General features: G+C 30.3%; 5 protein-coding genes and 2 long non-coding RNA genes across 15 annotated transcripts in view; 4 read left to right on the forward strand and 3 right to left on the reverse strand.

Moving 5' to 3' along the window:
• The window catches only part of LOC134268867 (uncharacterized), a 5,845-nt gene extending 1,936 nt beyond the window's left edge, over positions 1–3,909 (forward strand). The window contains exons 4-7 of one of the 3 annotated variants that reach the window (XR_009992450.1): positions 1,923–2,042; positions 2,168–2,264; positions 2,491–2,778; positions 3,434–3,909. Coding sequence is in view for 1 of the 3 variants with exons in the window: in XM_062751111.1 (XP_062607095.1) it covers positions 1,923–2,042; positions 2,168–2,264; positions 2,491–2,620 (347 nt within the window). In the remaining 2 variants the exon portion in view is untranslated. Of the gene's footprint in view, positions 1–1,922; positions 2,043–2,167; positions 2,265–2,490; positions 2,796–2,986; positions 3,015–3,433 lie in introns of those variants that run through there. The other 2 variants (XR_009992451.1, XM_062751111.1) reach the window with 2 other exon arrangements.
• Positions 3,910–6,110: 2,201 nt separating this feature from the next.
• LOC134268869 (uncharacterized) lies at positions 6,111–9,543 on the reverse strand. The gene is made up of 4 exons (XM_062751112.1): positions 9,446–9,543; positions 7,448–7,503; positions 7,049–7,174; positions 6,111–6,765 (listed from the first exon to the last, which is right to left on the reverse strand). The coding sequence occupies exons 1-4, from the start codon at positions 9,541–9,543 to the stop codon at positions 6,353–6,355; spliced, it is 693 nt and encodes a 230-aa protein (XP_062607096.1). The 3' UTR covers positions 6,111–6,352.
• Positions 9,544–13,943: 4,400 nt separating this feature from the next.
• Positions 13,944–18,635, forward strand: LOC134268879 (uncharacterized). The gene is made up of 7 exons (XM_062751120.1): positions 13,944–14,151; positions 14,276–14,480; positions 15,160–15,267; positions 16,078–16,321; positions 16,518–16,618; positions 16,748–16,834; positions 17,355–18,635. Exons 1-7 carry the CDS (start codon positions 13,996–13,998, stop codon positions 17,402–17,404), a joined length of 951 nt encoding a protein of 316 aa, XP_062607104.1. The 5' UTR covers positions 13,944–13,995; the 3' UTR covers positions 17,405–18,635.
• A 136-nt stretch (positions 18,636–18,771) lies between these two features.
• On the reverse strand, positions 18,772–26,457 carry LOC134268880 (uncharacterized). The gene is made up of 4 exons (XM_062751121.1): positions 26,318–26,457; positions 26,133–26,191; positions 24,468–24,602; positions 18,772–19,395 (listed from the first exon to the last, which is right to left on the reverse strand). Exons 1-4 carry the CDS (start codon positions 26,392–26,394, stop codon positions 19,199–19,201), a joined length of 468 nt encoding a protein of 155 aa, XP_062607105.1. The 5' UTR covers positions 26,395–26,457; the 3' UTR covers positions 18,772–19,198.
• Positions 26,458–41,134: 14,677 nt separating this feature from the next.
• Positions 41,135–49,457, forward strand: LOC134268881 (uncharacterized). Of its 6 annotated transcripts, XR_009992460.1 has the most exons (9): positions 41,135–41,210; positions 42,986–43,045; positions 43,901–44,063; positions 44,217–44,418; positions 45,042–45,149; positions 45,487–45,738; positions 46,941–47,032; positions 47,511–47,617; positions 48,346–49,457. XR_009992460.1 is itself a non-coding variant. In XM_062751122.1 (7 exons), coding segments are annotated over exons 1-6 (816 nt in total). In that variant the 5' UTR covers positions 43,107–43,240; the 3' UTR covers positions 47,030–47,032; positions 48,346–49,457. The 6 variants fall into 6 exon arrangements, 1 of the variants encoding a protein (XP_062607106.1); XR_009992458.1 differs by lacking the exon at positions 42,986–43,045 and having other exon boundaries at positions 41,138–41,210; XR_009992459.1 differs by lacking the exon at positions 41,135–41,210 and having other exon boundaries at positions 42,750–43,066.
• A 1,665-nt stretch (positions 49,458–51,122) lies between these two features.
• Positions 51,123–51,917, reverse strand: LOC134268870 (uncharacterized). Its single transcript, XR_009992452.1, has 2 exons — positions 51,792–51,917; positions 51,123–51,368 (listed from the first exon to the last, which is right to left on the reverse strand). It is a non-coding gene; the product is annotated as an uncharacterized LOC134268870 (long non-coding RNA).
• Positions 51,918–66,505: 14,588 nt separating this feature from the next.
• LOC134268871 (uncharacterized) lies at positions 66,506–69,565 on the forward strand. Of its 2 annotated transcripts, XR_009992453.1 has the most exons (7): positions 66,506–66,695; positions 66,822–66,874; positions 67,061–67,281; positions 67,366–67,485; positions 67,713–67,818; positions 67,972–68,090; positions 69,384–69,565. It is a non-coding gene; the product is annotated as an uncharacterized LOC134268871 (long non-coding RNA). The 2 variants fall into 2 exon arrangements; XR_009992455.1 differs by lacking the exon at positions 67,972–68,090.
• The last annotated feature ends 2,524 nt before the right edge of the window (positions 69,566–72,089 follow it).

Raw genomic sequence — 72,089 nt, forward strand, 5'->3', positions numbered from 1 at the left:
GTAGAACTAATTTTTTGGTATGACCCTTAGTGTACTGGAAAATGGCAGATCCAATGATTTCCCGAACTTGTTTCTTCCTTCTGAAAGGTGTTTTTTCCAAGTTGGAAATAGAAACAAGTCAAAAGGTCAAAGATCTGCCGAATGTTGTTAATGTGAAAAAATATCAACTTTCTGTTTATCCCGAAAACCCCATAACTCTTCAGGGCATGCGGGTTTGGACGCTGTCTTGAAGAAATTCAATTTTATGGATTCCTGATTCTGGGTCCATCCTCTAATAAACCTTCTGATTTTTTGGCCAAAAAAGTGCTTTCTAGACTCCTCCAGAAATTAAACTGTCTCTCCGAATACGATTTTGAACAACAATACCACTAATTTTTAAGAAAATTACATATAAATCTGTCTTTGTGCTCTTGCATACATGTGCACTTGTCAGACATTCGCGTTTTTATCAAGTACATCTTATGGTAAATTTTATTTTTAGGGTTTTAAACAATAGATTCATGTTTTAATATCTGTTTGAATATAAAACAAACGTGGATAACTACAATTACTGATATTTTAAAATAATTTTTAGGACTTTCGTAAACACTGTTATTTTCACTCATTTTTCAAAATGTAGGGTGACCTCTGAGTACTAAGCTTTTTTACCGTCAAACGTTTCTTAAATACAGTGTAAACTACCCCCGATGTGATGTCTATCAAATTTGCTATGTGTCTTAATGTCAATCATACATCATCAAATATTATTTGTTGAAATTTGACGAACAGTACATAAGTTGTTATAATTTTTTTTGGCAAGGAGGGTACCAATTTTTTATGCCCATTCTATAATTTTTTATCATTGAAATTCACCTGCTCTTTTGTCTATAAAACAGGCATTGGTTGCTGTAAATGTCACATATTTCAGTAAATATTTCTTTGGGATTTTTAACAAGTTTTACGGCAGCTATAAGAAAGCTTTTATTTTCACTCTAGTTTACTGATTCTTTACTATTCATTTATAATGCAGTGTCTCGAAAAGTCCTTGTTTCCCAGCTTCTCATGATGAAACTATTTTATGAAAAGTGGTCACATAAACTGTTATAAATTTATGAAAGATTCAATAATGAGAGAAAGTCAATTTTAGTGTCATCTGATATCTGTAATGTATGTCATATATTTCAGGACATTATTTATTGAACAGCCCTCGTACTAGGTTTGAATTTGCCTTAAACCTTTGATTGATTTTTAAACTTTGCATACACTTCTTTAGACTTTAATTAATTTAATTTATTTTTTAATTGACAAACTGTTTCTATTTAGATTTTCAAATAATTTATCCTATGCATATGATTCATATCTCTTTATATCAAACAATATTTATTGTTAATGAAAATTCAGAACTATAGAAATGATATTATGGAACAGGTCAAAATAAGGTATTTTTCAAATTATATACATTATGATATATAAAGTGATATATTTTTGTAAAATATAAAAATATTTTATCATTCGTGTGAAATGTAAAAAAAAAGATATATTAAATGAGAAGCGCGTCACATTATTCCTTCGACATTACAAAGTTGTCAGTGACCCTTGTTATTTAGCATGTTAATTCTATAATTAAGTGACACGAGTTCTATTTTTTTATCCGCATATAAACAAAAAATATTTTATATAGTAATATGCTGATCTGATATTCCTTAACTTTAAAATGAAGTGTAAAAGATATAACATTGTTAGCAAGTTATGTAAGAGCTCTCGTAGATTGTTTCAATTAATGGGATAAAAAACATGACATATTTACACTGCATATATGTAGACTTTTAAGCAATATTTACAATTCAAATACGGTTGAAAATTTCATTTAAAGTAGATAGCATGTTAATATTGAGCATACAAATAAATAATTTATATGGATGAAAAAATAATAACCTTTTCAGGATATCGGTGTGCAGAATACAATTTAAGAGGAGAAAGCATTCAGCCCAACTATGACACAAATTGTAGTTTGTACAACCCACCATGTCCATTCCGTTACGATTCAAGGGATGCATTTCTTTGTACGTATATTCCATGTTTCTAATTTTTTTGACACTCTTTGAAATTAAGATTTACCTCAAAAACTTTCACAATATGATGGGTTTTGTGAAATATTCTAAAGATTCATTTACATTTTGTTCCTAAGATCAGGGATGTTACAAACTGATTCAAAGGGACAATAGCACGTTGAGTGAAATATTGTCTTTTGTATCGACAACTGAGTCAAACAAAGAAATGACCAGGTTAGAATTTGCATTTACTATTACTGTCACTGCTTCCGCTTCATCGACCAGTCTCAAAAGCCTGTAGATATTATATGTTATTTAATTATTATTATTATTATTTTTTTTTTTTTTGAAATTTAAATTTTTAAATTTCAGATACATCTGAAAACAGGATGATTTTATAATATTACTTAATGCAATTATAACATAGTTGCTACAATTTTTATTATTATATATATTTCAGAACGTTTGCTGAAACATTCTGGCCAATATTATCATTTGTGCTTGCCTTGACTGTTTTGACAGTTGTTTGTTTTGTTTTCCAAAAATTCCGGAGAATTGACTATAACGGCAAGTATTTGATTAATTTATAAAATATTTTTCTATGCCATCTCGATTTTTTTATCCAGAAAATCAAACTGAAGAGTTTTAAAAAAGTATAATTATCTGTGTATTACTACTTTTCTTCGATTCAAGCTGTCCAACCTCCGCCATTTGAAGAAGTTCATATAGCCCATTGAATCACATCAAGGTACATTTTAGATAGACATTTACAGGCTATTGACCTGTACTTATATATTATATTCCTTTCAATACAAATATAACTACTGACATGAATGTCTATGCACAATACTTTCAATATTTTTTTAAAAGTCAGATAACCAACACAATAAATAATTTTGTCCCTGATAAATTTACTTTAATTGTCAATGCATTGTATTTATTTTCACATATTTTAGGTTGAAGATAGCAAACAATCGAAAATACAGGTACTAATCGATTAAATTGTGGTAAAAACTCTAAATAAATATTTTTCTTCACATTTGATACATGAAGGTGAACATGTATAAACTTTATTTTTTTTTTAGAATACATTTGATCAAATCTTTAATCACGTACTGTACTATTGTAAAATTATAACAAATAAATATTTAATACATGTCAGTGTGGCCTTATGTTTGTAAACCCTTGCTATACTATAACCCTTCGGTAATAATTAAAATAATAAAAATTCAAACTTTACTTTTAATATCCTTTAGAAAAACCGCATAAAAATTAAGAAGAATTATTTCACAATGACTTTATTTCATTCTGAGCTACATGCTGTATTAGCTGTCATATTAAAAAGTTTATCTTGATCTGAATATTCTATATTTTTTTTATACAAATGAATTCTTTATTTTTAGATGTGTTCACTTTTTCATTGAGAGTCTAAAATCAGGGAGAATAAAAGGGTAGTTAATGACAAACCATCGTGTGAATTTTGAAAGATGCGTCCCTATGCATAACTGTTCTTAATTGTTTTACATATCTAATCGCTATACTATTTTTTACATTTGTTTTGTCATATTTTCAGTGCTCACTTTGTTGTTTTTGAATTAATGTACTTTTTCAAATTGCACTGTTAATTGTTAGAATATATTGTGCTTGTATTGTAGATATTGTCATTTTTTAATCGGATCATTTGTATGGCAAATTGCAGATAAAAGAACTATATTGAATGTTGGGATTGATGTTAGACGTTTCATATTTTTAATATGATTTTTTTGCATTATGTTACTAAATGGCATGTCAATACTTCCATTTGCTCAATTGAACAAAACAAGATCTTTGAAAACCATTCTTATTCGTTGATCTCAGATTCAGCATATCTTTTCCTCAAAGAAGGTTTTCATCAATTTACTTCTTATTGTGTCATTTACATGTCAAAATTTATGACTTTGTAACAAACTGAATCTTATGAATATTGAGAATTCCATGAAATAATGTTAATCCACTTTTCTTATTTCACATGAAAATATTTTTATCTATCTTAGACACTAGTTTATGAAAAAAGATATTAATATTGTATGAAAAAAGACGATATTAAATTGAATGTTTATATCAATGTGTATATCAATTTTTATTTTCAATAGTTTACATTAGTTGTGTTAGCATGTGGCGATATCGAGGTCAATCCGGGGCCTACCATTGAAAATGTCCTTGACATTTTATACCTCAATATACGAAGTATTAGACATAAAATCGATCATTAAAACTCTTTTGTTCATGATTTTGACATTTTATGTTTTACAGAAACCCATCTGGACCATACTATACACAATAGTACTTACACTTAGATGGGTTTTGTAATATTTTGAGAAAAGATAGAACTGTTTTCGGGGTGTGTCATGATTTATTTATCTGAAAAAAAACACGTGCTACATGTATTAGGCGACATGAATTCGAACCAGCTGACGTTGAATGCATATGGATTGAAATTGATAATCATACCTTTAACTATTTCTTATGCTGTGTATATCGTCCCCCAAACTCTGATGGCGGTTTTTGGACCAAACTTTTATGGAGTATTGATTAAGTTGGTGAAAAATCCAGTAAGATAGTATTAGTTGGTGACATTAATGTTGACCTCTTTACAGTTTCACAAACACATATCATCCGTGAAATAATCGCAACACACAGTTTAGTTAACAATATCCATGAACCTACAAGAACTACAAACACGTTGAGCACGCTGCTTGACCCAATTTTTTCTTCTGTTGATATTCAAGTATGCGAATCGGGCACATTAGTAATGGAACCATCAATTAGTTATCATAGAGCTACTTTTATCTCACTTTTCTCTAATATATTCTACAATCGCTCTTTCAAAAGAAAAGTGTGGGCCTATAAAAATGCGGACATTGGTAAATTAAATACTTTGATAGAAAACTGTAATTGGGATAAAATCATCAATGAAGCTGATACCGTAGACTTGGCCACTGAAAATTTCACATCTGAATTTCTCACTTGTGTTCGCGAATGCGTATCGGAACAAACAATAACAATCCGTCCTCGTGACAAACCATGGTTCGATTATTATTACGGAAAACTATTAGAACTAGAGACCGTCTTCATAAAAAAAAGCAAATAAAACTAAAAGAGAATCTGATCGGTCTGAATATAGAAAGGTACGGAATGCAGTTAACAATATGAAGAAACATGCTATGGCTAATTATTATGACAATATTGAAACATATTAAGAGGACTAAAGTAAAAATAATAATAAACTTTATTGGAAATTGATGAAGGGTTCTTTCAACATTAAACTCTCTAACGAGATACCACCTATTGAAATATATAATAATAAAGGTAGTAAAAAGTTGGCTTACTCTAACATAGACAAAATTGAAGCCTTAAATTCTTATTTTTTATCTATTTCTACTATTGATGATTCAAACGAAACACAACCAAACATGTACAGTCTATGTAGTAGCACATTTTGTAAAATATCAATTGAAGAGCACTCGATAGTTTCACAAGCAATCGTACGCTTCTTTCAATGCAGGATAGTACAGATGCTAAAAAAACAGACCAGTCTATACAGGTGACAAATGTTTACACTAATTAGTAAAACGGGTATATTTAGGAGCAAGGGATTAAAAAAAAATATGGCGATGATATAGCTATTACATTCCTGTTTACCTTTACATAAATTTCACTATTTACATCTAAAATTACCTCAATAAACATTTCAGTCAAATAGCATATTTTTTTTTATATTTTAAACATTTAAATTTTTATCCGATGTTTTATTTATCTGTTTTTAAATTTTGATTTTATTACATTTGACGACATTACTGGACATGGATATACAAAAAATACTTTGGTAATGTATACTTAACTTTCGAAAAAAAATCATAATGGATTATATTTTAATGATAGAATGGTCCAAACAATTTCATATAAATGAGTTTGACTTTTTATTGCTGAATTATTTATGTTCATAACAAATAAGTGTGATTAATAAGCAACCAAATGCATTGGCATCGTAAGTCTTGTTCTTCTGAGTAAGAAAGATGAATGGACTATCACTTAATAAACCGTTAGATACTCGTCTTGCTGTCGATCATTCTGTAAAATGTTTTCAGTGGAGTCTAGATCTTGAATTGATATTTGTTTCAAATTTGTATCAAATTCATCTTTATAATCTGATGAAGTGTCAGCAGTATTGATTATGCTTTCGTCAACACGATGACTCGTTGTAGAAAGCATGAATGGCACCCCTTCATTTATAGACTCGTATTCCCTTAACTCTTCAGACAGATGTCGTGTTTCTTCTGAAATCAGATATTGGTTGTCCGTTCGATTTGTTTGTTTGCTTTTATTTTGAATTTCAAGAGAATACGTGGTCTTTTTTTGTCATAGATCATTGAAATATTTGCAGTTCCTTCTATTATTTTTTGAATATTTTGCTCGTTCTTCAAACTTCCAAAACAACGTTTCATCATGGTTGATCCGTAATGATTTTTCAAAATGTTTAGTGTACGTATGTATAAAATAAAATTAGTAATTAGAAAAATTAAAAGTAGAACTATTCCAACACAGACAATTGAAAGTATAACTTTGAATGTATCATGGGAAAACATATGTCCAATTGTACCAGCCGACTCGTCGTAAGCATTTCTTTTATGTGTCTCAATTTCAAGGGTTATTCCCTGCGACAGCTGTCGGTCAGTTTCAGTTGTACTTTGATTATCTTGCAAACAAAAGCAAAATACATTTATTAATATAATTCCAGAATGAAAAAGAAGCAATTTTTAACCAAATGGTGAACAAGCTGTAACATGCAAAGCAATTCAGTAAGGTTTTATTGAGGATATACAGTCCGATCTTGAAATAAAATGGAATATATTTTTCTCTGTTTTATCATTGATTTTTTTTAAGAAAATATAAAAGGGGGTATTCGTGTTTTTTTTAGATTTTCAAAAAAAAAAAAAAAAAAAAAAAAACATTTCATGAATAAACGGGAATGAACTCACCAAAGCAACCAAATGTGTTGTTACAGAATTGTACTGCACACTGGCATTTTGCGCTGCAGTTTTCTCCGTAATAGGGATACAGGCATGGTTGACTACAGTTGAGACCGAAATAACCATCCGTGCATTCTATTATTGATTAAACACAATTATTGTTATTTAATGTCGATTTAATTAATAAATTACATTCACTTAAAAGAGTTCCTTAAAAGAATGACTAACTTTATAAAAATACATTGTTTTCTTAATATAATTATCGTTGATCTCATTTCTGGTTATGTGTTCATTAGAATATTTTTTTAAACGATCGTATGAACATTCTTTCCAGATATACAACGTTGTTCAAAAAACATCCACGTGCATGCAGGTACACATGGAATTCTCAGTTGAAAAAGTATATACTTCTGCAAGCTCTAAGTGATGCATCCCATGTAAATCCAGCACAGCATCCGTTCTTACTAGATAAAAAATGAAATAGAATACATAAATTGCACTATGAAAAATAAGAATTCTAATGCAAAGGAAAAGACTTCACGGTATTTATAGGAGGGGTTTAATTGGCGGATCATTACAATTTCCGATATACGCGTACTTCCTCCAAATATTGATATATGCTGGCACAATCAATCGGGCATGTCTCATAATGTATAAATTCATTTACAATACTATATGCGTTGAAAGCCACTGTTCATGACATTGTAAAGTTAAAATCAAAACGAGTTTAAGTTCTTACTCATCTCTAGGAAATCGCATCATATTTTAGTATATGATGTACAAAAGTCATTCATTGAAAAACAATATTATTACGTTGTCGGATGTCAACTAAATCCCGATGGCGCCAGGTGATCTTATAATGTCGTTTTTACTCCATAATATTTGACAAATAATGAACGCATCAAGCTAAAATTTTCAAAAATTCTTTAAGGTCAGACGACACGTTCCCCCAAAATATATAATTTATCATTGAAGTCTAGGTACTTAAACAAGTTTCCTCACAAAAAATTAGGGTACCTTACCAGGCATTTGGACAAGATACCACGGGGTCATATTTCTTATAAAACCCTTGTCGGTAATCTTCTGAATGGCCTATATCACAATTTTTAGTTTAATTATATTTAAAAACATTTTGAAAACGATATAGAAATCAGGAGATAATGACATTTTGAATGTTTTTTGATATAATATCCAGAGATACAAAACATAAATTTGAGGAACGTGTCGTCTGAGCTTAATATCTTTTTGGTTTTACGTTCCTAAATAAAAATGATGGGACAGACTACATAGTACTGAAATTTGAACCTCAGTTCACATTTTGAAAACCATTCATATGTGTAAAATCACAGATAGGCAATCTTCTTCTCATTATTTCCCGAAGAAAAAATTCTACAAGGATTGAAAAAATTCGGGAAAATAAACATGTCCAACTGCTGACCCTCTATATCTAGTGACTTCCATTGTAAGCTTTGGATTGAAATTAGTGCTGTTTTCAAATCAGTCATCATTTTAAGTTCTATACCAAAACTACAATTTTACATGCGCTCGCATCAAATCGTGGGTCGGATTTGGACATTACCCTATCTTGTCCTTTAAAAATATATTATTATTGCCGTATTTATCTAGATAATCAACATTTGATAAATCAGATAAAATCAGTTAATTTTCTATTATACAACAGGGAAATGGCATTGCCTGTTATTTATAAATAAAATGTTATTTATAGATTTTCAAAATCTATTTGAAACTTCCCTGCTGTGAAATTGAACACTTAGGTTTCATTTTCTGTTTTAACATGTAGGCATTTTTTTTATCGTAAGGATACACATAAAAATGGAATAAAACAGGAAATATGTCTCTCGTCAATTGATTCGTTACTTGACAACAGTTGTTAGGAATTAATTATGAGAAATAAAATGAAAACAATTTGTATAAATATTTTTTCTTTATAATATCAGACATATCAATTAAATCCCTTATAAACTAGTGAAAAGAAAATAAAGACTTTATCATTACCACAAAAAATTCATTTTCCATAAGAAAATAAAACAAGTAAAAATACACTTTGTAGAATATGCATAATTTGTGTAAATTTATTATTTATTAACAATTAGCTGTTCTTCAATTGTGCATTAAAATGTAAATTTAAAAAAGTGTATCTTATACATTAAAAAAGTCGCCCTTCAAGTCAATTCAATGAAAAATCAGCATCATTATTCTAGACAAGAAAAAAATGATTACATGTATACATGAAATCTTCTAGATTGACTTTGATTATTTATATATATATATATATATATATATATATATATATATATATATATATATATATATATATATATATATATATATATATATATATATATATATATATATATATATATATATATATATATATATATTTACCCATCACATGACTGTGCCGACACTTTCTGCGGAGATTGTGATATATCAATGAATCCAGGATTAGACATGATGAGGAATAAAATTCTAACATTCGCCATTTTTTGTATATGATGTTGTCATTTCCGGCGTGATTATACCAGATTTGCTTGTTTAAAAGTATTTCCATATTTGATAATCAAAATATAAGAATCCTTATTGAATAGAGCAACATTGAATATATAATTAAAAGAAATCGTGAAATGTTGATTAAAAATATAATATAGATAACTTTTTATTTTAATTTGTCAACTAAATGTAGTTTATAAATAACCCAGACTTATTGCAGCCCGGAGGAAGGTGCTGCTCTATACATATAAATTTAACTGTTGGTGTATGGATAAAGGGCTGGGAGTAGTTATTCAGAATTCAGGTTTTCTAAACATTAAAAAGTTTGTTTATCAGAATGTTCTTTCCTTAATAAATTACGACATATATATATACATAATTTGTTTTCTTCCTTGAAGTGAATCTTTAAAAATATATTATGGTTTTTTTTTTCATCTCTAATATATAAAGTTACTCATCGTTTACTATCGAAAAAACGACAGGTCTCTACTTAGAACATCGAATTTTACTTCTCGCATAAAAAGAACGTACTCTGCACAGTTCGTGTTTCATATTTTAAATTGAAAATTAAATACATATTTGAATATTGGGGATGGATGTTTCTTACTTCAATTTATATTTAATTCAGTCAACATTTACTCGAGGAATTGAATATTATAATGGTATCGTTTTTGCTTGATATTTATCCGATTATAATTTTTTCAAAATATTAGCGACAATCGTCTCCATCAATTAGACGCATACCTTTTCACAAATTTCGAAGCAGTTTGATCATCGAGATTCATTTCTATTGTTTACTTTATTTCTTCCCCAGGCGATAATTGATGGTTACTTCAATATTTTTTTTTGTTTATTTACATGTACCAGTAATTTGAAAGGGAATTACATGCATACTCTATACAAAAATAGAATGCAATGTAAATTTTCTAGGAAATATTTTTTTTCTCAATTTCTCAATTTCTAAAAATATAATTATGTTAACAAACAAATGAATCTATGAAGTAGTTACTGTAACAAATTACCAAAGAATCAATAAATCAATTTCTGAATTCATAAATAAAAATAGCTATTATATTGTGAAATAAACCAATAGTTTTATTTTTGTTTATATACATTTTACGTTCAGTAAGCCAAATCACCTTTTTTGGAGGTTTAAAATGGCACATTGAATTATAACATTGACAATAGCCGCGTTAACGACATGAATATCTATGAATTTTACGTAATGTTTGTAATAGTAAGACACATTTTATCTAAAAGAAAAAATAATTAAAGCAGGGTTGACTATAAAAATTAAATATCAACATCAAAATATTTGTGTTTTTTAATCAATATAGTTTTATTCATTTTAGGGATGATTTGAAATTCTTTGATAGCATGCATAAAAAACGGCCAAAAAACTTAAAGAGCAAATCACCATGATTAACAAATTAGCAATCACTGGTAATTGAGAAACATTGTAGATAGGCTGTCATGCAAAGTTCATTCTTTAAAAGAAATAAAATACTACATGTATGACATAAAGAACCGATATAGCAACCACACTCTGAATGAGTCAAACCTATATGAGAGTTATCATTCTTTACATTAAAAATACTAGGACGGAAACCCTAAAAGTTTCGTAAACGCTTGAGACAGTTCAAGCTGAGTCATGAAAACTATTCATTTGATACATGTAATTATACATGTTATACGAGGGTTGTCCCAAAAAGTTGTAGACAGGGAAAACAGTTTTGTTTCTCTTTGCTTTATTAAATTTCTTTCCTTGTCATAGCAAAGAGTAACATTTTATGATCATGTACTTCAAGTTTCGTGATGATATCACAACTTTTAAGAAAATTATGAAAAAATAAAGAAAGAATATAAGTGTACACCGGCGCACGAAAGCTAGCGTAAATTACGTCTCTTATAACGTCATGATCTATTTGACTGCTTCAATCGCGGGTAATAACATTTAATAATTTTTTTAAGTTATAGACCACTCTTGATTAAGGGACATATTTAAATTCACTACTGTCCGTTTGTTTTTTATTCTTGTTTTTTTTAAGCAGATTTCAATTTCAGTCGAAATTAGGTCGAAAGATGCTCTTACATTGTAGGCAGCAGAGAATACAAATTGTTTGACGTTCGCGGTCCAGATTGTCCCCAATTGTTTGTGTTTATCAAACAGTACTCTACTTCTTACATGCCGTAATTAACTATTTTCGGTACAAAAGAAAAACTCATTTAATATCGTGCAATTTAATTTTTTTTTTATCAAAATCTCGTGTGTAATGTCACTTTTTTACTCTTTTTCCCGTCTCTGATGTATATTAACCATATCCAATATAATTTATCACATCTCCGTGCGCCGACAACGCGTTTGATGACGTCATTTTCATCATACTCAATTTCAACGATACTATGAAAATCATGACACCAAGCGTCTGTTTCTAAAGATATTTATATGAAATTTTGACATAATATTAAGATTTTTATTCTGGTTTCAGTGATTAAAAATTTGAGTTCAATGTATTACAAAGTACTAAAGAAATTAAAGCAAATGTAGAAGTTATATGCGTAAATTATTCCGAATTTTGTCCGTGCGCCGACAGGCCTTATCGGCCTTCATATAAATCGTCCTAATATTATTAATATGAAGGATATGCATTTCAAAATTCACAATTTTAAAGAACATTGACTGTATTGTGTCTATGCAAAATTTGGTAAGTATTGGTTGCATGTTTAAACAGTTATACACATTGTCTACGACTTTTTGGGACAACCCTCGTATATAGGAGTTCTGTACAAATTCGGTGCATCTTTTCATTTTGTGTTCACATTGTGAAAATGGTGTATAGACCAATGTAGCACTATAAGTTTAATACAGGTAAGTCTAAAAATATCTCATTGTAAATGTCAATCAAAATATATATCATTAAAACATTTGACGAACAATGGTTTTAAAGTAACGCTCTTAAATATTTTATCATATTTCTAATTTTTTTTTATAATACCATTATAAAGTCGTGAAAAAATGGGGGTGTTAAATATGTACCATTATTAAGTTAACTACAGTGAGTAAATGGTTGTGTCGTCTCAAATAGCTGGCCAGTTAACGCAAAGATATATACATGTAGTTATATCTATACATAATTTCTACGTTTCATAGGCGTCGAAACCGAGGGTGCTTGGGGGGGGGGGGTTAGCCCTTAAATTATACAAGACATAGACATTGAAAATTAGGGTTTTCCTTTCTTTGTTGGAATAACCCCTCCCCCTCCACACACACACTTTCAATTAGCCCCCCTTTTAATTTGCTTCAGACGCCTATGCATTTGATATATTTGTGATACTTAAAGGGGTATAAAGCAGATTCCATTCTGCAATATTCCGTGCAATATAGTAAATTGAAGAGTATTAAATGTTTTTTTTCTTTTTTTTTTCACTCAGTTAAATAAATATACAAAAAGCCCAAAATATGACTTTTTCTTGATTTTTTTTTTCTTTTGGGAAACATAAAGCGCACATGGTTAATTTTTTAATCACTAATTAGTATTGGATAGATACATCTTTGGTAAAAATATAGAGTTTGTTCTAGGCTGCGCTCTACATTTTCTGAAAGAGAAACTGCTTGAAACTAAGCAGTTTTATACAAAATATGCTAAAATGGCAAAACGTGAACTTTATGAAGCCATATTTCTAAATTAACCTCATTTTGATCAAATTGAAAATGACAAATAAAGGCCGCAAGTATTGTTGTAAAAATTAAAGATATATATAAAGTTTTAAGATATTTATTTTAATGGACTATTTGAGTCACATCACTTATGAAAAACTGAATTCGAAATTTAAGTGACTAATTATAAAGGAGCGTTTTTTTTTCAACTACTACATGTAGGTAAATAAATGTGCTTTTGACGTTATGACGTGAAGTTCTTAAAGAAGGGGTAATACAGATGTCATAAATGAAAGAGTAATAAAATTTGCTCTTGAAATTTAAAACATAGAAATATGTCCTTCCCACTCTGTAAATAACAACGAATATAACTTAAAAAGTATCGCAAGGCAATAGCGATTACATAAACTTCCGTGATTTAGGATTTCTATTTACCACACTGCAGTTACATTACATTTGTAATTTTTATTAGCTATAATTTGCATTGCATTGGAGAAAAAGGAGGAAGATCAACTTATTCAAACAAAAGAAAAATAACAAAAGGAGGAAATATTTAAAAGTCAATAGAATTTGTTCACACAGGTCGATTACAAGAACGTAAGATTTAATGAACTCGTGATGTGTTTATCAATTTTCATATCATTCAGTATATGATATAGCCTTTTCAAAATAGGCATTTATTACATTTGACAGATGTGTTTTTCCTTGTATTGTTCATACATTGAGTATCGATATTCTAGATATATCGATATCTTCTAATTAATTTCAGATCAATGGCAGACCTCTGATGACGGCGCGCCCGGGAAACCAGAGACGCCAGAAACATCTCAGGATGTCAGGTTTCTCACGACTTTCAGTTTCATTCTATCTCCTCCAGTTCTTTCTGGAAACACCAGCTTTTGTTGATGGTAGGCGAATTAACATACAGAAGAGATATACAAAGGTAATAATACCTCGTTGTTGATTTAGAGTCAAACATTAAATTAGGACAATAAATTAATATTATACATAGAATGTAGATTCTTGCTATTAATGAAAGTAATATTTTTTTTCTCTCCAAAATACAGAACCAAGTCTGCAAGGAAACAACACATACCGTAACAAATGTACAGAATTGTCCATTGGATGACAATTCATTTCAGGAAAGGGTGCAAGCTAAACAATGTGAAAAAGTCAACCATTCTTCTTGCTCAGATGAAATATTTGTGTACCACTGTGTACGTTTTCGAGAAAACCTAGTCGAGCTGTGTGCACCAAGAGGATTAATTACAGGTAAAGTAAGTAAGTAAGTAAGTAAATTATTTATTATAGTGACATGTGTATTGTTACAGTATTACAATATATTTTACAACAATGATAGTTTCTTACACCCGGCCCAAAGGACCTATATGTCACTCTTAATATTTTAACAATTTATATATACAAAGGCACATAGTGAAAATAAATGATATTAGAATGTTCTTTTTGTGAAGTACAGGTATTTTTCATCTTTTTTATCATGGAGGGAGGAGGTAGTTTCTGTGTTTAGAGCATATTCTTACAGCTTTGGCAAATTATTAATGCGAAAAAAAAATGTGAATGAGATTAAAACAGTTTCTTTCTAAAGCTGTTCAAAACAGTACGTTCAAAAATATAAATATCCCATTTAAACTGCTAAATGATTAATTTAAAGCATAAAATCTCCTGAGGAATATTTGATATAAGTTCAAAAAAAGAATTATGTAAGGGTTAATATTCGAGCAGTGTTCATTCCTCAATGGTAATGGAGCTGGGACCCCAAAGGTGCTGCGAATCCATTGCTTTCAAGGAATAAAACACTACGAGTGTATTAATCCGCGTAAAATTCACCTTTTAAACGCTTGTTATTATTGTTTGTTAATATATGATAAGGAATAAAATTAATGCCTTCCACGTTTAGATAATTTAATTACTAATTTGTTCCTCTGTTCAGGTGGATGCTGTGCGCAATTCAATGAAGGAGTAGGAAGAGTGATAGAAGACTACAACGTGCTATGTTCGGAATGCCCCCTAAACTACTATACAAACGAGACATGCAAATGTAAGCATTTTATTTGTTTTTATTCGATCGTAATATCAACATATCCAAGAACTGAAATCAAAGAAAATAATAACGAACGAAAATCAGCGTTTTTATTATTGTTGCCCTTTGAATTCCGAGGTAGAAAAGAATATTTGTGAAAATAAAAACAATATTTCGAGACCGATGAGGATATCCTGCAATATTTACGACAACAAGGATTTTATTTTTATTTTACCAACAGTTCAAAAATGCATCTGTTTGTTTCCTCTTTAAAGAAATGAATCAAGTCACCACTTGCGAAGAATCAAACAGACTAACGAATTATATTTTTTTATAACAGTTACACATGGTATTTTTGATTTACCAAAAAAAAATGTTTAATTGCTTTATTAGTAATCTTACCGAGCTTAAGTGATTTTTTTATTGGGACAACTTCGCTAAGATATAAAACCCGACATTCATTTATTTAGCTACTTAATGCAAAATACAGTGTCCAGACTGTGAAAGACAACACGTAGATATTGTCAAAATGAGGGTTTTTTTTTTATTTTGAAGTTAAGTTATCATTTCAACTGTAATTTGAGAAGATCCGAGAAGTATTTCTGAGCTGAATTTTTAATGAAGTTCGTATATTATTGGAGTATAATGTCCGCTGTATTTCTGTTTGAACATGTCAATAATCCTTGTTCAATTGTCGATAATCTAAATCGGATTTCATGTTTTGATCATTTTAACGTTAAATTCCGTTTGTGGAAGTAAAAATATGACATTTTCCTTTTAATATGATTTCCTTATCTTTAAAATTGATTTATTTTGTTTTCTTTTTAGATCCATCCTGTGTTAAGCCTAGAACAATTGCAACTGAAACAAGTATATCACAATTGCCAAATGAAACTTCAATTCCCAAAGTTTCCACAGCCAAAATCTCAACAACAAACAAAATAGATTGCAGTACATCAGAACGCTCCAAACGACATGCTAGGTGCATCTTAAATCGGAAAAATTCAGTCCAAAGCATAGAGGCAACAAGTATTTCGACTTCTTCAGCAAGCAATGGAAACACTGGAACTAGGTGCATATTCCGGAATAATATTAAATAAAAATCAATTTTATTAATATCAACTAAATCAAAATATTAAGAATGGATTTTGTTTAAAAGAATGAGGCTTTATGTCTTAAGCATGTATCACTGCAATACTTTTTTTTAGAACTTTGTTTTAAAAAGATTACTTAGGATTCATTTCAAAAAGAATTGTCTTCTTTTGTAGACCTATTAGAGTGACAACGTCATTTTTATACATCATTATTGCAGTTACTGTAGTTATAGTCATCATAATTTCGTCTTTGATGTTATACTACAGTCGAAAACGTAAGTTTGGTAGATTCTTGAAATTTTGACATGATAATATATTATTTTTTGTAACAATATTTATATTCATGTACATTTGTATCTTAATGAATAGTTTAATCTTAAATGAATAATAATTTTTACTTTTAGGTTCATTCAAATTTTGTATTTGCATTGCATCAAAGGAAAACACTAAAAATGTTGAATGGATGGATCCAGAACGTGAAAAACTCGAGGGTAAGGTAAAAAAAGTAGTTTCTTTGGCAAAAAAATTCAAAATTCAATGCAGCAGGCAGGTTTTTTAAAGTAGGCTTTACACCTTTTTTAAGCCATTTGTTCAATAAAATGATATCTACTCATCCTTAATTTTTGATCCCTGAAATTAGTTATTATATATAGTCAACTTTAAATAATTTTATTCCTAACATTTTTTTTAAAGCCAATTCATAAAGTACTCTTTATTTAGAAAAAAAAAATATATTATTTTCTAATATAAACGTATATTGTATAGCATTGATGAATAGGGAATGAAATCGATTGTCTTTTTCAACTTGAAAAAATAAAATTGAGTTATTTCCCTTCTCAACATGTCAATACAAGGGATCAATGAGATCGGTTTTGAACCGATGCGGCGGTGTCTGAGAAACTATCGATTATTTTGTTTGCCTAAATAAGTTAGTAATATTTTCTATCGAACTTGACCATTATTTACATGTAATAGTGTTAGAGTACATTTTGTATTTCATTTTTTTTTCAGTATCCAATAAAGTATATGCAGTCAAAGAAATCGCAGACTTGAAAAATTGAAAATCAGGAGCCTCTTTTACTGAATGGATCTTCCAGCTGCGATAAACCCTGAAAAGAGCGATAACCGATGTTTAAATCTCAGGAATCAAAAAACTGAATGGACATCTTCTCCTAATTCTATTGCACAATCTCAACAACAAGCAGGTGATAAGGAATTGTCGATAGCCTAGTCAATTTACATGCCATTGGATATATTATCATTAGTATTAATATTTTATTAAGGCAATTTTGCATTTGAGGTCTTCTTCAAGATCATGTAACTTCGAATTCATTTGATTTTAATTAGATAAATCTATCTCAAAAATGAGTTCTTATCCAAACAATTAATCTAGATCATGTCTGTTTAAATAAATCAAAAGTTAATTTTAGATCAGGAAAATTCCTCACTAAAACATTAATTTTTCATTTTGTTAGCTTTTCAGTGTCCATGATTCAGTAACAGTTTATTTCTAAAAATGCTTTCCATTTATTTAATATATTTAGAAACAAATTAGCAACATAACTGAGTAAAATGAATATTTACATATACATGTAAAATCAGACATAAAAACAATGACAGCTTAGCCAAAAAACCCTAAAAAGTAGCGTGTTATGTATAAGCTTCATACATTTGTACATGTGTATATATATCAAATTTAAATCAATTATATATAATATCACAGAAACTAGAACTTCACATATACGATCAAGGCTAAAGACTATAAATAAGATTATAGGAACATTGAATAAAGTTTATCATGTGTGAATGCACTATTTTTTTTTTATCTGGCTTTTGATTGAGGTTGACTGGAATGGCAATAATTTGATTTTATATTTTTCCTTAAAAAGTTCGGATTTCATACAAGTCAAAATACCGGTAAATGATAGCAATTGACAATTCTACCAAAAAAACCCATAAAAGTACTATCTGAAAAAAAAGTTTTAAAAAATTTCCTCTTTCGTTTTTAAATATTTTGCTAATTATATGAAAATTAATGTACAAGGAAGAAATAAAGTCACGTTTATTCATTATAATTTAAGCTTATATCATACAAAATAGCTCTATTATATTTACTAATTATCATATGTTTTTTTCACAAGTTGATCACAAGGACATAATAATGTTACTAGAGAATGTTATAACCCCATATGACAAATTTCATTGAAAAATTACGCAAAGATTTAATCACATCCTTGTTTCATTCATTCTTGATCTGCGTAAAATCAGATACACATAACAAACTAAAAATCGTAAACAGAGTTAGATTAAACTGCAAATAAATCATGAGTATTGTTAAGACTTCCAGCAGTTATAAAACAGGTTTAAATATATATATTTACTTTTCACTTCTCCATTTCTAGTAATGAAAAAAATCAAATTGTGTGCAAAAAGTTTTTGTAACGAAAATAACTCAGGAAATATGTTATTAATTATGATAAAAGACAAGTAAAATATAGTAGACCTTTTACATGTATTTCAACCCTGGTATACATGATAACAAGAAAAGATGTCGTATATCAGACCTTATTTCACTATGCAATAAACAAGATTTTTTGATAAGAAAAGAAACATCAATTCTAAAATTCAGTATGTATGCATGTTTCCAAAATTAAAAAAGAAAGGAAACGTTTTGTAAAATTTGTCTCTTTGCATATTTCCATTAATATTTTTCACATTAGTTTCAGTTAAAAGCAAATATTTGTATAACATGTTAGGTTAATGTACAATATAAATATTATAGGTCAGTAATTACAGGGGTAGCAAACATAGTCATGCACTGTTTCGACTCTGTCAAAGTCATATGCATAAAATGTTTAGGTATCAATTACATAGACTTCAGTAGGTCTGTTTGATGATGTTGTACGTTGTTCAGTATTCACTAGAATAAGGTAGGCTACCAAAACAATGAATAAGGCAATTGAAGCAACAATTACCAAGGTCTGAAGCAATGAATTTGTGAAGCGAATGACCACTCCTCTGCTATGTTGTGACCAGTTGTCGTTTTGTTTTTCTAAAACAAAAGATTATGGTGAAAACAAAAAAAAAAAAGCCATAATTTATCTACAAACTGTAAAAAAATGTTTAAAATTAACAAAATTCGAGATTGGCATGAGAAATATAAATTTCAGATAAGATACATGCCTCGTTTTTATTTTGTGTCAAATAGTGCAACATTTGTTATTCTACAGTTTCATTGTATAATTTACATGTTTATACATTATATAATTGCAATTTTGTTTCTATAATTTTCTTATTGGGATATCGTTGCCCTGACTCAAATATATGTAACCCCCCCTGTTAAAAATAAATATATTTAATATATTCATTTTCTTTTTTATAGTGTATAATTTTAATTCGTGTTCTATATTTCAAATTTAACGTTAAAATTTATATGATTGTCTTTTTATTTATATTTAAATGTTCAATTTGAATTGTAAAATATTTTGAATGCCTTGTGATTTCATTTAATATCAATCAACAAATGATCACTTGCGTCGTACATGTATCTGAGGATTTTTTTTTTCTACTATAGGTAGTGAATTAATTCATTGCTAAATCTTAAACCTGTATCGTGTTTAAAATGAATCTCAAGATAATCAGGATGCTAAAATATAGTGGACTCCTACTTGTAGTTTTATACATGTCTGGAGGTGGTTATTTTATGCTGAAAAACGCACAGCTTTGTTAAGGCCTGAAAAGGGGTTGCGGCCTAATTTATTCGGGAAAAGTTTACTGTGACGTCAGACAAAAATATGTACATTTTATATTCCTCATAATTTAGGAAAATAAAAAAAAACATTGCAATTTTAAACTGTATAAACATAAAAAACAACATCAAAACTTATCAATGCAATAAAAAATAGCTGCTAATCAAATCTCAAACAATAGTTGATTAACAATTCACTGATCGCTTGGCGACATGACGTCATTTTCGAAAAAAATACGTAATTTGTTGACTGTGAAAGGCAAATCAAGTACATTTTTTTTACAATGTTCAGTGCATTTTATTATTAAACAGAATATTATTTACAGAATTTAGATATACTATTAAGGGGGGACCTATGTCGTTCGACGTCAAACCAGCATTATGTGACGTCACAATAGCGACGTTTGTTTTTTCCTGTTAACTTTTGCAACTGTGATTTTAGGCATAACATTGTTATTAATCAAAAACGTACACAATTTACAAAAAGGATTTTTTTCATAATTTAAAACAGTTTTATTTGATTTATGGAGTTTGTTAATATCAGAATTCCCTTCCTTTGGTTGATAATTCATAGCAATTTCAGTTGTGAAGAAATACCTCTATGATATGCTGATATAAAAATGCAAAAAATATAAAAATAAAATTCAGCAAAGACAGCGGCTTAAATTAAGGAATTTGTTTAATTTTATGATTACCATTAAGTGTATTTTCTGGATAAAACTAAGAAAAATAAAGAAATGTACTTGTACCTATATTAACTTATTGATTTATAGTGTATGTAGATTTTATTGTATAAAGTCATACCTATTAGGTGTTGGTTGTTGCTGGGGAGGGGGGGCAGAATGATTAGAATGAAGAAAGAAAGAGTATATCTGTTTAAATTATTTCTTATCAAAACAGAATACTAGTTTTTTGCAAAATAGTTTTATATCCAGATGTTTGTCAGTGCTAACTAACCTTTATTAGTGCAGATAGGTCAATATTTATGAAAAAGAGTACGAAAAAAAAAAGAAAGGAAACGTTATATTTCTCGTTTATTTTATCATAAAGGTATACTTTTTTCCTTGTTAAACTAAAGAGAGGGGTCATTTCTCTCAAAAAATATGAATTACCACATTTTCATACAAATACTTTTTAAAATATTACCTGTTATGCATGTCGGAATTGTAAAAAATACGGCAAGAAAAACGGGGTGATACTTACATTGTGCTCCTGTATAATTTTTCATGCGAGATGAATTACAATGAATTTGCCTCCATTTTAAAGATACAAGTCATATAAATTAAATACATGTTGATTTCGAATGTGATTTGACATTTTTGGTTCTTTTTAGCGCATATTGGGAGTAGAACAATAACGTCTAAAAATAATCTTTTTTTTAGCATTTCACACTGTTCTTGCAAGTGCTCCTGTGTAAAAATAAGCACATAAAGGTATTGTTTTTAATACCTAAAAATTAAGATCAAGTGATCAGGGAAGAAATGTCAAAGTTTTGAAAATTTCACACAAAAACTTCTTGGACATAGGTCCCCCGTTAATATCAATGTAAAGCCTTTGTTTTAAATTAGCTCGATTATTCAATGATTAGCGAAAGAATGTGTGTAATTTATTTTACAGTGTTAATGTTTACAGATTTGGTATTGTAACATCGAGGTTGCTTTTTAAATCTCCTTTTCGCAAGGGTATACACTTTTTTAGATGTTAGCCATTTCTTGAATACAAATAAATGATAGTTTTCTTAACTTGAAAAGTTCTGCTGCTTTCTTTAAATCGAGGGTGTGACTTGATAAGGACATGAAATACTTGGTAAAGGTCATACATATTTCGACATGAGCATATTTACTTGAAAGTTTAACTAATTAAATGCAAATTCTATTGAAAGTAGCAGCACTTTCCAGAAAGTATAAAGTATGTAGAAACAGCCACAAAGTAAAACTTAACCAAAGAGAACTTTACAAACAAGATAAATAAACAGTCATTAGACACAGTATAATACAGTATAATACAAATAGAAAATTATTGCATATATTTAAAAAAAATTGTCTTATATTAATAATATTAACAATATTAAGTTAATGTTATATTGGTGAAGATTTACATTTCCAATAAATTTCCCAAAAATAGTTCTTTACAAAACAAAAATGCCGTTCATTTTCTAATAACCTACACAATGTATGTAGCACGAAGAAGAATTAATATCTTCATTGTTATGTCATATGCCGCTAGTCAGAAAATACAGTGTACACTGTTTTGCTTTAAAAACGACTGTTCAATAGCGTAAATTTACGGCAAGTCATCAGAAAAATAATGTAAACATAAATTATGAATTTAATTCTTGAGGATTCATGATGTATATGAACTACACTTCAAACCAGCATATTTATCATAAAGCGCTTACACCTTCATGATATATTCCAGCGTGAAGTGTCGTAGTTCACAACCTCATGAATCTTCAAAAATTAAACTCATATCATAAATAAACAGAATTTTTTTTTTTCAGAAATCTATTCAAATACAAAAAAAATAATATTCAACTTAAAAAATTACATTATAACAAAAATTGTACAATACATTTGAAAATTATACAATACAATGGAAAGATCTAGATAACATATTATATTTTGAAGATATAAATGGAAGATATGCCTGTCGTAATAATAAGCATATCAATTGCCATATAAAACAAATCCCTATACTAGAACATGACTCAACCATGTGGTACATGTACTGTAGAAGTACTTTTTTCCGCGTGGTATTAATTAACGCTATGTACACAGTCACAAATTTTCCGCGGAAATTGTCCAAGCGTACTTAATATAAGGTAAGGCATATAGTAACAGTCCAAGATATCCGCGTACTTTTCTACCTGTGGATTAAACAGAAATTGAGATTCTGCGGAATTATGACCCCGTGAAAAAAAAAGAACGTCTACAGTGTATAAATCTGTGATGTACATGCACTGATATAGTTATTTCAAGGTCATTTAAAAGAAGCTTGTAAATTAAGTTTTGTTTTGAACAATTCTTTTATGCATCAATTTGTAAAAACAAATAAAAACATTATATAATTATAAAAATAGTTGGCAAAATTTCTCCCTTTCTATCAATGTGTTTTAAGAGAGATTACAAGGATTGCTCGAAAAGCCATTCAATGAATAAAAAAAAAAACATTTTTGTAATATATGATATTGCATGTATGATCATTTAAGATTTCTTGATATTACATGAAATATAACAAAAATCCACATCGTTTACGAACTTTTCGATTGATTGATTGATTGTTTGTTATTTAAATATTCTCGGTTGGGACGTTAAGCAACTTACAATCTATCAATCGAAAAGTTCGTAAACTACGTTGATCTTCGTAATACTACTTTCAAGAAATCTTAAATGAGCATAATATCATATATTACAAAAATATTTTCTTGATCGACAAATTGTGTATTGTTTTACGCCAATCTAGAGAATTTGTTTTGTTGAAGTGTGAAGTTTAATTCCATTTCATTTATATGGAATCAATTTACTTTATTTTAAAATCAGTAAACACATCGTTATTTGCTTCTCCTTGACGTTCTACAACGTCATCGTTTTAATCTGTCGTTTTCAATGAGAAATATGTATTTTCTAAAATTGAATTGTCTTCATCGAAGCAAAATACTAAGTAATAATTTGATACATGCATTGCTTGTTATTTTAAATGCCTTTTTTTTTTAAAAATGTTTTTGCTCTATTTTAAAAAGAATATATGTACAGCCTATTTATATGGATTCACTTTGTCTGCACCTGCTCCGTGATCCCATTTTTGCACTTTTTAAGATGCGAATGAGTGTGAAATTATGTAAATTTATTGCATCTCGAAATTTGGTAGAAATATTCATGAAAATGAATAAAATGAAATTAACAGAAGTCCACAATCTTTCCGAACAACCCTCGTATTGTTTAGTAATTTGACTACATGTAATAGATTATAACTTTCAATTAAAAAAATAAATTATGATATTTGTTTGTCATAACTTTTTTATGAAAAAAGTAGAAAAAAAGCATACCCGTCGGTGTTATGGGTAAAATTGTTGTCTCAGAATGATAAAGAGTTCGATGGGGAGACGGGACAGGGTTATCATCTATATAATATGAAGAGCACATGTATTTTTTAATCTTTTTAAACAATGCACAAGTATCAATAACTTTAAATAAAAACAAATATGTTTGCAAAGTAGAGACTGACGAATGTTTTCATTAAAACGATTTATCCACAGCCCCAGTGTAAAACATTTAGTTGTAAAATTATGATCATGATGCAGGTGCATGCATTAAAACACATGACATTCTGTTTTATTGGAATGTAAAAAAAAGTAATGTCCTATTATTTATATGTACCTTTTTCATTCAAACAGCCTTCAACAAAATTGCATGATTGTTTAGCACAGAGACATTTGTTCTGACACCTTGCTCCAAAGTAAGGATATGTACATGATCTACTGCAGTTTATCCAAAAATATCCGATTGAGCAATCTACAAAATTTAAATGTCATTAAAATTAACAGTTTAACACATACACAAGAAAAAAATCTAATGTATGAAAAAGCACAATTTTGATATTAATGCTAAGAATTGTTAAAATTTTCAAAGCTTACTTGGAAAATTGATAACACTGTAGAAAAGATGCATTGGTAAGAATAAAATTTATCCATTTATCTCCCCCTACTTTCTCTGAAAGAGGGAAGTTTTGATTTGTGGTTACCTGTCTGTCCGTCTGTCTGTATTTTAGTCTGTATCACTTTCGTTTTCACACAATATCCCAATAACCCTTTGAGCTTTTGCAATCAAATTTAACATAACAAATTCACATGACAAGAAGACTCAATTTGATGATGTAGTAAAAAGTTCAAAATTCATTTTCCTTAATATATAAAATCTGTATTAACACTTTCCTTTCAGAGTGACATCTGGAAATGTTCACAGAATGTTAGAATTTTAACTTAAATTTTATACAACATTTTCCAATGATTTTTGAGAGACCCCGTTTTGATTTTCAAGACAAAAGGTATATGTCCTAATTTAATACATTCTGTCAGTGTGTAAAACTTTCATATCCAGGTTAAATTTCAAGAAATGTTTTAACATTTGCTTGCTAATGATTGTTTGTTGTTTAATGTCGATCTAGAGATATTTTCACTCATACGGAGACGGCAACATTTTTTTTAAAAGCGAACTGTAAATTTTGTCCTATGCTCGGCACCCAGGGCCATTGAGCAGTGTGGGATAGTTTTCCTGCTAAAATCTTCCGTGACATTGGAACTCGGGTTTCATAAGTCGGTCTTTAACGTAATAACCAGTCTTAACGTTTTTGAGTGCTTGAACTTTTGCAATGAAATAATTTATTTTAGTACTCTATGACTCCACCGCCCCTCATTAAGTGTTCTTTCTGCCATCCCACCCCTTCCCCGATTGCTATATGCGGACATGCTCCTCCTTTTTTTAAAAACAGAGGAACATTTTCTCTGAATTAGCTTGTTATTGTGTCTTTTGTGACATGTTATTGTATTACATCATCTACAATGTGTAGAGGCTACATATTTCCGTATTTTGACAAAAATATTACATACTTGATTATGAAAATGTTTACACTTCCTGCAAGGAAAACATTCTTTTAGCAGATTTAATGTTAGGAAAAATTGACAACTTATTAAACTTTATTTACTTTTTTATCATATTTTTTTCAAATTTTATTATTTTTGTTCATTAAAATATTGTCATCATTAAGAGAACAAAAAGATGTAGATCAAGTCTCAATGAAATTTTCTTAAAAAAAGGAAAAAAAAGAAAAAAAAATCTATGTCAGCACTTTGGTTTTCACAATTTGCATGTTTGTCATTAAAAATAATTCTGAAAATTAAGCGTATTATATTTTAGTATTTTCTATCTGTGATGCTGTAATTCAAAAGGAAGCTACAACCCAGGAAAAATAAACGTGAAGAATGTTTAATAAATGCTTATATAATTTAAAGTAACGAAAATAGGACAGTTAATATTTCTACTGACTAATGCAAGTCCCGTGTTCTGAACTCCATTGTGTATTTGGACAACATCCATTGAAAAATCTGCAATTAGTATTAAAAAATATTATAATAGCAGAATTGCAATATTTTCAGAAAACTTAAAACTTGACATTAATTATTATTACGCATGGTGTAACATGTAACAGAGATCAATTGCAGGAAACTTACCCAGAACATGGTCCTTTTTCTGCAAGGATAGCTTGAGTACTAATTGCTAAAAGCATTGCTTTATGAATATTAGCCATTTAAAATATTAACTGGAGCAGATTTTCCTGATTAACCATCCAGGAGAAAAATAATCATGGCAACTATCATAACTTCCTCTCTGTATTTTTGGAAGAGAGTGTGTGCAGGATTTTTTTTTTAAACACTTTGACATTTTGAATATATTTTTAAAAATTGATTATTTGGGTATCGTTTCCGTGTGAAATTCTTATGAACAGTCATTCAGTCAGTCCTTTACAAAGCGACTTAACTTCACCAATTTTGACAATGTCTAATTGAAATGTTGTGGTACATATCGTCAAGTATTTGTCATTAATGATATCAAATAAATCAGATTTTAAACACAAGTACACCATACCATAGAAGATTTACGTAGTTAAAATTTTGGATATTATTTTACCGTATAGGCTGATAACAATGGACATTCCATTGACAATGCATGTCTATTGCATACGTTGTCCATGTTTTGAACTTAGTCTTGTATTTGGACAATACCTGATGGAGTTTTGAAATAGGAATTAGAAAAAAAAAACATGCTGCCTTCATGGCACCTGATCTCACCCCTGATGTTTTTGATAAATGCTCTAGAAAAGAAGCCACACCAAGAGAGAACTTTATACGTAGAATGTCTTGTAATTTTAATCTACCATCAAGAACACATGCAGTGAAAGTCAACACAGAATAAATCATGGTTATGCATATCTTTTTCTTAAATAATTATAGGAGAAAATTTTTATTGTTTTTTTCCTTTACACGTTTAAACCCTCCACATATGCATATCAATTTATATTCACAAATCAATATGTAGTATGCACATCCTTTATGACAGCCTTTCAGAAAACATGACAGTGAAACTTTCTCATAAATTTAAATTAATTTTTGTAAGGTGTATTGTTTTTAAAAATAGCGCAAGGTAATGGAATATGCACGGATTTTTTAAGAAACAATAAGTAGTTAAGCTCAAAACTTGATTAAAACAAAAATGAAACTTGGAACAGAGGGAACATGGACTTCCAAAATTATTTTAGGTGAAATCAGGTATTATCATGTATGAAAAAGTATCCCTCGTCCAATGGTAACAACCGTGCTTCTTGTCATGGTCAAACCAATGAAAAATCATAGACAATCTCTGCAAAAATAATAGTTATGTTCATGCAAAAGGACAGCAATTACATGTATGATTACATTATACTCTGTCTTCGATGGTGTTATAGCATTGCATGGTCATATAATTGCAAAATTTTGACATTTAACTGGACTGAAAACATTACTAATTCGATTAACTTATTTATCAAAAGCCTTCCTTGTTTAAGAAATTGGACATGCGTACATTTTTCTCCTGTGAAACAAATTAACTTGGAAAAGTAAATCTAATATGCACCATAAATCAGGGAACACCCAAACGTTGAAGCAATCACGTATTTCATAATATTTTGCTGTTATGATGCCTGATTTATATATTTACAAAATCAAATACCCAGATATGAAACGTGTGTATTTTTGAAATCGCAATGATATACTCAGTATTGTATTATTGAGTCACAAGGTAAGAATATAAATCTAATATTTTAGCTGCATATCTGTAGCTCTCCAAAAATATATTGATAGACCGGAGAGCTATAGTGCCACCCATTGAAAAATTAAAAAAATCTGTATTTTTATTGAGCACAGAAAAGTGCGTTTAAGGAAGGGGGAAGTGGGGGTAAGGGGGTGCGGTGGGGGGATTGAAAGGCGTCAATAATTGACAGGCTTAACGTTGATAAACTATTGAGGAATTTAGGATCTTTCTCTAACTTTTCGAAATATTTTTATGCAATGCCTTAAAGTGGGACGAACTTTACTTTAACCAAGCTGCAACAAAAAGTGTTTGTGTGTGTGTTTGTTGGGGCGGCATTTGAATGAAAAATTTCAATATAAATCAAATTGATGCGCTTTTCCTCTCTAACCACAAACTTACATAGATATCTTGATATTTCATTGTTTCCGATAAAATTTACTAATTCTAAGATGTGATGGGGTTGGGGTTGTTTACTTGTTTATTTTTTTTTATTTTTATTATTTGCTTTTTTTCTTTTGAAACTTTGTACAATTAGCTATACAATTTGACAAATATTCACCTTTTTTTATATTTCACCCTACAAAAGGTAGCAGTGACCATTTAACATGACAAACCGACCCTTTATTATATTGAATGCACCATTTAATTTGTACATGTATATACTTCAACCTATAACAAGCAGCGGCGACCATTCAACATATTAACTCGACCCTTTAATATATTGAATGCACCTTTTAGTTTGTATACTCCACCCTATAACAAGTAGATGCAACCATTTAACATATTAAGCCGACCCTTTATTATACTGAATGCACCATTTAATTTGCATACTTCACCCAATGAGTAGTGGTGACCATTTAACACATCTAACCGACCCTTTATTATATTGAATGCACCATTTAATTTGCATACTTCACCCTATAACAAGTAGCGACGACCATTTAACATATTAAACCGACCCTTTATTATATTGAATGCACAATTTATTTTGAATCTTTCACAGTACGAGGGTCATTCAAAAAGTTCGTAGAATTTTGTCATAACATTTTTATTTAACGTCATATTATATCCAAATTTGGTACAAATATTTTAACAACAGATTCAAATATTTTGATTAAAAAAATTGGAATGTATCTTCATATTTATTAAAATTACCAAGGATTTAGAACAGCAAAAATGGGGTCACGGAGTACCGTCAAAATTGAGTAATTTTCTTATTTTCACTTTATAGTATTTACAGCTATACCTCTAATAAATGGAGCTGAAACGAAATAAAATTTACATGTTTGATTAAAGTATTGCTGTATAAATAAAAATGAAATCAGGCTATATAATATCTCCTTCCATTTAAAAGATATCAGCTTCTAAATACATGAGGACTTAATTAAAAAAGGCAAAAAACCATGACGTTGGAGGACGTCACGGAGCAGCAAGTAGCAATGAAATTAGACTTTACATTTGGGAAACTTTTTCTACAAGCTTAAAAAATCCTTTTAAACCAGGATTTTGTATGGAAAAAAATATATGTATTTGTATTAAATTGAAAATACAATTGTTGACTGGCAGCGAGTTTGAATCGAACGATGGATTGTCTGCAAAGAAACAGGTTTAAGTTAAAAATATTGTGAAAATAGTAAGGAACGACATTGAACGTGATTGTGGTTCAATGTGGCAGAAATAATAGAGTTGCATGGTAAATCAAAGAATTTGAAAACAACTACATTCCAATTCAAGCTATATTTGTACAATTGTTAGTCAAACTAGGTCTTAAGTCTTGTGGATATGTGTTTTGAATGGAGAAGACGCTACAAACTGTGTTTGAAATAACAAAAATGTTATACTTTTGACAAACTTTCACAGCGTTGTTTTTGACGTTACAATATTGGTTAACCGTGCTCCGTGGTAACAAAACATGTTGCTTAAAATGTTGGCTTAAATGAGTTCTATTTGATCAAATGGAATGAAACTTCACACTTCGACAAAATAAATGTTTATGTTTACGAAAATGTGTTGATCAATAACCTTGTAATAATCATATGACGATGAGAAGCATTGTCTACGTATTTTTTGAATGACCCTCGTATATGAGAAGCGGTGACCATTAAACATAGTAAACAGACCCTTTATCATGTTAAGCACACCTTGTATTATGTGCGCCTCGCCCTTTAACAAGGAGTGATGACTATTTAACATAGAGAACCGACCCTTGATTATATTAAACACACCATATATCATGTGCGCTTCACCCTTTAACAAGAAGTGGTGACCATTTATTATATTGATTCAACCCTTTCACCCCTACTAATGTTATTGTGATTTAAATTCAAGACACGTGGTTTAGGTTGATCTATTTAAAGGTTATAGGGTAGAACCGGTTTTATGAATGAAACTGGCAGTAAATATGATATTGCTATAGCCTGTTTCTTTTGAAAACATTTCCTGTAATAAATGTTTACAGACCTTTCTGAAAGACTTTCATGAATTTCAACTGATTAAAGGTGGCTAAAGTAGGGGGTGTAAAAATAACAATATATCTTATGCTTTTAAGTGAAAATTGAAGCTCAATAGTGACCGATTTGCTGGTAAGAAAAGTGCATCATCATCTACACTGACAAGCCTTTGTTTGCCTTATATGACTTTTGTTATAAATGCGCACAGAGGATCTTACCACGAGCAACTGTCCAATCGTTGAATGAATAGCAATGTCTACGCCAAAAACATGTTTACATTTTACTTCGAACACGTAGTTTAGATCAATCTACGATCATGTTAATGGACTGCAAAATATAAAAAAAAAAATGTTCTTACGAACAAAATACAAAGATAAGAAACTATGAAAGATGTTAAGGGCGTTTTTAATTTGTTGTTAAATATAAAAAAAAATGTTTAATAAAATGTAGTTTGTATCTAGTTTAGAACACCAGCGCTTCAAGGGAAAAGAAAACGAGCAGCATCTCCTATGCATTTAAATGGACAAAACTTTGTTTACATTCCTGATCACGTGTTCGGCGATAATTGACCTGGGTCCGCCTCATAAAACTTTAAGAATTCTAAAAAAAATCGCAACTCAAGTCTTCAGATTTATTCAGTTGAGAATTTGAGAATAAAACAGAGTTTAAGGAATTTTTATTTTTCTTAACTTTTTATGACGGCTGCTTAGTCTGAGAATTTTGGATTTGATAAAAAAAATTCACACTTGACAGCATTCTCAGACTTAAGTATGTTTTATGACGATGGACCCTTGCAATTGTATTCACAGATAGTACAACAAAGGAATTAAAACAGACGCAAATCGCTTTTGCAGTATGACTTTTAGAAACATAGACTTCCAAATGAATTATTTGTCATTATAAGCCTGAAAATAATATTTTTAGAAAAGCTTTTCAATTACCATAAGATTTTCCTTTTTTTTCAAGCGTAAAATTCCTGTAGTATTCGTAGTAACCCATAATGCAATACTCATTCAGCTGATTGGTCAGTTAAAATCATGCTGGTGCCTCATTTGCTAATATGACGCCAAAAAATATAGTCCCGGTTCCTTTGCAAAAAATATTTGTCAAAAAGAAATTTTAATGACTGGAGAAAATTGTTTTATAGAGAATACTTATGTAAGTTTGAATTAATGTAAAACAGATCGATTGATTGAAGTACATTTCTACATATATTAGCAGCTGATTCTAGGGTAGAGGAAAACTGAAACGCAACATAACTTTTCTGTTTACCAGGAATCCACGTGCTAGTCACTTCCTTACCACATTTCCGTGAATAATTTACCCTATCTCGTTGCAGTCTCGCTAACACGCGCCAGAGCCACTGCCAGAGCTACTCTGAACTCGTCGGGGTTTATAATTTGCTGAACACCAAAAATAAAAGGTTCAGAACACATTAGTAGGGGTACCTTTATTATATAGAACATATCATGTACCATCATGGACCTTATTCAAAGGCAGCTATGGCGTTCCATATCATTCAAAAACACGAATACAAAATAATCAAAGGAGAGATCAAGACAATAATTAAATCCCAAGTTCCTTTAATAAAATCCCTGAATATGAAAAAAGTTCATTCCTCTGTTACATTACTTTACAAAACTTTGACAAAATAGAACACAACATAAAACTGTTCACTAAACTTTCCAAAAATGATGTTTTAACATATACCAAACAAAAAAAGAGCAAATCATTGTACGTAATCTATACTTTACTTACTTAGTATCTACGAGGGTTGTCCGTAAAGTTCGTGGACAAGCCAAAAATTTAATAAAAGTTAAGTCATTGATATTTTTAATTGGCATATTTCTAATCCTTTACTTAATGTGAATTGAATAATGTAAAAATTTATTCAATTTCAAATGTTAAATAACAATTATGGCTTCATAATTAGACTTGGAATGTAGACCCGGAGCACCGCTAAATTTAAATTAAAAAAATATTTATCGCTTTTTAAATTTCATTTGTACTAAGTATTTTAAAATATTCTTGGGAAATTTGAAAAAATTTTACATTATGACGCTGACAGGAGATATCACGTCAAACCTGCAAAATTTGAACTTTCAAAGTTTCAAAATGGCTGAGCAATCAGCGTTAGAACTTATCAAGACAGGATCGGAACCGTTCAAAAAAGAGACGTTTTCGGAATAGGTGGAGCAGTAAACAGTGATAAAATTCTGCGTTGACAACGGAATGACGCCTACAGAAACGAATTCTGCAAACAATCGGGAAAACATAGTAAAAGAAGTCGTTCACAAGTATTTAAGTGGCATATAATATTTTTCGGACGGAATGAACAGTTTACGGGATGATATGCGTGAAGGAAAACCATTATTCGGAGATTGCAGTGCTGTAAAATATGATTTTCGTAACGTGATCATGCCGTATTACCGTAAATAAAATCGTCTTTACACGGACAGTGGTTGGATGATATCAGGATATGAGACAATCATTGTTAAATATCATTTTAAGAATGAAATCCGAACATTTTGTGCATATCTTTATGACTGGTCAAAACGACATAAGAAATGTATTGAGTTAAACGCTGTCTATGTTGAAAAAGGTTACTACTACACGTATTTCGCTTTTGACGTCGGTAACGTAAAGAATTTTCGTTTTAGTGCTCTGGATATGAATGTGTTTCTTTGTGTATCTGATAAAATTATAACTATTTGTGCTTTGTCTTTGTTGAAAACTTGCATATTTATTAAATAAAACATGATTTTAATGAAAATAATAGTTTCAAATACTTTGTCAATCTTTGTTCTTAATTATCAATGTTGTCCACGAACTTTACGGACAACCCTCGTATATATATTCATTCATATAAATTTTTATCAGTGTTGCTAACAGATATATAGGTGAGAGACGTGGAAGGAGGTTGGGTAAGTCAACAAAATTCCTCCTTGTTTACAATCAAATTTGTTAAACTGTTGCTACCTAAATATCACGTGATACTGCCTTGCACAATGATTGGATGATTGCTCTTTAGCTTTAGGATCTAGCTAAAAAACACCAAAGGCTTGAAAAACCTATCATCGCAATAATTAACAAGGCAAGAAAATGCGTAAACATATCACAAATTACATAAATGTCATAAGTATCATTTAGAGAACGAGACAGATTCTGTATCGTAGATATAAATTTGGGGATGGAGACGAGTGTGTAGCACGGTTCTCCAACCCCGAATTTGTATCTACTATACAGAACCTGCCGAGTTCTTTGAATGAATTATGACACGATCAATCAACAATAGTTCCTCCCACTTTATAACTGTTCAGCATCCAGCAAACCTACGCCAGAGATCTGTCGATAAGGTTCCGACGGGGAGTACGCATCCGCAGTATATATTTTCACGGAAAGCGTAAAATTCGAGTGATAGTTGGTCTTAATGGATAATAAAGTGGAGGATTTAACCATAATTTTGTGATCTATTGTACATGGAGACTGAGTATAATATTTTTCGATGGGCTTTGATGTGATGACTCTATATTTTCTAATCGAATTGCGATATTAAAAACGAAGTGAAAGATAAGTGAGTTTGTCGTTAGAGAGATGGATTTATAAAAAAATAAAAACGAGAAAAATGGACTTTTCTTGCATGTCCTCAAATATATACGAGAGATTATTTAAAGAAAAAGAATTCAAAATCAATCAAAAGTATCAATCAATCAATTGAAAGTATTTAAGCATACAAGAAAGTGTTTACACACTTTGATTTATTTGCCGTTGTTTATGTAAGCAATGGAACATGAATGACTACATGTATGTACTGCAACCTGAAAAACACGGTATTTTTTAAGTGAGTCTTATGGAAACGAAAAAATAATAATCAACCAAAGTTCACAAGAGGTCACAAATATCATTGGACATATCAATGTCAGTTTGACCGCCACGTGTTCATTGGGCTCTCCATATGAATTGGTCGTACTTGAGTTCATAATTCCCCCCCCCCCCAAAAAATAATCATCGACCTTGCAACGCAGTGAAACATTTCAGCGCGTTTAAAGCTTTGGGAAACCTTAACATTAAAGCGAAGTTACTTTTTTTAACGAAAAAGCTCCTGATTTCTGAACTCTCTTAATATATTGTACAGTAACATCATGATATTTGGGAGATAGTTAGTGGTCCTTACTATTCATCATCATGACACAATAAACCATCTCCAAAAATAAGATGAGACTTCCATGTGGAATATTAAAGAGTTCAGGAAACCAGTGGACCATAAATAATACGTCAAGAATGCATAAAGAAAACGTCATTTTCGACCAAAATATAACACCCATGTTAAAAATGAAAATTCAAAATCTTACTGAACAACTTCATGATTCCAACATCCATCTCTCGAAATATGGGGCCAATGTAAGAAATGTAAGAGGAGATTTAGGAAGAAAATGGGACAAACAGATGGACCGGCGGACATGAGTAAAAACTTTCCCACATTTTCTGTACGCAGGTAGGTTAAGGTTACAACCAAATATTCTACTTGCCTATATGATATGACGTCATAGTAAGCTATATGACGTTAGGTTCAGAGATAACAATTTCTTAAAATCGATATTTAAGATTGATTTGAGAGCGTTAAAATGAATCAAAAGATGCATAGGCATAATATAAACGGAAATTTGTCGTTACTGGGCCTCTGTAGTTATAACAGGGATTAAATATCAAACCCGTGACGTCATAACTGCTGATCATGCAGTGGCAGAGTGAAAGTGAAACGTAACGAAAATTGATGTAAACAAACACTAGAAATCGGAGTTTAAAAGCATTTAGAATGAATATCTTGTGTGATTCTTGTGGAAATAAAGGTTATGAATAAGGTATGGTAATAAAATCCTTCAATTTCTTCGTAAAATTAAAGCAGGGAGGGTGTTTACTTGCCGATCAGCCTTTCCGCTGTCGTTTGTAACGAAAAAGATGCAAAAGTTCACCACTACGCCTCATACCTTGACACTTAATTTTTGTTTCCATCTAAAGTTCTTATTCTATTATTTTTGAAAAGTGCTGCTAGAATCGTATGGTTTACGGGAATTGATGCATTTTTTTCGATGTTATGATCAAAATGTAGAAATTTTGGGAAGGTTTTGTCCTAGAATGTTTAATAATTATTTCTGTGATAGGACAGTAGGATTCTAGCAGCATTTTCCATGGTACAGAGATGTTTTTACATAACTATTATTACAAATTAAAACTTAATATCCCCGGGATAGTGTTAAACTTTTCACTTTTTCGTTAAGGCATATTTTCTAATTATAGACATCACGTGGTGACGTCATGATGAAGTGCTTACTGTAGTATAAGTTCCATTGAAGTCTATAGAATGCATATTTATAGCAAACGTTTTATCCTTTGCTTTTCCGATTTATTAGTGTTACATAATTATAAAAAAGTGTTAAATTGCCGAATTCTGATCCATGTGCTGCCTTAACATACCCATGTAGTAAGTGTAGGTATAATAAGTTTAATATTTGCAAGCGCTTGGGTAAAAATTGCAGAAACGCCTAAAGAGTAAAATTTTAATTTGTTTAAAGTAATTTAAACTTCATCTGTGACTCATCAAAATTCACCCACATACAGAAATTTCAATTCAATGTCTACAAGCGTGTGCGCAAGTGCAAAAATATGGGAAAGACCGACAGAGAGAAAGAAGGACAGAGGAAAGACCTAAAACTCAAAGGAAAACCAACCCTCTAATAACGATTCAACTAGTAAAGATGCTCCATTTAGTGTGTTTTTGTCTTCTGTAATGTATTACGTGGTAGGATAGTAAAATTTGGCATGGTGCAGCATCGCATTTTTGCGCAGTAGTACTATAACGTCATAAACGTTAAGTGTTTTCTGCACCATCGGACTTTGGCGAGTAAAACCATCGGACTTTGGCTTGACCATCGGACTTTGGAGTCCTACATATTATATAAAACTGTATTTATTTAAAGATTACTTTATGGAATGGTATGCTGTTTTCAAATTATTAAAACAAATGCTTTCTTTATTCAAATGATGAACGAAAAAAAAAAATATCACAAATGGAAGCCTGAGTTCCGTGACGAAGCTTAAAAACAATATATCTGTACTTTGGGCGCGTGTTTTGTGTAATACCATCTTCTTGTTATAACATAGTATAATTATCAAAGGTTAAGAAAAATGGTTTCTCTAAAAACACAAAACATTGGCAAAATGATCATTGGGAAAGAAGGGGGAGCCATGGGATTGTCGATATCTAGATAAACCTTGAACAAGGTTTTACTCACTTATATTTTAGCTTTTTACTCCCTTGAATTTTTTTTAATCAACAACCATTATTTATACCCATTTATACAAGTTTTTCTATAGTGTGTGTGTCATTTTCAGAGCCAATCAAAACAATTTGAAAAGTTTAAAAACAGAAAATGAAATTGATCTTCGCCCAAGACCACGGTTCTCAACACTCCAGATCAAAAGAGCGTTAAATTGTCCTGAGGCAATCTTAGAAAGATTGGAAACAAATAATTTCACCAGCATGAAAATGATAAGAAAACTATGCTCATTGCCGTCTACATTTGATATCATTTCAAGCACCCTTAAAGCAGTTTACTAATGTGCTAAACACCCAAGGATGTTGACCAAAAAGCGTCTGTGTGATGATGTACTGTCAAATACTCGGATTTGTATCACATTGAACGCATTTGGAATTTTTATAAGGAATGTCAACCCCCCTTACACACAATTGCAACGGTTTGGAAAGATCTTTGCAGTAGGTGTTGCAGCAGATTGTTCAATCTCCTATTCAGATTATTCCTTAATTCTTTCTTATTATTTTTTTTTTTTATAATTACTATGGTAAGTACAGGGACATATTGTATCCAACAGAAAAGGATGTGTTGCAGTGATTAGTGCGAATAGTGGTCTTATTTCATAGAGATTATTTTGTGCGAAAACTTACCTCATTATACATCATTAACCATGACTTAAAGAAATTATCTATGCAAGTGTTTATTCTTTAAAACTTAAAAAAAAAATGTTAGTTGACAATTAGAAATTTGGTTCAGTGCATATGCTAACAAGAAATATTCTTTTTGAAATGTGGAGTTAAAAGTAAATATGTCAGTACGATAACAGCCGTTTAAATAATAAAGAAAAAAAGATATCCTATTTATAATTAATGACCTAAGTGTTGTTTACAAGATTAAAAAAAAATAATAAAACAGTAATGACCAAAACCTATAAAAGATACATAAATATATTTGGTTCATAATTAAAAATGTGTGTCCGAAACCGAAACAAGAACATTTCCTTTAATTTATAGCATAATTCATTTATATCGGGACACGTGTACTTTCTCATACGAGTGAACTTTCGTATTAGAGGCAAAATCACGTGAATTTCCGATTAAATCTTCATACTCTCTATTTTCTGAATAAGCTGTCAATATTCTGTTGGTTTTTTTATTGTGTTTTTCCTTCTTTCGGTTTCGTTTTCCATTGTAAATTAATGACACAAGCCGTACTTTTATATTGGTTTAAAAAACACACAACAATTAACAAGAACAAAATGAATAATAGTTCACTGGTAAGTCAATAAAGGCTGATAAAATCTAAAGGTTGTCCATGGATGACGATGGATGTATGAATTATATATTTTCTTTTCCTAGGTGGTCGGGCAAAAGGTCATAAATGTATCTAGGCTTGGCACACGGACATTTATCGATTTCACTGAGTTGGAAAAAATGTCAAATTGAATATACTAGCATAGATTTGGCAAGTGAGCAGTTAACAAATGGAAATAACAAGTGGCGCCTAAGCAATGTTTTTCATTAATCATCATTAATCAATTGGTTCATTGAAAGGTTAACAGCTTAATATTTTAATGTAAAAGGGAAAATTTCCCTATTTACAACAGAAACCATCAGATAGTTTGCTTAAAGGCTAAAGTAATTTTTTCACAGAATTAAAATTGGAACCTTTGTGAGGTAAAATCTGTATTCTGACTGTCATGGACCTTGGAGTTTATGACGTGTACTTATAAATATACCCTTCTTAGCAAGCAATTGAAACCAATCTTTATTATCGATGTGTACAGCTTCAAAATTTAAATTTATAATTTATAAAAAAAAAATGAATTATGCAGAACACTTTTTTTTTTTACAATTTGAGTAAAACAACTTTGACTTTATCAAACTGTTGTAAAATGTTAAGGATGCAGTACGTGGACAAGTATTTTTTAAGTTTAATGATAGCTACTTTAGAGAATTGTAATGTTCATTTTCTGTTTTATACAATTATTTTGTTCCATATTCTAAGCCATTAATACATTAATTGGTCCATTTACATGTAACGTAAAATAAAATGGCATATTTTTAACTTCTTTAAATCTTAAACATTTGTTACAGATGCTTTATACGTTTATATTTACATCCACTGAATATTTTCTCCTTTATTTCTTAAGAAACCCCATTGCATTCATCACTGCATAAACTACAGTAGACAGGTCGCCTGTACAGATTTCTTAATCAGTGGCTGTTCCATCAATGAAACGTATAAAGACGTTTGCATCATTAATACAAAAATTAATCTTTTTAATCTTATTTTAATTGATTATTTAAACAAATATAAATATAAACAATAAAATGCTTTCTTTGTTTGTTGTTACCGGAATGAACGGTCGCAGCTATTGCAGAAAAAAATTTACATAACCCGCTTACGCGGGTTATGTATTTTTTTCTGCAACAGCTGCTTCCGTTCATTCCAGTAACAACAAACAAAGAAAGCATATCTTTTATTGTTTAAATCACCTGCAGACAGAGTGTATTTATCTCAGTTGATTCGATACACAAGAGCATGCTCTACGTATGAACAATTTCTGAGTCAATTGCTGACTGACGTTTTTCATACCGATCGTTAATACATTATTTTTACACAGAATTGACGACGGATTTTTTTCCGTTATTTTAGGATCATGACAAGTAGCAGATTCACGGCGAGTGTGACTGGTCGACATGCTCGCTCATCTATTGCACCTTTAATGTTTCGGAGTTCCATGTTTGTTCTGCTCTTATTTTGTATTGTTTTACGTGCATTGGTAATAAATACTGCTCATTATACAGGTGTATCCTTATTTTTCTTATTTTTAAAAAAATATGTAAGATTCTTCAAGATCATGTCTTGTATTCATGATAATGACAAATTTGTAGGTAAGCAAGTAAAAAAAAATCATAGTTATTGTTTCTTGAATTTCGTTCTAGATAAAATAACAATATCACATACTTATATTCCTCCCACACACTACTCCACTCGGAAAGGAATAAAAACTTTGTTAGTTTCGGTTCGTTGGATCATCGTATTGGTAAAAAGCCCAATATGATTTGTCTAATTTAATTAAGTCTCATCAAAATCCCATTCATAAATTTCCAAAATAATATTTATAAACAAATATACAAAAGAAGTATAAGTATTGTATTACGTACATGTAGTGTGTAACGTGTAAATGCCTTATTGTCTGTTTTACGAATAATAGCTAAATGGGCTGTTTTCAACTTTCAAAAAAGATTGTATGGATGCATGTACTTTTACATTTTGCTTAAGATGTCGTATCTGTATATAGAAATCTCAAATTTAAAGAAAAGAATTTTTGAAATTAAAAAAAAAAATTGAATGAGTAAATATCCCCTATTTACAAAAAAAATCTTCATTTAATTCTTTAAAAATTGAAAAAGTAAAATTAATTATGAAAGCAATGTGAAAATCTTAAATATCGTTTACCCCCCCCCCCCCTCTCTCCTCAATAAAAAAAAAAAGAAAAATGAAATCTTAAAAAATAAGTGATTAAAACATATGATATGTCAATAAAAATTTTTTCGGACATTTTTTATCAAAGAAAGGGTTGTCCTGATTTTTTTCTCGTCAGAGTAAAAAGCAGCATTTTATAAATGCACAACTATGACCCCATGGTGATCCGGGTTAGAATACCCCTTTGCTTGTCGTAAAAGGCGACTAAATGGGGCGGTCCTTCGGATGGGACCACATAAACCGAGGTCCCGTGTCACAGCAGGTGTGGCACGATAAAGACCCCTCCCTGCTCAAAGGCCGTAAGTGCCGAGCACAGGCCAAAATTTGCAGCCCTTCACCGGCAATGGTGACATCTCCATATCAGTGAAATATTCTGGAGAGGGACGTTAAACAGTATACAATCAATCGATCAATATACAACTATGAAAAAATGCACGACAGAAAGCGCAATTTACGTCTCTTACAACCTTGTGATCTCCTTTTCTGCTTCACCCGCGATTGTTTACATCCAATTTATTTTTAAAGTGAAAAACTTTCTTGACTATTGACTTATTTTAATTTTGTATTTTATTGTTAAACTTTAATTTCTTTCTTGGTTCGAAATAAGAAAGGTTTACTGACGGACGAACGGCTAGAGAGACAGATAGACAAATGTACGCCAGACATCTGCTGATCAGAAAAACTCACTTTAAAAGATATCAGCTTAAGTGAACTAATAAAGTCTAATCAAGAATGAAGGAATTTGCCACTAATTATAAAAAGAACAACTTTATGTTTATGATTAAAACTAATACTTATTAATGTTTTGTATAATTAAAACTGTAAAAGTTTGATATGTATGTAAACAATTGACATACATTATTAATTTAATAAATGAGAAAGACTCTTTGTGTGTTTATATTTATACTAATCTAATTTGAAAACCGTCTTCTTTCGGTTTCACATTATCTCCATATATATTGACTTCACCTACATATTGTTCTTATTCATATGTAAGGGTTGATCAGAAGAAATACAGAGAAGTAAGTAAAAAAAATTACATGTACGGGAGCATATACACTCGGAGCTGTAGGATTGTAGCTTTGTTGTTATTATGCCCCCGTAAACGAAGTTTCTGGGGTATATAGTTTTTGTCGTGTCCGTCTGTCTGTCTGTCTGTCTGTCTCTCTGTCTGTCTCTCTGTCTGTCTCTCTGTTTGTCTGTTCGTCCGCAAAAACTTTAACCTTGTCCATAACTTTTGATTTAGTGGAGCTATGACTTTCATATTTCACATGTGTATTCCTTGTGACAAGACCTTTCTTTGGGTACCACCAAATTTGACCTTTTGACCTTGACCTTGTAGTTTGACCCACTTTTACATGAAAATTTTAAAATTTTACTTTGGCCATATCTTTTGAACAGTAGACACCAGGACATTTATACTTCATATATGTAATGTTTGTTGAAAGACCTTTCACTGGATACCAACAACTTTGACCCTCTGACCTTGACCTTGTAGATTTTTGTACTTGTGAAAAAACTTTAACCTTGGCCATAACTTTTGAACGGTAAGGGATAGGGCTTTTATACTTCATATATGTAATCCTTGTGAAAAGATACTTCATTAGTTACCAAGAACTTTGACCCTTTGACCTTGACCTTTGAGATTGACCTACTTTAAAAAAACAAACCTTGACTCTTACTTTTAAAGATTAGGGCTAGTGCTATCATACTTTACATATTTGATCTCTATGACAAGACCTTTCATTTGATAACAATAACTTTGACCTTTTGACCTTGACTTTGGAGTTTGACCCACTTTTACATGAAATTTTTTAACTTTTACTTTGGCCATATCTTTTGAACAATAGATACCAGGACATTTATACTTCACATATGTAATGTTTGTTGAAAGACCTTTCATTGGATACCAACAACCTTGACCCTCTGACCTTGACCCTCTGACCTTGACCTTGACCTTGTAGATTTCCGTACTTGTGAAAAAATTTTCACCTTAGCCATAACTTTTGAACGGTAATTAATAGGGCTTTCATACTTCATATATATAATCCTTGTGAAAAGACACTTCATTGGTTACCAAGAACTTTGTCCCTCTGACCTTGACCTTTGAGATTGACCTACGTTAAAAAAGCAAACATTGACCATAACCTTTAAAGATTAGGGTTAGTGCTTTCATACTTTACACATTTGATTTTTATGACAAGACCTTTCATTTGATAACAACAACTTTGACCTTGACCTGGCAGTTTGACCTACTTTTTAAAAAATTGAACGTTGGCCATAACTTCTGAACGGTTAGGGATAGTGCTTTCATGTTCAACATAAGTATTCTATGTGGCAAGACCTTTCATTTGATACTAATAACATTGACCTTTTGACCTTGACCTTGGAGATTTTTGTACTTATTTTAAAAAAACTTTAATATTTGGTAACTTTTAAATTTCACAATCGTTTTCCAGTGAGAATACCCTACTTTTGGTACTATTTAATTAAATTTGCATTTATCTATGTTGCCATACGGGGGCATCAGTGTTTCACAAACACATCTTGTATTTTTTTGTTCCTGGCCACAACGCAACAATTCTTGCTGTGAAGCATATTGTGCAATTTATTCACTTTTCAGCATTAGACAATCAACTACTTTCCATTTACTAATTCTAGACATTTGAGAGGAGAGCGTGTGTGTAAAGGTGTGTTTGTGTGTGTGGTTGGACCCCTTTTAGATCCGTGGATGGGAAAAACAGAATGTGTATCAACTGCTTTGTTTCCGATTAGATGAAACTATGTTTTCTTTTAGAGTACAATGAAGAAATATATACACGTCCTGAATCCAGAAGAAACGCCGTTGCTAAAAAAGGTGAAGCAGAAATATTATAAGGTGGATCTTGCTTTCAAAGTATACATGTCCTAAATTATATAATGATGTGTATAGACTACAAAAATTCAATAGGAAAAAAAACTTAAAACAGACTGTAGTTTTATTCATAGAAAACCATCAGAAAAAAAATGAATTTCAATCCACCAATGATAAAATGCAGTATAGAACAGGTTGATGTATGTTGCTAGAACGCACAGATATTTTGAAATAATCAGAATCATTTAAAATTGCCAATTTCATGAATAAAAAATTGCAGAGTATTCGCATTATATCTACTGATAATTCAATGTTCCCGCCACTCAAAAATCGAATTTTCCATTTATACAAACGCACGACTCATTTCTTATATATTTGCAGCATTTTAAGTGTTTATTTAGATGTTTCCCGAATGAAAAAAAATATTGATACTTGCTGGTCCTTCACGTCCTCCAATGTCATGCTTAAAAATCAAATCTATTAGACTTTAGAGATTGATAACTTTTCAATATAGTGATGTATTACATTAACTTTTCTATCGTCAACTTCCCTTATAATTACTTACCTTATGTACCTTGATACATTCATCGCCTTAATATTAACTTTTTTGTTATTCAGCAAACATGTTTAAGAATTGTGATTTGATTTTTGTTTTGAAATAGTACAAATTTCCAACTATTTTTTAAAATGAATTGATTACTGCTCTGAAATTTATTATTGAAAATGTGTAGGCCTTTAACAGCGAGAAATGAATATGGAAACTCACCTTATCTTCTGTTTACATTAGGCTTCCAAAAGAAATAGTGAAAATACAATTAGTATCTATAAATGTTTGATTTATATTTTTTTCACTTTTAGGGCAGCCTCTGATGACAGCGAGCCTAAAGACGCTAGATACATCATGATAAGGATGTCAGGCTTCAGTTTTGGCACAATTTGCATAGCATTCTTCATTATTATACCCAGCAATATTGTTGAATCGACGACTTTTATAACGCAAATAATGAAAAGATCCACAAAGGTATGATTTGCTTAATAATAGATTTCAAATTGCATTTTTATGAAGCTGTAGCAAAAAAGAACAATAACGAAACGAAATAAGAGGGACTGAATAATCATAAAGAAATACGATAAGAAAAGTTTGCGACCATAAAAAAATGAATATTTCAAACAGGAAACAAATTGCTCAGAAGCGACGAAAACTGCAAATGCTGCTGTATCTTGCCCAACAGATTTAGAATATATCAAAGATCGAGCAAGAATATTTAACTGCGAAAATGTTCATGATCCATGTTCAGCTGAAAAATTGACGTACCACTGTGTTTCTTCTGGAACAATTATAAAAGAAGTATGTGCTCCAAGAAAATATCTTACAGGTATGCTAAACACAATTTATTTTGTCAATATATATCTATGGAAAGTCATAGCAACCTTATGTGGCTTTTTTCATGAGAATATGGAGCGTTTTATGCTAAGTTTTGGTTATTTCATATGAAGGCGGTGCTTTATTGTATTATGCCGGTGTTACTCAATGTTAAACTTAGACTTAAATATATGAGGAATACCTTGATAATATATTTTTTTAAATCTTCACTAAAAAATGCCATCAAAAGAAAAAAAACAGCAATCACACAATAATCACCTTTACATTAGAAAGCACATGCACATGAAATAACCAAAGTATAGAATAAAAAAACACCATCTTCACATGAACTAAACACCGCATAAGATAATAAAGAACAACCTTTATATGAATTATTCATGGTCTAATATAATAATGCACCATCTTCACATGAACTAAACACCGCATAACATAAAAAGCAAGATCTTCTCCTGAAAAACATGTAACCACATAAGATACATGTACCAATGGTGTTCCAAATTCATCTTATTTCTTAAAATGATGATTTACTCGTCTTCTGTATTCTGAAGTTATTGTTCTTTTAATAATGCAATTCGCATTCGTTTAAGTGCAATTTAATATTTATAATTGTTAAAGGAAAATATTGTGTCCACTTTGATGAAGGAGTAGGCCGCGTCCTTGAAGATTTCACTATTTCGTGTCCTGAGTGTCCCCTTCATTATTATTCTAATGAATCTTTTATATGTAAGTATATTTAAAAAGTAAATATTATATTTACTTTCAATCTCAGACTTATAAATAACATAAATTAATCATAAATTAATAAATCACATACTCGGAGGGGGGCGTACAAAAAGAGAGAGAGAGAGAGAGAGAGAGAGAGAGAGAGAGAGAGAGAGAGAGAGAGAGAGAGAGAGAGAGAGAGAAGAAAGTAGAAATAGAAACGTACATGTTCAAATCGATTCACACGAGAAAATTCATCCGACTCAAATATTACCTTAAAAAGAATCAAAACTGAATTTGAAAAAAAAGTAAGTTAATATTTTTGGATTTTTTGTTTAGACTTTTACATTTGTTGTAGATCCATCATGCCTAAAACGAATACAATCTTTGTTTGTTACCCAGACAACTTCGCTTACAACCCAAAAGTCTTTGTCTGAATGGAAAACTACAATAAAATCTACACAAATGCCAGCCAAGGAGGAGAATGGAACAACCAATGCAACGAATATTTGCGGAACTTTTTCGGAGCGTCACAAACGAAGTGTAAGCTGTCAGCAAAGCATCACTTCAGGACCTAATGATAACAGTCAATTAGATGACATAAATGGGGGTAAGTTTTAAAAAAAATGAATTTGTCATTTTCTGCATTACAGCTGTATATTCATTTACTTGAAAAGGCATGCACTTTATGTAATTAAGCATTAATTATAAATGCTTACCAATAACGGTGCAAGTTGAGCAAAGTGGCTGTTCAATCCCATTCACTTTTCATTTTTAATTAAATTATGTATTTAAATCAATTATTCTATTCATATATCTTGCTATTCAGACAATATAAGACTCGTTTTATTATCCCTGTGATACATATCTCATTATTAAAGAATGAAATTACCATGCATACTGTAATTCTTTAACATAGCTAAACATATAGGTCTTACAGTTCCTTTCGATGATGCTCATCCCTTCATAGTAGTTTATCCTGATGTTTTTAGAAGAGGTCATTTTTTTTTATTTTCCCCTATAAATTTCCAATTATTCAATTATCTTTTGAGGATGAATATTATTCGTTATCTCCAAAAATTTCATTTACTGTGTCAACTACATCTCCGTAACAAAAAAAAAGGAAACATACATCTTATACCTCTGAAAGGCCGAATATTCTTATTTGTATTTCATATAAATACTTACATGACATCTTACCAGAAGAATAGATTGGAGAGTTGATTAATTTATAAAAGGGTCTCTCTGTAAATCATTAAATGTATGTGTGTTTAATTACAGCAATCAACTTGTATATATAAATATTTATATTGAACTTCCTGATGCAATATTTAGGTTACACAACTGCAAATATAAAAGGAGAAATAACACTACTAATTAAGGATAAAGGAAGTGAGATAGTTCTTTCTTGCATTTGTTTATTACTTGTTTTCTTTTTTAAGAGTTATCTAGGTTATGATAATTTTTACTTTTTAATATGTTTTTTTTTTTCAAATAAAAAAAATAAAAACTCCCTATTTATGAACAAAATAGTCATGATATATTGAAATTATTAAGTACACCTTTTTTTCTAAAATACTTCATTCATATTTGAGTTGTTATGACGGTTACATGTATCACTATAAATCTGTGTTTGAATCGTATTTTGAAAAAAAAAAAACTCGTTGAGTATCGGTTTTTTTTTTTTGTTTTTATTTAAATAATATATTTTAAATTATATTTATATTAAACTTCAGTCTAGGAAAACATCACATCTTTTACCTTTCCTAAAAAACCTAAAAGAATATGTCTGGTACCTTGTTTTTTTTTCAGCTCAAAAGATGTTTCTGATGTTGCCATATTGCCATTTTTTATCGAGTATTTTCATGTCACGGCTTTTGTATTGGGGTTTGCTGTTTTAAAAGGTAATTATCAGGGGAAAATCATATTCCTCGAATCATGATGATAAATAATCCTTTTGTGATACTTTCTCGAAACATTTTGCATTTTTGATGTCTGGGAAGGCTATTTAGCCTTGCCAGACCTTGATTATAATCTGCTCTCAATTTCGGCATCTAAGTCGGCTTAAGCAATTTTTCCAGTGGACTTAAAAGTTAGTCTGGCCTCAAACTCAACTATATAAAAATGTTAACCTCAATTTTTTACCTCAAATTTCTTTACATCTAATTATTTCTATTAAAATAAACGACAAAAGGACAAAAAATATTATGTTAAAATTATGTACAATTACTGAATATATAAGTTTCTTTTGATTTTGTTTGTTGATCTGCAAAAAAAAAATCAATATTGTCCGGTGTGAAGTCGAGGTTACATTTGATATTTGTCTTATGAATAACAACCCATATTCAACATCAAAAAGTCCATTAGTGTTTTATTATATAGTCTGGATATGATTAAGTGAAGGCTGCACGACGACGCCATTTTAGACTACCTGTAGGACTTTGACATGTGGTAAAATGCAAATGAAATTCGATGAAAATCTTATTAAGGTAAGATTTTACCTTTACAAATTATCATAATCAAACGCAATGTATCATATACGGATGCACCGAAATATCTTTCTTCATTTAAACTGTAGAAACTTTCAGAAAAAAAGTAATAATGTTTGTTGAAAACAACTTTCAAAATTCACTAGGAATAACCTTTTTTATGAATACATTGATTGGAATGCATAACTTACAATCTGCTAAATTGCATGCATTTTTTTTATTATGCCTCTATAGTGACTTGGTTTTTTTTCAATTCGGTTAAAAAAAATAAATTGGTTTAATAAAACAGTCCTGGAATGGGAACTCGGTTCCCCTCGGAAGGAAACTTTTTACTCCCTCGAGGTACCATAAATTTTTTATGCCCATTGGACCTATTCCCTAACTGAATTATATCTGAATAATTGACTAAAAAAAATCAAATATCGATTTAAATTTTCTGAAATAGGTAAATTTTTACTTTTAATAAAATAACAATAATATTATCTTTTTCATTCTAATATATACACCTTGAAAAAATTACATATGAAATTCGAATGTAGAACATACCGTCGCTGCTTTTGTTTGAAAGTGTTTGTGCAATGTATAATCAGTCACTGGTTCATTTTTGGTATTTAATACAAAAAAAAATGCAGCACTTCAAAATAAAAAAAAATACAATTCTATATCGGATAGAATTGTATTTTGCATTTATATTGTGTATTACTGTGGTATGTTGAATTTCATTCCAGAGGCATAAAAGCAGTCACATTTGGCAATTATTCAAAATGGAATCGTTTTCTGGACATCAAAATTCTATGCACACACTATGGCAGGCATTTAATGTAATTATTGGCAAGTGGGCAAATCGTATCACATCTATCAAAGCTGAATTACTTCATACCAAATCTCAACATCTGTTTCACATATTCAGCCGTAGAAGGATTTAACTACGCCAACGTCGTTCTACAAGATCAAAATATAGGATTTAGCGTGGATAAGACCGACCAACAAGGGTGCCTACTCCTCTTAGGCACCTGATTTCATCTGGGATGTTCACTTGTCTGTATTTTATACCCTCTTCACAGATTTGTATTGTCTATACTTTTTAGGTTCATCTCTTTTACTCATTGACTATTTTACTGTTGGATATGATTGTAAACGGTGGCATTCTGAAGTGATTCATAATTTCAATGAAATACAATGCAAAGCGTGAACAAAGTGAAATCAAAATACATATAATAAGTGAAAGGCTGATTCCTAATTTTAATCATTTTGACTATTATTGTTATTTCACGATCATGACAATGAGCACATGGCGGGTGTGACCGGTCGGCAAGGGATGCTCACTTCCCCGCGGTATCTGATCCATTCTCTAATGTTTCGGAGGTCCGAGTCTGCTCTGCTAGTATTTTGTATTGTTTTACGGATTTGATATTGAATACTGTTCGTTATCTCTATATCCTTCTTTAAATGATTTTCGTTAGATTGTTTAATCATTTGTTTTGGTAAAATCGTAAAATCTTTTTTTTTTTTCAATTTATAAGTACCATAGTCATATTTATCAAAAATTACAATTTTATTTGCTGAAGAACAGATGAGTAAACAAAAAATGGATGCCTGTGTTCGTTTACATTTTTTAGAATAAATTTCTTTGATTGTAAATGATGCAAATTATATTTTTTTCTAGAATTTAAAGAAATTGTAATCTTTTGTGATATTCAAAATTCTTTTCTTCTGAAACCATCATTATTATTCTAGACAAATATATTTCACTCTAAATTCAATTTTTGTGCAACGTAAGAAAAAAAACCCCGAAGATTCTCTGAAACTTATTCATTTGATTCCTTCAAACATGACCCAAGTTGTTGATAAAAGGATGACTGCACTTAAGGGTATAAAAAATTTGCGTCAAAGCAAAATTTTGAAACAGCTTTCTTTTGATTGCAGAAATGTTGAACGTTTAACCTTCAACTTTACTTAATTACAATAAATAAAGTATGTATTTGTGAAGAAGGAATCTGTATTGTAAGGCAGGGGTTGCCACAATTTCCTTAATCTCCGTACGATAATGAGGACATCCACCTTTTCACTGATTTTATACATAGTCAGTGCATGTTTGTCTATTGTTCTCCTTTAACCGAAGTTGTATATTTGCAAAAGCGATGTTGTGTTAAAAGATTAGTAGACAAGCAAGATGGTTAAAAAGAGAAGAAAAAAAACTGCTTCTTCTTACACTCGCTTTCTCTCTCTTGTAAGCAAGGACTAGCTAGGGCACTGTGTTCGAACACGTTTAATAGTCAGTCATCGATTTAGAACATTCTTTACTTACACGCATGGGCTCAATTGCTTTAAACCTTTGTAAATATTGTACTTTTGCCATAATACAGATTGAAGAGGAAGACAAAAAAATAGAGATCTCGTATCTTTATTTGACATGTCATTGTTATTCGTCCTGAGTTAGGAAATTCGCTTGTGAAAGTCTTATACAATCTTAAACAGTCTGAATCAGTCATAAAGCGGTGCACCTACATGCGCAACGCAGAAGGACATTGACCAAAAGTCATCTGAGGGATGATTTACTGCCAAATCCAAGAATCTGCAATCCCAGTTAATACTTTTGGGATTTTTAAAAGGAATCTCAAAGTTTTTATTCAGAGATGCATTGTATCTAAAAGTAAACTTTAAGGTTGCCTTGCAATGATTAGATTAAATGGTGGTTTTATTTCAAAGAGATTTTATTATTTATCATCGATTCTCAGAAACTTTGCTTCAAATTTATTGAGATACTTACATGAAATTATTAAAACACCAATGTGAAATCTGCATCATTTACCAGAAATTATCGAAGAAATTATTTATTGAATATATTTGGTCTTTACCACTTAAATAAATGTAAGGTGAACACTTAGAAGTTTGGTTCAGTGTATATACCACATTTTAACCCCCTCTACATATATAAAAAAAAATATCTAGAGTCAGATGGAAACCGGACAAAATGAGATCAGAAAAGCTCACTTGAACCTTCGGCTCAGGTGAGCTAAAACAGAAATCGTGATCAAAATATTGTGTCATGAGCCTTGAAATCAAAAATTGTATTTTAACTTAGTTCCCTTATACAACATTAACCATTGCAGTGTTTCACTGTACAAAACTTATTCAATGAAGTATATACTAATATCTCACATTTCCATATTAAAACCATGAATATTCAAATCAGAATCACTAATCTTACCACGTATCTTTCACAAAAGTTTAAAAAATGTCCTTAAATATTAAGAGATTGATTGTTATGAAGCAGAATTCCGACGTTAGTTGGAAATAGAAAAGCAACTGATTTGTATCTTTCTAGATATTAATAATGACAATGTAAATGTATTGAAAACTTAATTTGGATCGATTACATAAATCGATGAAGAAGTTTGACATAAGCATTTCCTACAGGACGTGACATTTAAAAACACTTGAGTATTGCATATTTACAGAAGAAGTATTTACATGTACAAGGAATTTTTTTTTTCTAAAAATAAAACATGAACTACAAGTTCGCAAATATCTTACTCAAGTTGATTGTCTTGTACAATAATTTCATCTTGGTCATTTTCAATTAAAATTTCTTCGCTGTTGTAAATGATGTTATTTGTTTTCTGAGCTTTCTCAAGGAGCAAGTAAAGTACCAACATTATTGCCACGATAACACCAACTACGGCAATAGATATGCGCAAGAAGAAATTATTGTTTCCCCGATTGTTGCTGTCAGCACCAAGATGAGTGTCTGCAATTGAAAGGAATTTCTAGTACATCAAAAAATAGAATTGATCATACATATATTTTTTTTTTGTGTAAAGCTCCGTTCACATGCAATATGTGCAATACATCACTGGTTTTTTTTTTTTTTTTTCTCTTTTTTTTTTTAATTTTTTTTGGCTGTTTTGTTTTTAGTTGTTGTTGTTGTTTTTTGTTTTGGGTGTTTTCTTTGTTCTTTTTTTTTTTTTTTTTTTTTTTTACAAATAGTGATTATTCATGTTAAATTCACCTTTCTTTACATGAGAACAAATTTATTTGCGTGCTTTTAATTTTGTAGATGCATAGAAAAATTAATACAAATATCAAAAATACTTCGAAATATCTAAAAAATATTATATTGCAGAAGGACGCACGATACTATTTCATATGATAAATAACACTGTATATGTACCGGTGCATCCAGTGCTAATATTACAAGTATTGAAACTGCAATTGCAGAGGCTAAGGCAGCTTTCTCCAAAATATGGATAAGGACAGGCGTTACTGCAATTCACTCCATAATATCCTCGACGACAACCAAAAAAAAACAGAAAATTATTTGGAATTAGAGTAATCAAGTTTTTCTCTACACTTTTTTAAGATAACTTTTAAAGAACCTACGGAAACAATTAAACGGTATGCCCAAATTTATCAAATATCGTAAAAAATGATAAAGAAGATACACCTACTGACACAAGCCTTCAGTTCTTGATCCCACACTGTATCAGGACAGCATCCCTTGTGGTACACAACTCTACAGGATTTATGAAAGTAGAATATAAACTTTAATAAGCAGTTTAATTTTAGAATATAAATTATATTAACGAGGATTTTTTTTTTTACTTTGAACATGGTCCTTGACCAGCAGAGGATAAATTCACGAAAATCAAGGCAAATATTGCTGATTTTCCAGCCATTACAAACACAGTCTAAGGATGTATCATTTCAATGAAGAATGTTGGTCATAACAATGCACTTGCTAACAATATTCTGGGAAAAAAACCCAATTCGCTTCCTAGTTTACATTTTTGGAAACCCATTCTTCCGCAAATTTTTCCGCACAATCTGAGTTTACAGAAATAATTTTTGCAATACTTACATATTTTGGTATTTGAGGAAGCTATGATGGAATACTTTTCTGTGAATATTTTTTGTTTGTAATTCAAAAAACTTTTTCCAAAAAAATAAGATTTAAAAAACATTTTTTATTCAATTAAAAAAATCGTACGATGTTACGGAAGCCCGTTGAGGCCAATTCAGAAAAAGAAAACCATTTTTATTGCGTTATATCGTAATGATTATTGCGTTTAAACGCATTACACTTTGCCTTTAATTTAAAAGAAATGCGTTTAAATGCAAACAACTTTGCAATTGAAAATGTATACATTGTAATGAAAATCAATCATTTCTATTGGTCCTTTAACAGTTAAGTATAGTATTTTTGCAAGCAATCATTTCAATAGGTCCTTGAAGAGTAAAGTACAGTTTCTTATTAAGAGAATTGTGTATTGTCTATCTTTATAGAATCAGATTTTTCTAAACAAGCATTTTCTGAATGGTTTAATAATTGGTGTGGATTTAAAGCGGAAAAAGAAGTAAGGAACTGTAAAGACACAGACAGGCTAAGAAAGAAACTTAACTTACTCAGACATATATATCTAAGTTCCTGTTAAAGTTTTGATCAGTTGCTTACAAACAAAAATAACATTTGCTATATTGTTGTGTTTTTTTTTTTTTTTACTTTTCAACTATAAGATATGAAAATAATTTTAAAGGATTTTTGAAATAAAAGACTGAAGAAGAAACATTGATTGAAAAACTATCACTCCCACGTTGGGGTCACAAGGTTTGAACCATGCATAAAAAGGTTAAGGAAACAACTTATGAGATGTTAAAACTGATGTGTCTGTGCGCATTATGTACAATGATGTATAATCACAATGTTTCCTTTCATCACATATAGTAAACACAAAAACACGATAACATAGGGGACGGAATCATATGAAATCAAAACTAAAAACAAATGAAAACAGATTGTTCGATGTGTACTTCCAAATTGATGTGTCTATTAACACCATTAAAGCATTCTCAATTAGATATGATACATGTACGTAAACAGTAGATTAAAAGCTTTGTTTTGTGTTGGGTTCTAGTATTTTTAAGGATCTTTGATGATTATGATGCCATTGTTTAACTGCAATTCTCAAAACTGCAGCATTTTGCAAAAAAACACATATATCCAAACGGTACTTCTTTATAGAATCGGACATTAATATAAAATATCACAATATTTGTCTATATCTGATATCTGATATATCTGCAACAATGTATGACTGTGTTTAAATGCAAAATAAATCCATTAAATAAAAAAAAAAAATGGGTTAAAATGCAAATGATATTGTGTTTAAACGATAAAAATAGTGTGTTTAAATGCAAAAAATAAATTATATTATTCACGTTAAACGCAAACACTATTGCGTCTAATCAGAAAAATATTACGTTTAATGGCAATATTATTGCGTTTAAATACAAATAATTTAATTTTGGTTGTAACGCTGTTTTTGATTGGATAAAAAAATTACTTCATATCGTATAAAATGGGTTGCCTACGTCACAATGACTTACGTCAAAAACGTATCAATCCGCCTGACGTTACATTCAAATTTTGTATAAATTCAAGTCATTTTGTTAGTACAATCATCTTTTTTTCTTACATCAAATGAATGAAAATTAAATTATAAGCAATGAATTTAATAGCTACCCATTTTATACGGTATAAACTGGGTTGGAACAGTTTACACTCTTTTATAAACCGCTTCGCGGTTTATAAAGCGTAAACTGCCCCAACCCAGTTTATACCGTATAAAATGGGTAGCTATTAAATTCATTCCTTAAATATTATTGCAATAAAATGCACATTCAAATATTATTGCATTTAAAGGAAAAAAATATTGCGTTAATACGTTTAAAAATTGCTTTTAAAAATACGTCTTTCTTTGTACTGGAATCTACGTTTCATTACATAATTTATATTTTGTAACGAGAATTTAATAAAGTTTTTTAAAGTTCAATATACATGCTTTTTTAATCCAATTATATTATTTCAGTGCAATTTAATGGACTTTTACAACTCCTTTAGCATGTCGTGTGATAACTTGTCGTGTGATAACTTTATAATGCATATCAATTTTAGGGATTAGAAAGTGAATATAGAAAATGAGTCATTTCACACGCACAATTGTTCAATATAAAATTAATTCCTAAACACGTGTTAAGTATCTTTACTTTCCAATGGGTAACAAGACAGACATTACGCTTTTTATTTAATATAAAATGTGGGCTTTTTTTTTAGTTTAGTATAATTGCCTACTTATATCGGTAATGTAATTTATGTAAGATATTTTTTTTGGATATTTATTAATTATTTGGCATTTTGATTAGTTTATGTACAATCCTTGTATACAATAAATGAAATGAGAAGACTGCCAATTATAGATTTTTTTTTTGTCAAAAAAATTTTAAAATAGGATTAACGCAATTACTAAATGATTGGAATAAATCCAAGTCATAGTTGACATAGCTTATAAAAAGATTGGTATATGAAAAATATGGAGTAAGGATGGATACATGTATGAATATTTAGTAAATATTCCTCAAACAAGCGCTCTTCATTTTGAAATGAATGTTGCGGCTGTTTCATATGAGACCTTCAAAATCAACGTTCCGTGCCATGGTAGACATTAATATTAAGATAAAGTTCCTTTAAAAATACAATTTAATGACTATGATTCTAAATTTTAAACCTGTATATGGTATCATTTTTTAAAGGCAAAATTTTTCGATTTTGCCAAGCACTGCAAAGGATTATTGGGAGTTTGGAATTTTTCGCGCGTGAGATAAAAATTTCTTGCAACATTATGCAGATTTCAATCGAATTTCCTCCGTTCGTACACGTTAGTATATTATGCTCGCTGCGCTCCCTATAACAATATGTAACCAGAGTTTTATTGTGAAAAGCTGGCAAACAATGGCTATTCGAAACACTGCATATGTAAAATAAATTGTAAAGAATCAGTAAACTAGAGTGAGATAAAACACTTTATTCAAGCTGCTATAAAACTCGATAAGAATCCAAATGAAATATTCACTGAAACCTGTAACTTTTACGGCAACCAAAGTCTTTTTATAGACAAATGAGCATGTGGATTTAAATGAGGAAAATTTAAATAGTGGGCATCAAAATAGGTACTGTCCCTGCAAAAAAAAATACATCAACTCATATACAATTAGCCAATTTTCAACAAATAATCACTGATGATGTATGATTGACCTTAAGACACATAGCAAATTTAAATTGAATCAAATTTCTTCAAGACAGCGTCCAAACCCGTACGTCAAGAAGAATGAAAAAGTTTTGGGGATAAAAGACAGTTTTTATCATACTAACAATATACGCCAGGTCTTTCGTTTTTTGCTTTCGCAAGTGAGGTAAGGCTAAATATGGGTTTGTCTATGCAAAGGAGCTAATAAAAATGCATAAATTGTATATTTTGTATACAGAAAAAGTTCAAATTGATTTTCTTATACATTCTTAGTACCCACAGTATATTATAGCAAGTGCACATAATGATGTCATATTGTGACGTCATAGTTCTCTCCCATTCAAGGTAATGAATCACATCAACAAAATCACGTCGGCGCAAATGCATATCCTATTTAATTTAAAATGAATAACGTAAAATATTTAAGAGATTATTCTTAAAATTAATAAAATTGCTGCACAAATCCTATCCTCTTTTTCAATCGATAAAAAATTTACTAAACATACAGTGGACTGTACATTTTTACCCTGTTTCAACTAAAAACTGTACGAATAGTAACTAAACAATTGCAGTGTCGACATTTGTGCAGTAATATCTTAAATCTTTGGAATTTGCTTTCCTTTATACCTTGCTTCTGTAAAACAAAGTAAGGTATGCCCTTGCGCCGAAGCGATTTTGTTGATGTTTCTTATAAACTTGTGTAGTAAAGGTCGATGACGTCATAATGTGACGTCATAATGTGTACTGGTAATCGCTTATCGTGGGTACTAAGAATGTATTACAAAACAAGTCTTAACATTTTCTTTGCGGTATGTAGAGCAATTATAGGTCTTAATTAATTATTTTGCATAGAAACCTCTCTACATGTACGTAGCCTTAACTCACTTGCGTTGTTTAATTTATCAAATTTATAAATGTTTAATTTATAAATCATTGAAAAACGTATTTTACTTCTTTCCAAGCACCGAAGTTATTGTTAATTGAACAACCCTAGTACAGCATATATTTTGCTGTTCTTGATAGAAGGATCTCGTTTTAAACATATAATTATTTATTTTACTTTGTTATTAACATTTGAATCACCATTGCTTCCCTCCCTCTCCCAAAGGGCCAGGATTTAAACAAATTTAAAACATGACTAAACATAGCTTTTTTGTTCGAAGGATTTGTCCCTTTATTTTTCCATATGGGACATTTATCCACCAATGTGCTTACAACCCTACACTTTAGGGTTATGATTTGATCAAATTTAATTCTACACTACCGGAAAATGCTTCCATACAAATACTCGATTTACTGGTCATGCCTTTGCTATTCTTGAGAAGAATATTTTTACATATATTAATTATAATGTAAAATGTTGATCCCCCATTGTGGCCTGCCCTATAACTGGGGGTTCAGATTTGAATAAATTAGTATCTACACTACCTGGGAAGAATTCATAATAAATATAACTAATAATGGCTCTGAAGTACTTGAAATCATGATATTAAAAGATGTCCCTATATATCCTACGTAAAACTTTGATCGGCCATTTTGGTCCCACCCTACCCAATGTGGTAATTGTTTAAACAATCTAGACTACCTGAGGATGATTTCACATAAATTTATCTTTCCTGTCTCAACTACTGTAGAAGTGGAAAACATTACGGTGTTTTTAATTTCACTATGTTCACGATTTAAGAATTTTCCGCGAACTTTAAACCATCGTGATTATTTTTTCACGTCATTTCTACCTAGAAACAGTCATAGTACCTGAATATTTACAAACGATTCTCCGTGAAATTAAAACCACCGTGAAAAGTAACTTTCTAACAAACCGTGGAATTTTAGACACGTGAAATTAAAGACGTCTACAGTATTTTTCAGAAGATTTTTAAAGATATTTCTTATGTTTTCCTATGTAAAACTTTGATCGCCAAAACCCCGGGGCATTGATTTGAACAAACTTGAATCTACACTACATGTACCTGATGATGATTTCACATGTATTTCATCTTTCCTGTCTCAATGGTTCTTGGGAAAAGGATTTTTAAAAAGTTTTTCTAGGATTGCTATGGAAAACTTTTACCGACCATTTTTGCTCCATTCTATCGACATGAGTCATGATTTGAACAAAATTGAATCTACACTTCCTGAATATGATTCCACGTGAGTTTTCGTGTATTCTGGCCCAGTGGTTCTTGAGAAGAAGATTTTAAAAGATTTTTCCTTTAAATCCTATGTAAAACTTTGATAAGCCATTGTCTTAACAATGATACATATATATTACTTTTAACAGTAACATGTCGAGTTGACAGGCGCAGATCAACAGATCTTTGATCTGATGATCAGCGCCTGTTAACGAGACGTGATACGGCCCTCCTGATCAGGTTACATATATATGTATCATTTTTTATAAATTTATAATATACCCACTCATAACAAGCTGAATATAACAAAAAAAAATTGTATAACATTTATCTTTAAAAACAAAGTATAATAGCAAGGGACTTTTTAACGCGCAAGAAATATGACGTCATGTTTCTGCGTACTATGTAATCAGTTTCAGAGAGCGGTCATATGGATTCAGAAAACCGCAGTGTGGTGTTTTGGAAAGTCGGATCACTATGTCACATGAAAACTCAAAATCATCAGTAAAACTGAGTGATACACATTAGGCATTTGATAAATATATATATCTAATTAAAATAATGGTTTTTACACTCTTATAATGATTGTTTATATGGTTAAAATTCAGCACAGGAAGGGGGGTCTCACCTTATTATTGCTTACATTATCATGCATATTACTTATTTTTGCGCATTTTTAAACCCCTTCCAAGTTGACTCTTCTCTTGATCCGCGCATACTTTTAAGACAAGGAAATCGAAAGTTGGAAATTCTTAACGTCAATATCTTCTTTCAAAGAACTAAAAGAAAGGGGATCAATTGATGAAAGACACCAAAGGGAAGCCAAGTGAATTATTATACACACATTTTAAAAGTATATATCATCAGCAGTATGATGTGTTTTTTTTTCATTAGTCCACGTGTATAAACTCGTATGCATTGAAATTTAAGGGATCTTGATATCTGATTCAAATTTACCGAATTCCGAAATACATCTGTTTCCACGACTTACATGTACTTGTAAAATGATGATATGGAAAAATAATCGCAAGATACATCGAAAATATATTTTTGTTTTTAAATCACATGTACATTATATATAGAAATTGCTTTTGAAATACATGTACAATTTCATGAACGTCCATTTAAAAAAAAGGGTCGTAATTTTACTGGCCCGTGTTGTAATGTTTACAGTTTATATTTAAAAGCTTGTCTTGATCATCTGGCTGTTCTTGAAGACAATAATTGTAAACTGTTTTCAGAGTCTTGCAGCCCTAGTTAAAAGAAAGAAACAAATGAAAAATTGTCAAATGTGTTTTCACTGTGGCTGTCGTTTGAATTTTTTTCTTTTTAGGTTAAGCTGCACTCGCCCATCATGAGCACACATTGATGTCGACATCAACATAATTGTAGTCAAAATACACCGCAGATCTAGAATATGCTATGTACATGTACCAAGTCATTTAACTCATCATCTTATTCGCAGACTAAGTCCCCATTACTATTTTGCAAAGTTTGCCTTCAGAAAATAAGGCTCAACTCCATGCTTTGTTGATCTCTATTTTTTGTCGCCGGCTTTTCATCTTTGCTTCCATCAGCTGTTTTCGGCAGTGGATTTTAAATGAGTGCAAATGTAAAGAGTAAGGTTCTTTTTATGCAAAAAAATGGCCCTGTACTTATATCAATTAATTAACTAGCACTTTCTTCCCCGTTTCGTATATAAAAATAAAGTAGAGATTAGGTGCTTTCATTCAGAAAAAAAACTATAGAATAAGAACTCTTACATGTGAAGTGTAGAGAGCGCTCTTTAAAAACTTGCCAGATCTCGTATGTATTCAACCACTTGTGTCATTTTAAACAAAGAAATTCTATTTTATTTGTTCGGAAATGTCTTTAGCTGTTCTTTAACCCATGACTCGCATTTCTCATCATTTTGAATTTGGTAGAGCACAGAACCAAAAACATTACGTGATGCGTTTGTATGAAGAATTAAGGTTTGGTCAATACTGGCTTAATAAGGAATAGATCTAGACATCCTTTTTATTCCTTTCATGAATTTAATGTCCTTAATAACTTAAACTTTAAACAAAAAAGACACTTTTTGGTACTAAGTTCATATGTATTGTTCATATAAGTTTTGGGGAAATATCTCCAAGTTTGTTTAAGTATTGGCTGAAAATCTTTAAAAATATCAGGATAACATTTCGGAAAACAACAGGCATTTCCTTATTAAAGTTCATTTACTCATATAATATTCTCTCTTTAGAGAGTACGTCCTTCAATCCAAAACTAATTCAATTATATGAAAACATCAAGAATCATACACCAAATACTATAAGAAACCCTTTCTTTTCTTTATCTCTCGTATCCATCTCTACCTGACAGTATGAAATTGATAAGTATCACTTGGAAAAGAACTTAAATCCAAAATACTTGTTAACCACTTGTTAACTGTATCATCAAAGAGAGACTCCATTCTCAGATATCTGTTATATCAAAAAGAAAATCGTAAAATTTTCCCTAAATACTCGAAGCAGTAAAAGTAATTAAATTCTTAAGATTAACAAATCCATTTGACAGTAATCATCGTCGGCCTATTATTTTCCATCTTCAACTTTAATCGGTTCACATGATGTCCACGTGCTTGTCCCCTCAGTAGAATTCATTCGACACTGTGGAGGTGTGGAAATCTCGTTTCACCGAGCATACCGAAGGCAAAGAGTCACTTAGTATTTCCAAGAAGTTTAATTATTTCTCCTTTCATTACTAGATCTGATTTTTACATTCCTGCAGAAAACAAATAATGGGAATATATACATGTACTTGGAAGGGTTAAATTTGAAATTGAATTTGAAACATATTCCCTGCCAAATTACAATAGTATTCTGGGCACATTATATTTTGAAATACTATTGTTTAATGACTGTTTGATGTTCGTCTTACAATTCTGAATTTCTTGTGTTACAATAAACATTTATATATTAATATTCTGGATATATTAACTAAGAATTTGATCTGGAAGGCGCCGCAGGGGGGGGGGGGGATCTTAATAAAACTGAATGACAAACATATATTTAGGTCCGTTGAATGAAGGATTTTTCCCTCTTGAATAACAGACTTAAAGTAAAATACAAAAAAATGTAATGTATTACATTTTAAACAGTTGATCTTTTTTAAAGTTCACAATCACGCTATTGATTTAATTAGCTCTAGCCATACTTAATCAACTGAATATATCCAGTACTGTTCATAATTCTCAGGCGTATATGTAGTTTTAATATATTTTTGTGCATTTTTTAAATACGTGTCAGAAATAATCTTTTTGTGGATTGTTCAACTTCTCTTCAGCCAAGGATTTTTTGTATAAATTGTACTTAAAATTGGCCCATTGGTTCAATAAGTAAAAATTGTACAGACAGAGAACAAGCGACGGATGATCTGAAAAGCAGACTTGAAGTAAAAGATGTACATTTAGCAATCGCCATGCATCCGGTCTTTTGCAGTGAGAGTTGTGGATCCTTCTGATGAGACATTTAAATCCTAGGCCCCTTTTAAGAACAGGTGTTTACAAGATAAAGATCCTTCACTGCCTAATGGCACTGAGTATCAAGAAAAGGTCAAATTCGTTTTAAAAAGGTTCGAATTTGAAATCCATTATTGGTATATGATGACATCTCTACATAATAAAAAATTACTCGAAGGGGACGAAAGCAGTAAATAATCAGTCAATTTTGTACATGTATATGTTGTTCAAGATGAGCGAGTGAAATGAAATACACCTAATAAATGAAGCTGAATCCCATCCGTAATCCCCAATTCTCGTATAGCCTTTGAACTCTCGAATCTATGAATTCTCTACCACAGCATGTTTGCCTAATCCATTGATCACTGGTAGTCCAGCCTTTCTTCCAATACAAGTCATTTCGAAATTCGGTAACTGCAAATCGTGCAGACGACTGTCAAATATACCAGTCTTTTACCATATCAATTCAGTTGTACAGTAGAGTCTTTAAGACTACCTTATCTCAATATATCTAAGAAACTGAACGTATTGCATATTTTAAATACACATTAATAAAGTCAGTAATAGATATACATATTATTACTATGAAACTAGGTTTATGGTTGTTTATGTGCGTTTAACCATCACTGGTGTACAGATATTTATCCAAAAAGTAATACGAAAGCTCCTTTAAAATCTTTAATGCTCGTATTCAAATGTTCGTCACAAAATATAAAACACCTGCATCTCTATCTATTTGATTTTTTTCTATGAAAACAACGTAATAATCATGTTTGAAAATTGGAATAAGAGACCCATAACAAATGGTAAAGAATAAATTAATAGCGTTGAAACGTTTCCCTTCCCTTATCTAAGCAAGTTTAGCTGCAGCACAGACTTACGCCAAAGGGAAGGTAAAAAAAAATCTTTGCTTTTCATTCAATTAATATACCTGTATAAGTATGGTACGAGAAATTAAGATAACAACCATAAAGGATACGAGATGAGGGTAGTCTTTGCTGGTGTAAAATAATTCAGCAATGATAATATACAAAATTTAAGAAGACATGATAAAAAAATATAGCGTCGACGAATTCAGTGTACAGAACCTGGCAACTTTACTTAATCCTCACAATGCAGATTTAGGTGATATATTTACGCAATCGTGCTTGCGTGATTTCGTTTGTTTGTTATGGCCTTTGCAAACTGGATGTGACATAATTTACATCGGGATCCAAACTGAAAGCTGCCTTGATTTATAGATATTTTATATCCGATCATCTCTTCCACGTACATTGACACAGATCAAAATCATAACATGACATATCTTGTTTTAAAAAACTGCGTTTGTTTGTATCTTCTTTTCTGCTTTTAAATTGATATATTTTAATTGTTGTAACATTTTAAGTTTACGCTTGGTGACGCTCAATTTGTATAGTTAAGGACAGATGGTGGTATGACACAATAGAGAAATATCAGAACTATAAAATGATATGATGTCGATTTAATGCCGTGGATATGACAAATACACGATGACGCAATAAGGCAATAACAACAAAGAGGAACAATGTTTTCTATTCAATTAACCTCGTCCTCAAATTATTTACCTTTACAAGACTACAGTGGAATATCATGTGATTAAATATCCGAATTTCCTCTCAATAAATGATTTCTTTAATTACAAATGCACTGTTCTTTTCATTAAACCTTTATTAGTTCAAAGGTATCCTGTATGATCTTACCACCTTCATTTTTTTTCTTGTGTAAATTTTATATTGTATTTTATCGATATATAAAATTTGATCTCTATAGAAGGAACCTAATTAGTTTCCGTGAAAATCGTAAGAGATGTATGGCGACATATTTTGTACTCCAAAATACTCCCTAGATTTGACGTCAAGAAATTCCATCATACTTAAACATTTTTATGCTTCTTATTTGTATTTGTTTTTAAATTGACTGTTTAGATTGATAAATGTTTGTAACATGTAGGTCAATATTTCATTGTTGTATTGTAAAAAGAACTCATTCTTGTGGTACAAAAGTACTTTAATTTTATCTTGATATCAACTTTGTTAACAAGCAAGAATTTCCAACGCAAAAAGAAATTATAATATATTTAGCTACATTGTATAGCATAGGCGTCGGAACCGGGTGGTGGTGGGGTTGGGGGCTAGGGGGGCTTAGCCCCCCACCCCCTCCCACTTTTTTTCAAATATATACTTAGTATAGACATTGCACATATCTTCGTAAGTTAAGCCCCCCCCAAACCCTCCACAGATACGTCTTAGTATAGGTTAAAATTGGGAAATGTGTTGGTGATTGGAAGAAAATTTTTTTGGTACTGGAGTTCGAACCTACCCCCCCCCCCCCCTCCCTCACACACACACACACACACAAACACACGAAATAGGATTTTCGTGTTTGGGAAACAGACATTTCCCTTTTTTTTTTTGCATATCAGGTTTTTTTTTGGAGGTACAAAAAAAATTTTCTTACACCCCCCCCCCACTTTCAATTTGCTTCCGACGCCAATGTATAGTGTTTATTTTTTTAAAAGAGCATTTAACAGTCTTATGTCTACATGTAGTACATATATAGTACATATACATTCTTGTGTGTTACCTAATATGTTTATAGAACGCGGAACTCAAAGTAGGTTTACAACATTAGTTTCTCAGAAAAAAAACGAGTGCGTTCCTGGACACTACATGTATCTGTTTCCATGATTTTAGGAACAGATAAGGAAAGAGAGCTTCAAAAATGTTGATAAAGTTGAACAGATCAGAACAAAAACTGTACGTTAATTTTATATCTATAACATCTTGCATTGAACTATCAGAAACAAACAAAAAAAAAATACTTCATTGCACCTCCATAAACCATCTATGGTATTCTGATTAAATGTCCTATCTATTTTCATACTCTTTGTTATTGTCGATTTTATTTGTGCACATTCTTCAATATCAAGATATGAAGTAGTAAATATCCCTACTTCTTTATGCAATAAGTCACCGAATGACTATTCATGAAACTACAGGTTAAATACCATAATTATTCGAGGCAAAGATTTTTATTCTCAGAGAAAATGTCCATGAACCTAAACATGCATGCAAAAGAATCATGCTCCTTTAAGAAAAGTTTCTCTTTTTTCGAGATACAATGATACAATAAAAAAAAAACAAATATTTTGTATGCAAGAGAAATCACTTTATTTTATCATTATGTTCAGTTGTGATACGAATTCTACTCCTTGTATCCAAACAATCGTATCTAATTCACACAGCGTTTTACCCTAAGTGAGTGACTGATCTTACACAGAACTAAGTAAAAATATTATTTTTAACATTGTAACTCATTGACGTGTACCTAATAAAAATATGCGGAAATCACCTTTCCTAAAATTAGTCACTAAGTAGCATGGATGTGATATGGTAGGACTTATGTATTGCTGAAGCCTGGTCTTATTGTTTTATTTTACGAAAGAATGCATGTAATTATTATATATCAGTTACAGATTTAGTCATCTCGCATATTTGTATTCTGATGAAGTGTCTAGGTCATTGGATTTGTATTATACAGGTATGATACGAACATCAAGATACATACATGCATTGCTGATGGTTTGTTTTTTTTAAGTCTGTCATTTAAACTATGAAAAAACAAGATAATTATATTTTTTGGTGACGTTTAAATTGTATGGAGTTTATCAACCATCTTATGTTTACAATAGAGGTAGGATATAAATGCATAGACATTTAATCCATAAAAAATGAAAAAAAAATCATTCTTGTTAATCTGTTAAATTCCGCTAGAAAAATATCTCCAGCAATTCCTTTATGTATTTATATGTACTGTACGGTATACATGTATACATACATATTACTTTTTTTTAATTAACAATTAATTTTAGAAAGAGTTTCTTGAAATAATAAAAAAAAAAAAAAAAAAAAAAAAAACAATTCATTCGGTAACTTGTATCATTGTTTATAAAAAAGTAAATAAATAAATGAAAAACTTTATTGTAATAAATTTACATTCAACCTTGTTGGTTTGGAAAATAATTATACATTCAAAATTATTTACTGTATAAAATGCTTTATATCTGCTGTAAGAATGCTTAGATATTTTAATATGTTGTATTCCATGTATATATGTATGATTTTTACAACTTTATTTTCGAATATCACGAATTAAGTCAATATTGCGGAAAGCAAAAATACACTTTAATGTATATTTTTTTAGTCCAGTGGGATAAAAAAAACCCACAGAATTAGAAACAAAACATTATATAAACGAGAAAAAAAAAATAAAATGAAATTAAGTAGTAAAGGAACTGATGACACATTGCAAAAGGACTTACTATAAATTCTTTCAGGTAATAGAGTTTAGGTTATTGAATCTTTTAAAGATATTTTTTTCGGTTGGAAATAGTTGTACGGGTCGTTGTTCATATGACGTAATTTGATATTTTCATTATAATGGAGATGCAACTGAAATCTAACAAATGGAGGACCAAAATGCAAGCTGTCACTTTATTAACATTGCTTGATTACTCATTGCTTATATATTTTTTTATTTATTTTTATTTTATCAAATGATATATAAAGGGGTAAATTAATAGTCTTTTATCTATTGCAATTATTTTTATTCATTAGCATATCCTTAAACATATTGTTGAATATTTGTTTCCTTGATTTTTAGCATATAACAAGCACATTATAAAATGTTGTGATATGTAGATGTATCTTGTTGCATGTACGTAATTAAGCACTTTTCAATTGTTCATATCTAATTTAATCTGACAAGACTAATTCGTATGATTAAATTGTGCTTGACCTAAATTAGATGTTTAGATAACACACAGCACCTTTATTTTTAAAAGAATAAATCAATTAAAAAAACTGCATTCTTCAGCTGGCATTTCTAAATAATTGGAGTTTTTGGTTTGATTGCTTAATATCCTCATTTTTGTTTCTCGTTTCGAGCTTTATACAAGATACATGTACGTTACCAAATGGGGATCATTTTGTAACTTTACATTTAATTAATCCAAGGTAACAAGTAAGTGATAAACTCACTGATTCTTTTTCATATTTTCCAAGCTTCTTTTGCTCTATTATTAACCTCATTTTTTCATCAACACCAAATATACTAACGATATCATTTTTGTTCTATTGTGCAGGATGAAACAGCACATTTTAATCCAAAAACTCAAAGAGATTAAAGAATTTTTGATATATTATGAGAGTCTGTCGACAGATCTGAATGTGTGAGATGCTTGTACCAAAAGTATGAAAGTCAATGTTTAATCCATATTAATCATACAATGAGACCTTTCCTTCATTTACAATCAAAAATTATCAACACCTTTACGAAAGGTAAATACAAAATTGAATACATAATTCCAATATTCTTATTTTTATGTCCGTTTTCTTTTATCTTTTAAAGTATTCACTTTTTTCGTTTTGAAATCATTTTTATGCTTTTTTTCACTAAGGTTGTAGTTGTTCTGAATAGAAGCATACCAGTCTTTATATTTCTGCTGATAATTACAGAGGTACATTTTTTTTATTATTATCTATGAAAATTAATAAAAAAATGTTTGTATATTCATTAATTCATAGCATATTTATCTTCACTGACCTTTATTTTCATACTTTTTGTAATCTTTACGACTAAAAATAAACGTTGTTATTTTCATCTGGAATATGTGACTTTATCTTTTACGTTTTCTTTGCATTAGGTGAATGTGCACGTTACAATTCCTTCTTGTTTGACTGGTGTTAAAAGAGTCCCCACCTGTCCAAGGACAAAAAGAGCAATGGCTTGTATTGGAAGCGAAGAAAGGCTGCTCTAGAATTTCCCTTAAGTGTAATAACATGGCTCCTCTCAAATATCACTGTCTTATAAATGCATGGAGAAATGCGACATTTGAGTTATGTGGTCCAGATTCGGATATCATAGGTAATAGAAAACAAGGAATTTTAGGTTTTTCTTTACCGTTGATTGCTTGCTTAATTGAACCATATTTAATGTACATTTTTAAAGGGTTTTCCTGTGCTGAGTACAACGAAGGAGGGGAAAGGATTCAACCAAATTATGAGAATAAATGTGACAATTTCAGCAATCCCTGTCCATTTAAATATAAATCATCTTTGGGATATTTATGTATGTTCACCTATTCATCTTACTGTAAATATCTGATAGGACTTAAGAGACCTTGAAATAGACTTTGAAATCGCGAGAATAAATTAAAGTTTTCATAAAGATTTAATTAATATATGTAATTATTTTTTTTTCTTTTACATTTTGCATAAGCAGAGTAATAATGAATACCGTACACGTAATGAAAAAAATCACTTTTTAAAATGATCAATATTTATTCCGATAAATAGAATCAGAGTGTTTTATTCTACTTCCTGAAAACGACGAAGGGAAGGAAAAACATCCACGAAAAACTGAGATAAGATATTTTCCAGAACAACAAATGGAGGAACAAAGGTAAAAAAAAGCTCTATTCATATCAATACTAAAATTGTTTTAGCAGTTGTTTAAGAGAATGCAAATTAATTTAAGTTATGATACAAAATAGACTTTTGAATTCATGTACACGACATATCCCTGATTTAAATTACAATGTACCTTTTTACCCAGGTCAAGTTTTGCCAGTGCAACGCCTTTGTTTATCCTCTTCCTTTTCACTTTGATTGTTACTACCCACGTATGCATATATGTTAAAAGGAAACGAGATCTCAGAATTTTGAATAACTCAGGTAGTATACATTTTCAAATATTTTTAACTTGATAATAACCTTTTAGCTCACCTGAGATGTAAACTCAGGTGAGCGTCTTTTCTGATCATATGCTGTCTGAAGTCCCGTTGACTTTACACTTTTCACATTTTCGACTTCTTCTCAGGGACCACTGGGCCAATTTATAACAAAACTTGCTGCAAAGCATCCTTGAGTAAAAGAGACTCAATTTTATCTATGATTAGTCATATCTATATGAAAGCATCCTCAACTTGTGCAGTGTAGTTGAGCAAGGAAAGGGTCCCAATGTTAGTTCAAATGTAAAGGGCAATAAAGCCACAATCATGGAAATATACAAACAGCCTCAGTTACTGTAGATTCAAATTTCTAAAAATCATACCCTCTCCCCAGGCTCAGTAAGGGTCGGTTTGGACCATATTTTGGTTTGCACTTTCAAAGGTAAACTATTTTCTGCATTTTTTTCTAGCCACAATGCTAAGGTGAACAATTTGACCCACGGGTCTTTTGTTTTTGTTTTGTTTTAATATTAACATTTGATTAACCGAATTGAAAGTGTTACTTGCGAAAAGTTTAATTTTTTTAATTTCATTTCATAAAACACTTTAATTTCAGATTCCTACAGAGTATTAACTTACGGAAGCCCATTTAGGAGCTATCAAAAATATTTTTGAATTCGTTATAACGATTTTTAGAATTCGTTATAACGAATTTAATTTGTTATAACAGATTCATTGAATTCGTTATAAGAAATTTGATTTGTTATTACAGACTTCTTGAATTCGTTATAACGAATTTAATTTGTTATTATAGATTTGTTGAATTCGCTATAACTAATTAAATCTGATATAACAGATATGTTGAATTCGTTCTAACGAATTTAATCTGTTATAACAGATTTGTTGAATTCGTTCTAACCAAATTCTTGAATTTGTTATAACGAATTCAACAAATCTGTAATAACAAATTAAATTCGTTATAACAATTTCCACAAATCTGTAATAACAATTTAAATTCGTTATGACGAATTTAAGAATCTGTAATAACAAATTAAATTCGTTAAAACAAATTCAATGAATTTGTTATAACAAATTAAATTCGTTATAACGAATTCAATTAAACTGTTATAACAGATTAAAATCGTTATAACGGATTCTAAAAATCTGTTAAAACAAATTAAATTCGATATAACGAATTCTAAAAAATCGTTATAACGAATTCAAAAATATTTTTTGATAGGTCCTAAATGGGCTTCCGTATTAAATTATCATTTTTACTAAATTATTTTTTTTATAGATGATAGACAGACCACTGAGGTTGTCCTCTAAACTAATTGACGCTTTCATCATTATCCAGATATACAATGGTTTATGAAGATACTTGTACATAAACTGTAAAGAAAATGTAAACCTGATTCATTGAAAAACATAATCTGCTTTTTTGCTTCTCCATTTATATAATGAATAAATCTAATACTTGTTTTATCTTATTTATTCTTTAATGTATCCATGAAACAAATATTTAATCATATGAAAACAGTTTATTCAATATGTTAGTACCTGTTCAACGAACAAACAATTTCTTATAAACATAAATCAAATAATTTAATGAATGAAGAACATCAAAATTCATTCTAGTTTAAATTTAACATATCGCAAAGTCTATTATTGAATCAACAACATTATTGGTATAAACAATGTAATATTCAATTATGGTAAAATATTCACCAAAAAAAATATATTTCTCTAGTGAATGAAACATATGGAGATAAATTAAGAGAGTATTCAAGATAGTCCATACGTCCATGCAATACACACTAGGAGAAAAAACACGACCCCCAAATAGAGGTTGGATCATGTGCCATAGAGGATTGGGCATTTCCAACCGACCACTCACACCCGCCGTGTGCCTCTTGTCTTGAACAGGAAATCACGGAAAAATCTGTCGTGAATATAGTGTATAAACAATGAAGAAACTATTAGTATGAAAAACATCAGTCAGATTTTGACCCAATGTTAAATTGTATTTGCTGACAAGGTCATTGTATCGACATTGAACTTACGAAATGATGATTTCAACAAGATTGTTGATATTCTAGTTTCATTAATTTCTTTGTCAATAAATTCTCCTCGTTTTAGTAATTTTTATACGTAGTACATGCTCTTGTGTATAGAATCAACTGATGTACATTAACTCCATATGCAGGTGATGAAGGTATATTGCTGAATAAGTAAGGAAAGTTGACGATAGAAAAATATCCAAATATAAAGCAGATGTGTCAGACTTTGTGGTATCTTTTATCTCAAGCTGATACTAATATTTATTTCATCGGCATGGGATTGAAATGAAGAATTGTTGAGTGAAAATACATGTACGTCATCGATAAATTTAAATGTGGAGTAGAATGCCACTGCAAGTGTTTTCTTTTCTTTTCACAAATTCTGCTTCATATGAATACAAAGGTTGGTGAATGACTAATAAAAATCAACGTCAATCTTAAGATTCCATAATTGTTTTATAATGTAAGATTTGAATAAATAAGATATTGAAACTTGAAGGACGACACCATTTTTATTTTCGATCTTCCGTCGTTTAAAATAAAAAAAAATGTCTAGATTACAGTTTCTTACCTCCGTGTATTTTGTGTCTTAGTTTACTACATGTATATGTAAGACGTCTATGTTTAGAAATAAAAAAAGATAGGGTTTTTTCTCAAAATTTTCCCGCTATGATACTTTAGCTGGATGCGGCCGTTGCAACCATCGTTTACAGCTCTTATTTTGAGGTTTTGATTGTGACATCAAAATGCTTTTGCATGTTCACTGCAATCTGTCTCTGGTGTATGCAGTTTAATATCCGATGAAAATGTGGTGCAATGAACCGTATACGTTTGCATAGATTATATTGGGACCATAAGTAGCTAGATTAAATAACACATATTTTTAACTCAAATATTGAGCAATATTTTTCATGCAAATGGTAAGGTTAGAATATCTGCACTTAATCGATGCACGGTTTATTCGAAACGCATTACAAAAAGGCTGCACGGTTCAGATGCAAATTTTATACACGTACATGTACGGTACGAATTTTGATGCATCTAATGTGCATTTTGTCAAATTATTTTTTAGTGGTGCTCATGAAAAAAAAACGGGAAATGCGAAAGATATGAAATTAAAAATATCGAAGAGATGAAAAAAGGTCGGTCCCCTATGTTTGTTATTAAGTGTTAAAAGACCTTTTTTGTCTAAACATTTTGAGGTAAGGCATGACTCGAATATCCCAAATGCCTACATGTACATGCTTTAAGTCTTTAACATTATAGATATGGATATTCAAAGTACATTAATATTTGACTTTCTTTTCTTATTTCCTTTAATATAAGAGTTTCAATATTCTTTCGACTTTTATAATCCTGTATACTCCCTCATAAATAAATTTTAGACCTAGGAAATTCCAACAAATAAGAAAGGTTTCGTAGATATTTTAAAATAACAACTTTATATTTACGAGATTATCCAATAGTATTGTTACATTATATTTATGTGGGTTAAAGTATCATATATTATTTGTTAATATATAAGGATGATATATACACTGTGGAAAATAACCAACATTTTAATCAACAAGATCAATACTTTAATAAAGTTAAATAAAACAACACAATTCTTGTTTTAGAAAAAAAAAATAAATCGTACATGTATGTAACGGTGTACAAATTTGAAAATAAAACAATTTCAGTTAGTTATACAATCACTACTTTAATACGCAAAATCCACTGGTTTTTCAATCAAACTTGATTCTGTCTTAATTCAAAGGGGTTAAAATCAGCAAGGGCATCTTAGTTTCTGGAACAGTTTCTTTTTTTTTTGTTAAAAGGAGGTAAAAGCTAATAAGTCATGTAGAAGTGATATATGCATTTATTAATGTTAATGACGGAAAAGTAAAACAAAGCTTAAAAACAATAATGATCATGAGATGGATAAACGCTTTGCTGATTAG

The sequence above is a fragment of the Saccostrea cucullata genome, unplaced genomic scaffold, assembly GCF_032062105.1.
Source record: "Saccostrea cucullata isolate Sc308-1 unplaced genomic scaffold, CSIRO_AGI_Scuc_v1 ctg845, whole genome shotgun sequence".
Taxonomy (NCBI): Eukaryota; Metazoa; Mollusca; class Bivalvia; order Ostreida; family Ostreidae; genus Saccostrea; species Saccostrea cuccullata.

Excerpts from the sequence above, each read along its gene's own strand:
- LOC134268869 (XM_062751112.1), bottom strand. The coding sequence starts at position 9,543 with ATGGCGAATGTTAGAATTTTATTCCTCATCATGTCTAATCCTGGATTC. Across the intron at positions 7,504-9,445 it reads TCGGCACAGTCATGTGATGG|TAAGAACGGATGCTGTGCTG; the intron begins GTAAATATATAT and ends TTTTTTATCTAG. Across the intron at positions 6,766-7,048 it reads CAACACATTTGGTTGCTTTG|ATAATCAAAGTACAACTGAA; the intron begins GTGAGTTCATTC and ends TTTGTTTGCAAG.
- LOC134268879 (XM_062751120.1), top strand. The coding sequence starts at position 13,996 with ATGACGGCGCGCCCGGGAAACCAGAGACGCCAGAAACATCTCAGGATG. Across the intron at positions 16,619-16,747 it reads GTTATACTACAGTCGAAAAC|GTTCATTCAAATTTTGTATT; the intron begins GTAAGTTTGGTA and ends TTTTACTTTTAG. Across the intron at positions 16,835-17,354 it reads AGAACGTGAAAAACTCGAGG|TATCCAATAAAGTATATGCA; the intron begins GTAAGGTAAAAA and ends TTTTTTTTTCAG.
- LOC134268880 (XM_062751121.1), bottom strand. The coding sequence starts at position 26,394 with ATGGCTAATATTCATAAAGCAATGCTTTTAGCAATTAGTACTCAAGCT. Across the intron at positions 26,192-26,317 it reads GAAAAAGGACCATGTTCTGG|ATTTTTCAATGGATGTTGTC; the intron begins GTAAGTTTCCTG and ends TACTAATTGCAG. Across the intron at positions 19,396-24,467 it reads AGGCTGTTTGAATGAAAAAG|AAAAACAAAACGACAACTGG; the intron begins GTACATATAAAT and ends CTTTTGTTTTAG.
- LOC134268881 (XM_062751122.1), top strand. Across the intron at positions 45,150-45,486 it reads TTCTAATGAATCTTTTATAT|ATCCATCATGCCTAAAACGA; the intron begins GTAAGTATATTT and ends CATTTGTTGTAG. Across the intron at positions 45,739-46,940 it reads ATTAGATGACATAAATGGGG|CTCAAAAGATGTTTCTGATG; the intron begins GTAAGTTTTAAA and ends TTTTTTTTTCAG.